Genomic DNA, 72089 nt, shown 5'->3' on the forward strand with positions numbered 1-72089 from the left:
TTTTTATAAATATTTAAAAAGACTATAAGAGCTATCTCCTTGGATTTTCTATACAATGACACAAGATAACAGGGGATAATTCCATCAACTTTCAAAAATATTCATACATCTGTATGAATGTTGAGTTACATTTATCAGGCACAATTCATACCAATAAGCCCAATAGTCACTTTAACTACAGTTAGGTTGAGAAATAATCTCATCCAGATGATTTAAGCTATAACTACTTATCAGTGGCCATGGTGAGTCTATTTGACTCACCTTATGACTCTCACACATCAGTTCAGCACACCAGATGATCAGCTATGCATGTCAGATGGCTGTTGATCATAGATAGGCTGTTTCCTCATATAGATGCAATTTTGTTTGTATACATGTGTTCTTATTAGTTTTTTCTTCCACCAGAAATGGGTATTCAAAAAGAAAAGAAGAAATAAAGCAAGAAACTTTAAATATATCATCAAAAGTGTAGTGATACATCAAAGAAAGAAGCACCTGAATTTATTTCTATAGGATAACTTGTATGAGAACAAACAAAATTCTACTTCATTTATTTAGTGATACATTGAAAACATGGTCCTTAAAAATGATTAGCCCCCAAAAAGGTGCAAATCACTGGGGCATTTAAAAAACCACAACCTTTCTAACTATTTTGGTACTTTGCCTTCCTGAAGGACAAAATTTAATAGTTTGTTTTCTAAAAAGTAGTTTCAAAAGATTTAAAGTAAGTTATTTGCAAAAATACAATATAACTGCAATAGCACACATACATTCAAGATTTTCATTAAAAGAACAGCTTGCTTTACTTCAAACTTCCTGGATATAGATGTACCAACTATTTCAGTTCTTTGCAGTGAAAATGATTTTAGATGTTGAAAATGATTGAAAAAATGCTAGTTCCTTAACACTAACCAATCTGGCTATCTGGTGACATTTGGGGTTAAAACTTATCCGGTATAGGGAGTCTAGGATTTCAAATTGGTAGAATTCATTTTAATCCAAACTGTGATTTAATTTTGACTCTTGTGTAGAAATAATAATAATAATAATAATAATAATAATAATAATAATAATAATAGACTTTATTTTTATTCTGCCCTTCTCTCCTAGGAGACTCAGGGCAGATTACAGCATCTAAATACACAGGCAAAGATTCAATGCCTTTACAATCATATACAATGAGACACACAAACACAAACAAAGGCGGTGCTCATCTCTGGCTCCAAGGAGGTGCTTTTCTCCATTTCCTCGCAAGCTGAGTAGCCTGCATTGTCACCTCCTGGTCATGTGGCTGGCAAAATTGCTTGGAACGTCTCTTTGCCTTTTCCTGCTAAAGCGATACCTATTTATCTACCCACATTTACATGTTTTTGAACTGCTAGGTTGGCAGGAGCTAGGGTTGACAGACAGGAGCTCACTACATCATGTGGATTTGATCTGCCAACCTTCAGGTCAGCAGTTTGGCCAATCTTCACGTCAGCAGTTCAGCAGCACAAGGGTTTAACCCATTGCACCACTGCAGATAGAATACATATTTCCCCACTAGAAGGATTATGATGACTGATGAAGCACCAGTTGGTTGTTTGTCTAAGGGCCCTTCCACACAGCCATATAACCCAGAATATCAAGTCAGATAATCCACAATATCTGATTTGAACTGCCTTATCTGAGACCACACTGCCATATAATCCAGTTCAATGTGCATTTCATGCAGCTGTGTGGAAGGGGCCTAGATCAGTTTGGCATTTTTTTCTCCCCTCCTTCCCAGCTTTGGGGGCCACTTTGCTAAAAGGGGAGAAAATGAGTTGGCAGCTGAGGAAGTTCCTAGGATCTTGTATAAAGGAGCCACAGGAACCAAGATCTTCCCCCCTTCTACTTCTTCTATCCTACCCCCCCCCCCCCATTTTCTTTCCTAAAAGTGGTCAGTCATTACTTTTGTACCATTTCCTGAGAGATATCCATGGGCAAATAAGGCACATGGGCAAGATAACTAAGTAAAACTACACTACAAAAGTCAGGTTTGCCCTTGACACTAAAGAAACACTAAATGCCCAAAGAGGACTGGTGAATTTCATTTCTCTTTACAATATTGTAAGACATATGGTAATTTTTGATTGATTTTTTTTTAAGCTGACCTGAAAAGATATTATTTGGATTCAAGAAACTGCAGATGTTCCTTTGGGAGCCATTAAATTCAGAACTTTATGTAATTCCAATGGCATCAGAGAATAGCCTCAGTTCTTAATATTGCTCTTTAAATCAAAGACGCTCCTAGGGCTAACAGTATTTTGTGTTTTTAACAGGACACAAATAAAATCAGAATTTGACCAATACAATAAACAGTGAGTTTTTACAAATATTGTTCAAATATCACTTTACAGAATAAATTAAAAGGAAGGCTCAAACCTCAAATTTAAGTCAGGGTCCCTCTGTGCCCATAAATAAGCATCATGCTTTTTCTGATAGCTGTATAATGAGGAAGCGAATTAGCAACAGGGGAACAAAACATGTCTCATTTTATATTGTCTTTAACTCCAAAAAAGGTTAATTCTAATGCATTCCACACAATATGCAATGTTTATATCTTCTGTTCCACCCTTGATTTCTATGTATTTATTCATCTTCCCCATGTTTAGAACCTGATTTGTTGCTAGAAAGATGCTAAAAGATTTAATTTGGTCTACATTTCTAAGAAGGAAAATAAAAACATCTTGTAGATTCTGAGAATTCTCTTGAATCTAGATATCTTGGCATTATATTTCACTGTATATTTGACTTTGAAATGTCTCAATTCCAGTTCAATATTGATATCTCGAACTGTGATAAATATAGAAATAGATATAGACACACACACAGAGAGAGATTATAATTGGAGCTTATAATGAAATAATTGGAGTCCCGGTGGCGAAGTGTGTTAAAGCACTGCGCTGCTGAATTTGTGGACCGAAAGGTCCCAGGTTCAAATCCCGGGAGCAGAGTGAGCGACCGCTGTTAGCTCCAGCTCCTGCCAATCTAGCAGTTCGAAAACATGCCAATGTGAGTAGATCAGTAGGTACCGCTCCGGCGGGAAGGTAACGGCGCTCCATGTAGTCATGCCGGCTACATGACCTTGGAGGTGTCTATGGACAATGCCGGCTCTTCGGCTTAGAAATGGAGATGAGCACCAACCCCCAGAGTCAGACATGACAGGACTTAACGTCAGGGGAAACCTTTACCTTTAATGAAATAATTGCAAGTTGAGTTAGTCTATTTTCTGAAAAGTTAGTGTCAGAATTTTTCTAATAAGGCAGTCTTGAAAACTCAGTGATCATAAATTACATTCAATGCTATCTTGTTCATGCTATCAGTTACTGCATTCTTCAGTTCCGTATATCTTCCAAAACATTCAAAGAAGAATTGTTATGAATCATGCAAGGATGAATCTAATCAGGATTTGCATCCCTATATTCAAGATGCATCTTCCTGTTACACAGTTTCAGAATTCATTGATAGATCAGCATGCACATTTCTTTTAATGTTGTGCTGTAACTCTTATTTCAGATAATGTATCTAAATGCGTATGAACATGGATAATGTAGGTTAGAACATGCACAAATGTATTTCCAAGATAAATGCATTTGGAAACATAAATTGATATCCTGCATTGTGAGAGGAAACTATGATGATATAGCTCTCTCATCATAATTATGTCTGGTGATGCCACCTTTAAAAATCACCTGGGCGGTGCTGCAGATCAGGCTGCTGGGAAACGACATCTGCAGCACATTGGGAAAAAACAATTGGAAAGACCATTGGAATTCCTGCAGCAATTGCTTGTCGCAGTATGTTCCACAAACAAGAAAGGTTTGCAGATGTAATTTCTCTCAGTCTGATCCTCAGCATGTACAATTAGGGCAGTACCAGGCAGAAAAACTATATGTGATGAGGTTACATTTGTTCATTAATGGCTGTTAACATGAATCACCAGCAGTTACGAGAATACAAATCCAGCTTTTAATCTTGTAATTACTGAACAGGATATCAGATAGTATTTTCAATAAAACAGCTAAACATACACAAAAAGTATACTTTATACCGAAACAACAAAAATTAATTACTTAATTTTGTACTTTAACAAACCCAACAACACAGGCTAGACATTAAAGAGAATCTTACGAACTATAGAATATATGGATGTGAAACAGACAATAGAATGATTCATAAGTTGAAGCTGCTCCTTTCCACTTAAGTGAAGGGGATTTGACATACATAGGCAATTTCATGCCACTGATTGTGTTTACTGTCCTGATGTAAAACTTTGACCATTTGTACAGATGAAGTGATAACCCTAAAGGCCAAGTATCTATATAATAGAAAAAACGCATAATACATGTGGTGGAAACTCCTTCCTTGGAGGCTTTTAAACAGAAGCTGGATGGCTATCTGTCAGTGGTGCTTTGATTGTGTTTTTCCTGCCTAGCTGGGGGTTGGACTAGATGGCCCATGTGGTCTCTTCCAATGCTATTATTCTATGACTCTGTGAAATATACATCAAGCTTAATTTTGGCTTTTTGAGGAGGCACATTCAAGATATTTTGATGGGCATGTCCATCATCTTATTGCCAAATGACCTTTTCTTTTCTTTTCCTTTCTTTTTCTTTTTGATTTGTTTTTTTCTGTTTGTTTGTGTGGTGTATGATGCCAATGGAGTTTTTTTAAGGCATTCATATTTGACATGAAAAATGTACCAAATGACTTCATAAATTAAAGAACATATGATAAATAGTATGCAAAAACATACATACATTTTAATGAGAAGCTAATCAAAATTAGTTGTAAGGCATTTTGTAGCCCTGTGGAGAAGATGAGACATGGTTCATTAAGACAGGGTGTGTGTGGTGGAATCTGTATTTAAATCTGTTTGATGCCAAGGGTTTAATCACAGAGGACAGCCCTATCATACAGTATGAAAATGTTACAGAAAATAAAAGAATTTCAAGAAATTAATTTAGTCTCCAGATACACATTTATCTATTAAGGCATGCATGAATATTATCCTTCTATATTTAACCAACCCATGATCTGTTATAACTGTTTGCAACAGCTGTATCATCTATTTTAAAAAGACAGATTAATTACGTAATGAAAGATTAAAAGTAGGTCTTTGTTTTATGACAGATAAGAAGCATACATACAATTTCATCCAGTGAATGGATTCTTTGCATTTTATTTTAGAAACTTGCCATAAATGGGCAGAGGGGGAGAGAAGAGAAGGCAAGGCAAGGCAAGTAGTTAATTCTTGTGAAAAGCAAAATGGTTGTTATTCTCAACCTGGCAGAATATATGATAAGATATAACAATGCATGTATACATGCTTCCTATTTATTGAAAGTGTCTTGGACATTTTTCCCTCTGTTCCCTCAAATAGAAGTTTCTTCTTTCCCCCTTTGAATTCCAGGGAGCTTGCATTGTAGCATGTGTGTGGGATGCCTGTATTTGGAAAAACGTAGACACTACTGCTATCAGTCTGAGATGCTTATCTACATTCCTGCAGATATGAATTCATGGAGCTGATGTTGTTCCCATTAGTGTGGTCTATAAAGCAGTGCCTTCCCCTCCCCTTCTCCTTGTATGACTTAAAGGAAGATCTGACATTGAAACACTATATGAGGCAAACGTTGCATTTTTCTGAAGTTTTTGTAACAGCTTCACTCCATTTACAGCAACGCATGCTACAAAGGTAGCCTGGTAGACAAGGGACTTGTGATGGTATGCTTCTGTAGTCTTTGAGACATTCATCTAAAAAATGTGACTGGCACAGATAAAGGGGGATGAATTGGTTTGTATTCATGTCATTCAAATCCATTTGCTTCTTTTAAAAAAAGAGAGAAAGAGTTGTCAAAGAAAGCTCCCTGCATGCTGTCAGAAGCAAATGACTCAAGAAATCTTTATCACAGGGAGGGATTCTCAAAACTTTGTCAGAGGGAAGCATTCTGAAGTCAGGACTGAATTTGTTTGGATCCTCGGAGATGTAACAGGGAAAAAGCAAAAACCTTCTCCATCCCCAGGAATAATTCTCCTCCTTTAATATTCATATTTAAGGGGAAAGGGCAGGCAGGAACATACAGGTGTTTCTAAAAAGACCCTAGAAGATGTATAAGATAACATAGCCCAACAAAAACAATATTCTTAGTGACTTGGTTTTTAGGTCTGTTCTTGAGGTCCTTTGGGGCATTGATTCAGAATTTGTATTGGATAGAGTGTATCAGCTCTAGTTATCTGGTTATCATGATTCTTTATAGGTGAGGAGATGGTGACTAGTATATGGTATATGTTCTGTATCTCAAAAAATAAAGTTGATAGGGAAAAACTGGTGTCATTTTCCAAACCAGCAGGTCAAATATACCCAGAAACAGATCTAACATTTGATCTGTTAAAATTCATATATAGAATGAATTTTGGATCAAAGGCAGCAGATAAATTCCTACATGAATAGATATCATGTGTGAAGAAGTCGTGAAGCCATGTGTAAAGGCAAAGACTCTTTCAAACAGGGGGTAATCTTTGAGTTGATATCCCACCTTTTTCAACATTACATATGAGACATCAAATCCCACTAAGGCAGGGGGTGATCCTTATTTCAGGATCCCAACCACTGCCAGCAATAAACACATGAACATGTGCGTGCGCGTGTATGAGGTGATGTGTCACTGAGGGGAAGAATGTGGGACAAATCCTCACTGACTCTATGTAGTGCAGTTCACCACTCCAAGACACTGTCTTTATTGAAAACAAAGAAATGTTTATTTATAGGTTCTTTGGCACAATAAGCATACCATATGCCGTCAGAGTGGATGATGAAGCAGCTGCTCCCCCCTGTGGCCAGAATCGAACATCCCCTCAGGAGAAGGTTAAATTGCCTCTGCATCTGTTTGTCTCGGTCTCTGTTTGATGTGTTTATGGGCATTGAATGTTTGCCCTATGTGTGTATAATGTGATCCGCCCTGAGTCCCCATCGGGGTGAGAAGGGCGGAATATAAATACTGTAAATAAATAAATCTTGTTACAAAGGTTTCTTTCTTCAGTTCCACTTACATATAATAGTTAATATCTTTCACTCTTCAACAGCAATAAATTGACTGAAACTTTGTCTCAACAGTTTCTTTTACTTTTCCCTCAGCTTTATCCAGCTGAGAACCAGGACCTAAACTAGTCCTTTTATACTTCAATACAGCATTTGTAGCTACACACTTAAACACATATCATCTTCCCTCTAGCACACAGGCTGGAAACTGAACTGAACACACAGAAGTCTTCCTGCTAGCTTCCCAGCTAGACACTCAACATAACAGACCTCCAGACATCTTCCTTCTAGCTCCCTAGCTAGAACCTGAACGTAACTGAACTAACTTTTAAAATGTTCCCTCCTTTTCCCTTTCAACTAGCTCCGCCCCTCTCTCACTAGCTTCTCCAAATACAGTAGAGTCTCATTTATCCAACATAAACGGGCTGGCAGAATGTTGGATAAGCGAATATGTTGGATAATAAGGAGGGATTAAGAAAAAGCCTATTAAACATAAAGTTAGATTATGATTTTACAAATGAAGCACCAAAACATCATGTTAGACAACAAATTTGACAGAAAAAGTAGTTCAATACGCAGTAATGCGATGTAGTAATTACTGTATTTACGAATTTAGCACCAAAATATCACGATGTATTGAAAACATTGACTACAAAAATGTGTTGGATAATCCAGAATTTTGGATAAGTGAATGTTGGATAAGTGAGACTCTACTGTAGTTACATTTCTACAGCAGTCTACGTTACCATGGAGACACGCTGCCAATCAGAAGTAGCTAACTCATGCCTACCTTTTACCATTAAGCCAACATTACATAACATAGACAAAAATCCCCAATAAAATAAGGTTTTCCATTACACCATGCAATTTAGATATGAAATATAGTGATCGAACCAGGATGTGCCAAAAGTTGAAACTGCTCTATGTGTGTGCATTAGTATGCACATAGAATCCCCTTTTCATACTTACTTAATGCATAGCTATTGATAGCATGACTATTAGATTATGTGTGGGACTGAGGAAAGTGTCCCACACATACTTTTAATATTTTAGACACATACATATGCACACACATATATATAATATAAGTGAAACCATTGAAAACGAAGCAAATTTTTTATTCTGTACTAAACGTTAGTTAAAACAAAAGTAATGGGCTTTTCTTTATATAATTCCATCTCCTTAGAAATTGTCATGCCCTCACAGAGACTTTTATTATTTTCTTTGTCAAGCCTCAGTTATCCTCTTAGTTCGAATGAGTTCAGTTACTTTCTGTATAGTGTTCTGTGGGATGGAACCTTAATTAGATGCTGTCACTTTAAGACAGTTCAGCAGAGGTGGGGATTGCAGCCTCTAGTCCTCCTCCAGCCCTTTGCAGCCATTTTAGTTAGTTCAGGTGCCAGGAGTATATTGGCAGCAACATATTTCATATTTATAGTTTAGGCAACTCAAGTTTAAAGTTCAGGAAACTCAAAGGTGTTGACGGAAGACAAAGTCTGATAAAGGAAACAGAACAAGGTCAGGAAGAATGTCTCTTTTACACAAAAGAACATTATTCAAGTTCTGAGATCCCATTTGTTCTTAATTAAGTTTTTTTTCAGTCAGTCCCTGGGGGGAGTTAGGGTACTGAACTTTCTTGTGATTAAATTATTTTTATTTATTGTTACACCTTTTTAATGTGAGTTTCTAATTCTGTTCCCACTGAGAATTCGGCACCTGAAAGTTATCTTGGGGGACAGAACAGAAACGCATCCCATATATCTATATATATGTGTGTGTATATGTGTGTGTCAGAGAGAGAGAGAATGTCTAGGTAGATAATTGTAATACTTTTAAGTTACATCTGGAAAAATAAAATCTCTTCATCACAAATCAAAACAAAATAACTAAAGATTAGATAGTACAGTTGGATCACAAATTTTATAAGTTGTGGCAATAAGCTGAAACTAATATCTATGAAATGGAGCAATGCATTGAAACCATGATGCACAAGTGTTTGCCAGAAGGTGTTTGCATATGAAAACTTTCAGACAACTGAAGACCCCTTTGCTCAGTCATCTTTGTGTCTATCTTGAATACATGGAGGTGAGCAATCCACCTACTGATGTCTCATTGGTGGTGCAACTCTCCAACTATTGTTGAGGCCTGTGAAGCCTCTGATGAGGACAAGGATTTTCTGGTTGAGCCTGGAGTTTCTGTGGGGAAAAGCAAAAGCATTCTTCAAGACAACAGGAATGTTTTGGGTAGATCTGTTGTCGGGAAATCAGGCAACAATTCTCATGAGAATCGGCCAGGAATTGACTCTGAAGGAAATGTGGGGGAGACAGGATCGTTACAGATAACCCAAAGTTTACAGATCAGTGCAGAACAATGACAAATCCAGTGTTCCCAGAGAATGAAAGATTAACTACAGGAACCCAGGCATGAAAAAGAGTGAGAGTGATGTTGTGGGCCAGAGGAAATATGAAGGTATTGGAGTCAATGTTTGGTGGGGAGATCAACGTTGGATTTTCATGTGACGAGTTGCCTGATTTGGGAGCTCTGAGGGCCCTTCCACATAGCCCTATAACCAAGAATGTGAAGGCAGAAAATACCATAATATCTGCTTTGAACTGAGTTATCTGAATCCACACTGCCATATATTCCAGTTGAAAGCAGAAAATGTGGGATTTTATTCAGCTGTGTGGAAGGGGCCAGAGTTAGTTGTTCTGTTCTTGGGTCTGTATCTTGCTTTCCTGTTCAAGTTCCATGCATCCTGTTTGGATTACAAATCTTATTTCAATTTTCAAGCCTCTGGGATAATAGTCAAATTCAAATGTCAAACCATTTGATTATGGTCATGTTCATGCTTTCAAGCTTTTGATTCTCGTTTAAGTGCAACAAACCTTGAATTACAGTTTCTTGCTTTTACTTTCCAATTTCTATTCAGAGTCAGCCATTGCTTATTGTTGATATCAAGCTCATAAATGTTTCTTTTTTGGAGTACAATTTTCCTAGACCCCAGCTGAATGATTTGAGGATTTTCCTTTTCTGACAACCAAGCTTCATGATTGAAAGAGGCTTTTATTGATCTGATTTCTTGGATACTGAAGTGAATACTGCTCTTCTTCTTCTTCTTCTTCTTCTTCTTCTTTTTTAAATGGTTATATGGATGAAAACTAAATCTTATAGCATCTGGTGGGGGGGAGAGAAAGTGAGAGACTTATGTGAAACCTGTTTGTAAATTATTTGGCTGTTCAGCATTAAACACTTATTGTTGAGTCGTTTTGAATTCTAGAATGAAATGAATAATACATTGTTGTGTGATTATGACTCATTTTACCTTTTTCAGGAAAGGATATATTTGATACACTATCCTAAGCTGTGTAAAAGCTCTCTTGAGTACATTTGCTACCTAGAAATCAAGAGCAATTCCAGTTTCTGGGAATAGCCTGAGGCTTTTGGAAGCATTCAACATCCATGTTGTAAATCTTCGAAAGAAGTGAACTCACCTGACCTTGTGATGAGAATGGTTATGTTCTCCTCGATCCATTTTTCAAACACCATCCCAGGGTGTGCAGTAGCATTGGCACCAGTCTGTGCCACGTTATTTAAGATGGTTCTACCCTGACTTAGGTTTCTTCATTGGTTTTACTCCACCCTAGGGGTGTGCAATTCTATAAAAACTTGTGACATTTTCAATGTCCAGTTTTCATCTGCCTCCGTTCTATTTTTAGGGAGCTTCTCAAATTCAGGAGAGGTTTGTTTTCATGCCAAAAATATTATGTCCTTTGCAGGCAATAAGGAAACTTTAGAGGTTCATTTCTCCATCATGAAGTCCAAAGCACAGTTCACAGGAGGGGAAGAGAATGGACACTGTCAACCAACTCTCATCATGCCTCAGGAGAGAGCACAAGGCTCCTTCAATGCTTGCATAGCACAAAGTGCTGCTGGGAAAGCAAGTTCCCATTTGCATTAAGCGGGTGCGGGAGGGGGGGGCTTCAGGAAGGGATGGAGCAGGCTGCTTGGGAAGAAAGTAAAGGAGGAACAGTAGTGTTTTTAATTAGCAAAGCTGTTTTGCCCACATGCCACTGTGTCTGCCTCACGGAAAATTCCACTTGCTCAACTCCATTGGTTCTTATTAGCCCCCATTAGCAGAATAAATCCAGTTGCAATGATTTATTCTGGCTAAGGCTTCAGCTGCCTCCTTCCTGGCTCATTTTCATGGATTCGGCAGATAAATCCTCTGAATCATCCCAAGCCCGTTTTCAAAAATGGAAATATGCACAGCCCTACTCCACATCCACCAACCTTTATGCAGCATAGGAATTTCATTTATCTTCTGAAAGACTGAGCAAACATGTGATATCATGTTTGGCAGGCAATTTTTCCTCACTTACTTCATGCAATGTAATGATGTTGCCTGTTAATTAATGGGAGTACCGACACTTAGTATGAAGCTATTTCCCTAATATTGCTGTAAGTCTTGAAGGGAATCCCATGGAACCTCTGGTGTCTTTAAGGGATCAAATTAGGATGAACTGTAGGGCCATTACCCAAGGTTTTCAGCTCAGAAGTCACCAGTTGGGAGATATAGTTTAACCAAGTTCCCAAATATAAATTTGTGCCCACACATCCAATTGGCTTCCACATAGCAGATTCTCTTCCATCTAGTGTTTTGATTTGGGTGACAAAACATGATGTTCATAGCCCTATACATCTATGTCCAGTTTCCATAATGACAAAAAAGTATTTATTTTTCCAGAATTAAGTTTGTTAACTCATATCCAGTGATGTATTCATATCAACCACACATTGTCTTTCTAGAATCTGAAGATAGAGAGGAAGTTGGGTGTAATAATAATAACAACGCTTTATTTATATTCTGCCCTTATCCCTGAGGGGACTCAGAGTGGATTACAGCATATAAATAGATGCAGGCAAACATTCAATGCTTTGTTGCAATGAAATACAATGACACACAAATACACAGTCAAAGGCAAAGGCTTCTCCTTTCATTTCCAACTCTGGGGGAGGAACTATTCTCTGTTTCAAATCTGAGGAGCCTATGTTGTCTGTAGACACCTCCTGGTCATGTGGTCGGCATGACTGCTTGGAGCATCTTTTTGCCTTTTCCCACTGATGTGGAAACTATTGATCTACTCACATTAGCATGTTTTCAAACTGCTAGGTTGGTAGGAGCTAGAGCTAACCGTGTGAGCTCACCCCGTCCCATGGATTCAAACTGCCGACCTTCAGGTCAGCATTTCAGCAGCACAAGGGTTTAACCCATTGCACCATCATGTGCCCATATCAATGGCATCCAAATTCATACCAAAAGAAAACATCTCAGCAAATCCTTTAAACAATTGATAAAGATGTGGATCTACTAATCTTGGAATGCTGACTTATCTTTTCTTTCTTCAAAAAGGAAAATATGAAACTGTTCAGAAAATTTCTATGCATGAAATATAGATTTTTTATTGCCATCTAAGACAAAATATCACTGAAATAGTAAATGAAAAGTTGAAATCCAACAGAAACCGAAAATGAATAAACAAGAGGATCCTTCAGTAAATGAGATATGATGTAAAGAAAGTACTTTGTCATTTATTTTTTATCTGAATAAATACGTTTAATCTGTGTCCAACAGTGATTGTATTTTTATCTTAGACAGAAAATGGATTTGCCAATCAGGTAAGCCTAGTGACCTTTGAAAATGTTATAAAAGGAAAAAAATTCTTTTGTAATCATGTCCAAAGAGGCTTGAGGAAATAGAATATTTGCAGGATACATTGCATATCATTTTTGCCTTTCTCCAAACTGACAACTTTCACTGGCTCATGACTTTCTAAGAGGAAGATTTTTTTTTCAATTGTAAAACTTGAGATACAATAGCATGTATTGTGTCCTTGATGTTTCCACCTTGGCCTATTTTTCTTTGGATTTCGTTTATATACAAGGTTATAATTTGTTTTTATGGGAACTATTATTTGTAGAGGTTTTTGTAAAAAAAAATCTATAAGAGTGCTTTTTGAGGGTTTGTTTTAAATTTAATAGAGTTTTATTTTGCATACTGAGCAAAACCTCTGTAAGGAAAAACTGGAAATATACAAGGATCACTTCAGCATTATGTTATCCACATTTTTATGTTATCCGTAAGCCGTATGTAACAACAACAAATGGTATGAACCATAATCAAGATGGATTACATTCCAGTTGTAAACTTCACAAGTAGCAGAGTGTAATCACCATTTTAATGCATTGAAACAATTGAAAAGTTTATTTATAGTTTGATTTTCTCTCTGAGATGCTAAACTGGAACTTGATTATTTTAGCCACAGATCACATTGATCTACTTTGACTTTGTATGGGGAATGGTCGTTCCTGATAGATGCCTTTAGAAGGGTAGGAGGGAATTTACTCCTGGTATTTGCCTGGACTTCTTATTGGTTTCTGATACTGATTGACTATGGTATCTTTATAGGATGTCTTGTTGGGCTGTTGTACAGTTTTTCTAGCAGTTTGTAAATCTGACATCTAAGAAGATGATCCTGCAAGACTTTGTAATATCTACCACATATACTTGTGTGTATGTCAATATCATGTATAAGTTGGGGTATGGACTTTGATATGATCCATGAATAAGTGAAGGGCCATTCCATGGGAGGGGGAGCAGTGCAGCTTCAGAGGGCCAGCCAACCATGGCCACCACCATTATTTTGCAGCCCAGGCATTCAGAAGGGTCTCGTATAATGCTAATATTTGTTGTTTTAACTTGTGTCTTTGCCGCTCTTTTTCTCCCAGGAAAGAAGAAGCCCCTGGGGTGGTATACCCAGGAGTAAGCATGTGGAAGATCATTCTTGTCTTCTAGCATTCATCATTCACATTTTCACTCCTTTCTGCTGCAGATACAGGAATAGGAATTTCAATTCTATTTTTACAGTTGTTGCTGTCACTTTCATTTGCAACAATAACTAAAAACAGTAATACTTCTTATGGGGGGAAATGATGTGTTGCCTTAGATGTCTTAGGGTCCATGGGGAGTAGGACAGTCATCTTGGCAACCTAGGATAAGGCACCCCCAGTTCAGATCATGTATAACTGGTGAGTGCTACTAATAATGTAGATAAGTGAGCCCTTCTCTTGAGAAACCTTTCTTCATAGAGAAAATATTTACACAATTTGTATGCACACATATGAAACTGAAACAATTGGTGTATAACTGTAGATGTTCTGATAGAGATCATCTCTAAATTACAGGCAGTGGTGCTCCTTTCCTGCTGCTGCCTCAGGAATCCATGAATGATAATGCTGAGGATTGATTGTGGAGCCTTCGTATTCAGACCATGTCATTTGCCACTCAGCTATGGTCTCTGTGAGAGAATTACTGAACATTTTGTTCTACTTTTCTAGCATAAGAGGGAAGTGTGAAAGTGGACCAATGTTTCTGACTCCAGATCCACTGGAATTAATACAAGTGCTTTACATGTTAAAAAAATCTTTAGTCATTGTGCTTGAATAGGAGATTATTATTTCTACAGGTTTTTTTAAAAAACCCTATTTGGAACCATTGAAACCAATACCAATAATGGTGACCACATGCGGCTTTATTCCTGCACTTTCTTCCTTAACTCACTTCAGTAGTTATTCCAAAGCTTTGGTGTTTTCACCTTGCCACATGGCCAGTGATGGCGCTTCTCTTGAGATTGAGGCATGAGCCCTCTTCTCACCTTGCCATCCCTCGCTGACTGGCAAGGCAATCACATGGAGGGAAGTGAGGAGCATGCTTAGTGTGTGTGGCTTCCCCCCATGGATCTGGAAACATGGGAGGCTTCCTGTGTTGCCAGATACATGCCAGCTTCATGGGAAGGAGGCACATACACTGCACATACTCTTCACTTCCCTCCATGTGCATACCCTGCCGGCCAGTGAGGTGAGATGAGAGCCCTATGCCTCACCCTTAAGAGAAGCGCTGCTGCCAGCCAGCAGTGGCTGTGTGATAAGGTCTGTGTCATTGGAATATCTTTCATTACAGATGCCCCAATCCAAAAGCATCATACTTACAACAGAAAGACATAGACTATAATGCAAATTATGAAAATTTCAAAGTATAAATCAAAAGGGACCCCCTAATTCATTTATTTTTAAAGAGATTTCTTAATTCTCCTTTTAGGAAGACTAATAGGGTGAGGTACAGGAAGGTTAAAGTTGGCCATATGTTTTGTCTTTCATTGCTTAAGCAAGTTACATTGAATGGGGTCTACATGATGTAACCTTTCTTTTTCAAGCTGCTGAAACAAAACTATAAACATACAGAATGCTGATTTTAATGGGTCACTGGAGGGCTTTTTGTTCCCTGATACTTTGCATGTGCACATGCAAATAAGTGCTAGTCATCTTCACTGATGAAATGACCTTGAGATCACTTTGGTATGCAATGGCTTTTATCTACCACTTAACAGCAGCTAGGTGAAGTCTTGTGTTATTTGAAACTAACAGAGATATCTTATGCATGTAGATATGCATTCAATGAGACTAAGTCCCAAATAAGTGTGCCTAAGATTATAGCCTAAAGGCCTCTCTGCAAGTGACTTGATTAAGCTATTTCTGTTCCCTAAAGTATGAATTCTGTATAAAGATGCCAGAGACTTGATTGAATAGCAGCAAATCTTTAATGCAGATTCACCTTTGTGTATTTCAGCTTCTGTTGGCCTTGGAAACCTACAAACCGAAATAAGCGATGCACACATTTGGTCACTTTTGCACAGAGAGTCCTTTCATTAAGATGGAGGCGGGGGCATTGAATTTGGCCCACAATTTAAACAATTTCCAGATTAATATATAGACCATAATACAAACGCCAGAACAATGCAGAATACAGTGATTTAGATGGTGGATTTTGCATTGGGTTTCTTCATGCAAAACTTTTTATTATTCTTTTACTAGAGAAAATACTATAAAAATAATGGCAAAATATTTTTTTAATCATAACAAACAAACAAATGTGTTTTATACATTAGGCAAATAGGAAATATATGAGTGAATTAAGTGATTTAAGTGTTAAGGTGTCTATAACACTTCCCACACTTATGGCTCTAGGTTTTTTGGGTTTTTTTACTTTGGAAATAAAATATATAGAAATATGTGAGAGCATATAGATCTTTGCACCTGCAGATTACAAATTACTTCCTTAGGCCAGAATAGGGATGCTGAAAAAAGGACAGTAATCGAAAGGATCCTAGATATTGAAGCCCATAAAGACATAGCCATCCTGTCAAACACAGGATCCCTGAAGTGGTTAGGACGTTTTAAACGTAATTTCCAGTGGACACTGTACCTAAAAGCAGATATGCCAAGACACCTAAGAATCGCTTTCATCAGGACAAATGGGGTCCATGGAGAGATATGGCAGATTCAACCACATCCCACACAAAGAAAGACTATCTGTGGCGCCCCTGAAGTCAAAAATTTGAACTACACTTTGCATAATTGCAACCTATATGAAAAAGAAAGGAAACAAAGCTGGGATATAGCAGCCAAAACTTCATCTTTGTTGGCTGGTTATAACCCCATTCTGGGCAACAAAAGTGGCCCTGTATTTATTTAAAGCTGCTAAAAGGAGATCGGATACATAGATCAGATTGGGGTACAGTGTATGGGAGATGAGGATAGTTGATTCATAGATCTATGGCTAAGCTACATTGGCACCAAGCTGGCAAATACTTGTATATCTGTATTTTATTTTAAGTGAACTAGATATATGTTGTATGTTGTCTGTTTTTGATTAAGCCACCTAGCTAATCAATAAATTGTTGTTGTTGTTGTTGAGAGCATATAGGACAGCAGACAAAATACTCTCTAAAGAAAATGCAGTACATGTACACCTACCATACATGATGCTCTGCTATTGAAAATTAGAGGTGAGGGAAATATAGTAAGATTTGGTGGTGACATTATTCACCTATTAGGGTAGGGCAAAAAAGTCTAATCCCTCGTATGTCGGATCCAATTCGTTTGTTTTGTCACTTTTGAACCAAGTTTTGAAGTGGGTTATCCCTCCGTGTGTATCCCTCACTATAGAACCGGGATAGCTAATTTTTCTAATGGTTTTGTATGTTTTTCAGTACTTAAGCCAATAAGCCATGTATTTTTAAAGCATCCAAACTTGATTTGAGGGAGGTGCAGGCTAGCCTGGGCTTGGCTTGCCTCGCCTCCCTGTGTCCAATCGCAGAAGGGAGGGAGTCTCATTTGCAAAGTGCATTGGTGGCTGGCTGTGGTTGCTATTCAGGAGAGAAATCCCCTTTCCCCTTTCCCCGTCCTGGAGTGGTTGCTTTCTATGGGCCTCTTAAACCGGGTTGCAAGAGAACCGGGTTGCAAGAGGAGGGAATCTTGTTTGCTCGCTCTGCAGGATCTCCCTTGCAAACCACTTGCTCTTCCCCTTCGCAGCCTTCCCTCCTGCTTTTGCCAGAAGCTTTAAGTGAGGAAAGGGGGAAAAGGAGGGAGGGATCAATCCCAATCCATGATCCAGATCACTTCACTCCAGTTTCATGCTGGCAAAACCCCAAACTAGAACTCTCCACCCAGGTTGGAGTGTGACTGACTTTTCACTTCAGGGGGAGAAGAAAGTTGGAAATGGGTGGGAAAGCTTTTATATATATATATATATATATATATATTATTATTATTATTATTATTAATAATAGTATCATTCCAGGAAGGGAAAAGGTTGCATTTTAAATCTATGTTTTAGTAGTTTAGTAATTTGCTCTATATTTGTGTGTATGTGACATGTGTAAGGTCCACTCCTGAGCACGTTCCCTCCCCTCCTGGTTAGAAGCAGGCTAAGCCCCAAAGGAAGAAATCCACTCCTAGATTATTCTTATCCCAGATTATCTGGCAGTGTGGACATATAATCCAGTTCAAAGAAGATAATCAGGGATCAGATCCTGGGATAGATGAGCAGTGTTGTGTTGAAGATCTACACTGTCCTATATCCCAGGATCTGATTCCAGATTATCTGATTTAAACTGAACTATATGAGTCCCCACTGCCATATAATCTGGGATAAGAAGAAAAGGAAGGAAGGAAGGAGGAGGAGGGGAAAAAGGAGAAGAAGTTTTCCTTAGCTTCCCTTTCTCTCTCCTTCTTTTGCACAAAAGTTCTCCAAAGCTTTGCAAACCTTCTCCTCCGAAAGGAAGAGGAAGAAGAAGAAGAGGAGGAGGATGATGAGGAGGATAATATATGTCCCCATTGCCATCTAATCTGGGATAAGATCCTGGGATATAGGGACAGAGCCTCAGGCGAATCTACACTGCCCTAATTCCCAGGATCTGATTTTTTTTTATCCCAGATTACCTGGCAGTGTGGACTCATATAACACAGTTCAGAGCAGATAATCTGGGATCAGATCTTGGGATATAACAGCAGTGTGGAAGGGGACACAGGCAAATCTACACTACCCTAATTCCCAGGATCTGATCCCAGATTATCTGATTTAAACTGGATCATATGAGTCCCCACTGCCATATAATCTGGCATAAGAAGAAAAGTGATTCATCTGGACCAAGCTTGGCACACAGACCCAATATGGCCAGCTGTGAATCCTGGGGGAGTTTTGGGAGGGTTGACCCAAGACTTTTGGGAATTGTAGTTCACCCACATCCTTAATACATTTTCTCATGGGAGCATATATATATAAAGACAGGTTTTAAGCCCTTTTTGGGACAGCATGGTGTAGTGTAGTGGTTTGAGAGTTGGACGATTATTGTGGCTTCATTCCCCACTCAGCCATGGAAACCCACTGGGTAATCTTGGGCAAGTCACACACTCTCAGCCCCAGAAAACCCAATGAAACCATTTCAAACCAGGAGCAGATTTCCTTATTCGGAGACTGATAGCCATCTGTCAGGAGTGATTTGATGGTGTATTATGATTTATGTTCCTGGGTGATAAATGTCATTTTCTAATTGGTTCTGTCATAGAAACATGGCAAAATTTTATGACACTGCCTGAACTTTGTCTTTGCGCAAGGGACATGGTGCTATAATAGCACATTATGGTTTCCTGGGACACTGTCCACCAATTTAACAAAGTTTCAGCCACAAAAACAAAGTTTCTGTAGTAGAACAATGACTTTCAAAGTAAAAACAACCAAATGAAACAGGAAATAACACTTTCACACCAGGAACAGACTTCTGCAATTATTAAAAAATGGTTTATTATAAAAGCTATGAAAATTCACCAAAAATCAGAAGATAACAGAAACGTTCTGAATTTTGGTGAGCTAGCAGTGTTAAATTTATTCTACCACTGTACCAAGTTTGAAGAGTATAGCACAAAAATTAGGGTGGGGGAGTCCTGTAATTTCCCCCCAGTGCTGTTTTTGGCCACTGCACATGCTTCTCTGCCATTAACGAATTAATTTCGAATATTTCAAATATTCGTTAAGTTTCAAAACTTTTTGGGCCAAATTTCAGAAGTAGTTTCAGAAATGAAGCGCCAGCCCCCCCTACTTTAGAAGAGAGTATTGAACCATTTTTTCCCATAGATCACACATGCCTATTACCTATATTTAATCAATGCTTACGTGCCATTGAATCTAATGCATACCTCAGTTTTCAAAACTCTGAAACCAAAAAAAGTATTTTTGCTGAATGTAAAGCACAGCAGCAGAAGTCCTTGTAATTTGACCAAAAAAAGGTGCACATTATTGTTGTTGCCTGCCTAGAATTCCTTCATTATAAACAATTTAGCAATGGAAAATAACACTTTGGGGTGCATCTATGCTGTAGAGTGAATCCACTTTAATTGCCTTGTTTCAATGCTATGGAATCATGAGGGCTGTAGGCTGACAATGTTTTGAGCCTTTTCTGCCAAAAAATGCTGGTGCCTCACCAAAACACTCTTCATCATTCATAGGACTTCATCATAGGATGTGGGGCAGCAGGAGGATTTGTCAGCCTCTGTGGTGAATCTACAGGGCAGAGGGGCATTCCTGTCACCCCACACCCCACCTCGCCCACAATTATGCTTCACTATCACATATGGGGAAGCATCGCTGTATGGCTTCCCCCCGTGCTGGCCCCATTGCTCCTTAAAGAACAGAGGAAGCCTCCCATGTTCTGCGTGAAGCATCATAGGATGCTTGAGCCACAGTGAATGTGTGTCATGTGATTGGCAGCATGGGGTTTTGTACACTAAGTGTGCTGCAAGCATCATACAATGCTTTTCAAGACTAATGTGATGAAGTGGATAGAATCATAGAAAAGTTGGAAGAGTCAACAAGGGCCACCTAGTCCAAACCCCTGCCATGGAGGAACACACAACCAAAGCACTCCTGACAGATGTCCTCAGCTATCTTCATATATTTTGTGTTTCATAATTTAGTATACTTCTGACTGGTTCTTGAGGTAACTCTACTACACAAAAAACCTTAGTAACACATTTGTCTAACCATTCCAGGGTGATTCAGTCTCCAACCATTCTGATCCAGTATTTCAGTTTTATTTGTATCAGATCATGGTCTTCAGAATAGGCATCTACAACAAAATATTTTAAGTGATGAGATCAAAGTTGTTTTTCAATCAATTACAAAGATGACTCTTTAAAAAATTAGCACTGCCAATAATACTGAAAATCCATTTAGGAATGATGATGCATGAAGATGTTCTACCCTTGCCAGAGTCAGCAGGGAAAATAATGGTTCCTTCCATGGGCCAAATTTTTCTGGTGCTGCCTGAGAAAATACTATATATATTTACCATATATATTTACCTTTGCGTAAATGTGAGAATGAGACTTTTGCTGTGTTTTAGGGGAAGGTTGAGCTCCTATCAACTGTGACATCCACGTTGACATAAAATTCAGATATTTTTCACAGTTCCATTTACTTGGTGAGTACACTATTCAGTGGGACTAACTAAACAATAACCTTTATTCCAAAACGTCTTAAAGGACTAAAAAAAACTCCTCATAATTTATAGTGTATTTAACTCTCCGATTCCATGATAAGACATTTTAAAAAGTGTGGATGTCAGGTATAACTTCGACACCATTCTATTTGACGTATATAAAACTATATATTTTTCTGTTTCAAATCAAAACTCTAACCTACTCATAACAATAACATCAACATCATCATCATCAACAACAACAACAATAACAACAACAATGATACATCCCACTAACTCAAAAACATAAAATATGGTGAGATGGACGGATGGATGGCTAGATCTGACATATACCAGTATGCAAAAATTTATGATTAGGATGCAAAGCAAAATGGACCAAACGAATATGATACTAACAATGTCAAAAATCAACAGGAATATTATCAGCAATCAATAATACTTTGCACAATTAGAGATCAAGCTCTTACTAAAATAATTTCACCGATTATAAGAAATTTCTAAAGGAACAATGGGAAACTTAATTTCTATAACTTTTACATTATTACCACTTAAGATATATCGTTATTGTAGAATGACTCTAATGAATTTGTTTCTTGCATAGCACTTTCATAGTGAACAAATTAGATTTATTGAAATTTTAAGCAGTGCTCTTAATATGGCAAGTCTTAAGGCATTTATTTTTATAATTTTATTTATTTCATTTTATATGTCATTTTGCTAATAATTTTTCCCAGTCTGTCAATTATTTTTCACACTGTGACTGAAGTGGCCAATGTACAAGAAATGGAGCTTTGCTGTGTGTGTGCATTTTTATTTTTATTTTACAAAAACACCTCTGTTTTTTCAGTGTTTTGGAGTTTACTGCTGGTTTCAGTGATAAACTTTTATAACTATGATCAGCTCCACAATAAAATGAAATTTATGTACTCTTCTTTATTAGATCTATAAAAATACTTAGGAGATATGAGTAAAATTGCCTTTTTGGTGTACTGTTCAGAACACAACTTGAAGAGCTGTATCTCACAACACTTGCCCAGGCAAATAAAATGCTAAAATTAATGTGTCTGAGGGACAGACCAGAAGTGAAGATGAATAGTTCTTCAGTTTCTTTAAACATGTGCAAAAAGTACCTGGAACTGTACCGCATAGGCTATGGCAGTGATGGTGAACCTTTTAGAGATAGTTATGCTTAGGCCCCATTGGCCAATTTTTATTTATTTTTTTACAATGGACTTTGCTTATGTGATGCAATTCTAAATTTGAAGTCATTCTGTTTCAGAGTGATTCCAGACATACTGATAATTTTGCCATTGCTAGCAGTTTCATTTTGGAAATATGTGATTAAGCATGTTCATTTTCAATAGTCATGTCATCACGAATGTTGTGTATGAAAGATGTCTTTAATAATCAGAAATGCAGGAATATTATAAGGTTGATCATTTCATGTCTTCCTCCTGCTTGACAGCTGTTTGGGGATATTGTTCCCTCCCATTACCATACTTGATAGAGTAATAACAATGAAATTGCTACAGTAGACTAAGAGAGGTAATGAAGCTATGATAATACCTGGAGACCCCTGATATTAGAAATAAGCTGTTAGATGAATCTGGAATTATTTTCTCATTAATATATTACATTGCTTTTCTTAAGTCTCAGAAGGAGCCTAGATCTAAGAGGATACAGGGAAAATAAGAAAAAGAATCTGGAGAAACAATTTGTATTGTATTTGGCTAAACTGTAAGAAATACATGCAGGAAAAGGCATTTGGCCACAATGTTGCACAGACATAGTTATAAGATGCAGCTCAACCAATCCCAATGCAGACCCTTTTTCATCTGTAGGCCCTGAACCTTGTCATTTTCTCTTCAATTGTGAAAGAAAGCCTGTCTAAACTGTACCAAAGCCTTTGTTTGACTAGATGATGTCCAGACAATTTTGGTACATAATGTGGGTAAAACTGGTCAACTCGACTTTACACCACATTACGAGAAGTTAGAGAATATTCTGGGGTTAGTGTGGACAGCTTTACTGGCTGTAATCAAACTGGTCCACTGTCCAAATGACCCGCAACTGCCATTGTTTCCCCCTATACTCCTTGGTACAAGGAAAAGAGGATGGATCAGAACCATGTAGTCTTTGTCACAGTGGCCATCAGATGGAGAAATCCAAAGAGCTCTTATCCATCACTATGTGCTTTTGCTGACACCCTACAACTGTGGCAGTTTGCTTGGATAATTTATTTATTAATATTTCATTGCATTTTAAAGATAATATTCTGAGTGTTTCCTCCAGTTAGTTGGAAAATTCCTGCATTCAATTACAAACCAGGAGAAGGTATTCTTAAAATTACAATATGCAACAGGTTTAAAGCACAATCCTGGATATAGTTACTCAAACATTAGTCTGCTATATTGAACGACGCTTGCTCACAAGTTAATGAGCATGTGGCTTTGGCCTTTAAAAACGTTTTATTTCATATACAGTCTTTGTTGCACAGTCAGGTCACAAATAACCAAAGTTGGTTTGCTTCAGATAAGACATACACTAACAACCCAAGTAGACACATACTAACACATGGAGACTGTGCAATAATTACTTGTTATGTGCATATATGATGGTATTCACAAATATGTACTATAACTAACATGACAACTTCTCAGCAAATTTAAAGTAATTGATTAGCAGAAGATCATTTTTTAAAAATAGTCTAGTGAGCAACTGAAATTATCCAATGCCCAAGGTGGCACTACCTGGAGGAATCCTCCACCTTGTGTGACTGTGGAGCAGAACAAACAACTCCACATATGTATGCTTGCCCACAATGTCCAGCCTCATGTACGGAGGAGGAGTTGTTTAAAGCTACGGACAATGTGGTTGCTATTACCCGCTTTTGGTCTAAAACTACTTAGTTGCTTGTGATTTCCCTTTTTTTTCATCATTTTAAAATGTATTTGTTATACAATACTTTTGACACAAAATAAATAAATCTGAAATTATGCCATATGACAATCAAGTCTACCATGACAATTGCATATAAGAATTTGTATAAAATATATACATGTGCTTTAGACAAATTAGTGCAAGTGTTAAAATGATATATGACATATTTATTACACTGATATTTTTAGGGGAAAGCAGTGTTTTAACATTGTAAAAGGAAGCCATGACAAAGTTAATTTCACAGCAATGAAACAGGGTAAAAAATAGTTACTGACATTTGATAAGTGTGTTAATTGATCTCAGGCTTCCTGTAGCTAGCACATCAAATGCCAATTAAATGCACATGTTTTATACTATTAGGATATATTAATAAATAAATCCAACCCATTGTTGCACATTGCATGCATATTATTATCAGGAATTAAATTAACTATGTTCCACATTCAAAAGCAAAAACTCCTGTTTCTCCCTCTGTGCACTGTAGCACAGATTTTCTTCATTACACACATATATGTCATTATGTCTAACCATGAAATAAGGAGAACGGGCACAGAAAGATTGAACAAGGGCTACTTTTTTCACCTATAGCCTATTTAAAACATTTTGCCCAAAGTAAATCCAATAATTTGCTCCCCAGCCTGCCACTTACTGAAAAGTGAACCCAATGTACCCCCACCCAATTCAGAGAACCTTATAAGTGAGAGAAAATACTCAGGACATCCTTAAGGTTAGATTCCTCCCTGACCCTCAAGTGAGAAGTAAACTCACCCTTCACTGAAAGCAAGAGAGTGGGCCATGCTGCAGTAATCAAAAGAGGCACAAGAGTGAAAAAGACTTTAACCATGATTCAGCCGTGGAAAGATCCTACCCCACATTACTCTGCTTTGTATGTCTTTGCCTGGTATGCAAAAAAAAAAAAGGTCTATAAAATCTGGTTGGGCAAGAAGAAATTCTTCTTCAAGTAATTTGAAACCTGTTTCCAAGTTTTTTTGTGGTCTCATAGATAATAACAACAATATGATAATGATAAATTCAGACATTCATGTGTCAGTGACTCAATGGCCACTGTATTTTGGAGCAACTGACGTTTTCAGAGGTTTTTCAAAGGCAGACCATGTTTAAAACACTGCATTGCTATCATTTTCAATTTACAGAATTGGAAGACACCACAAGGACCAACCAGTCCAACTGCCAACCATGAGCCACCATGGCAAGGTCCAACCTACTCAAGAAAGATTTCCTTCATTGCACAGCCCTAAGCTTGGTACAAGGATTTCCAAATGGTAAATGCATTCTACAAATGTATTCTAGTCATGGCCCCGACATTTCTCTCATTTGTTTAATTCGTCTTTTTGTTTTGTGCCATTTATTTGTATGGCACTATACGAAAGACTCCACATTGAATGGAAAAAGCAATGAAATGAAAGAGACAGCAGCACAAAAGTCATTTGCTGGGCTGATTTTTGGGCCATGTGGCACTCTCAACACAACCCTGGGAGCATTTCCTGGTTTCCTGTGAGCCCAGTTTAAAAAATAAGGTGTCTATGCTTGCCAGTACTTTCTGCTGCTGCAAAGGCTTTGGGAGAGATTGCTTGGTGTTGTTATATTGAAGAAATGTAATAGTGGGGCTAGGCACTGGTGTGTGGAGCATCTCTGACATTTGGCAGGAAGGAATGGTGCCCTGCCTCCCTGCTGCTGCAACTGATGGAGAAGTTAGAGGGCAGGACCAGTGGGGGAAAGAGGGAATGCTTTAAAGGGGATTTCCTTTCCAGAAAGAAAAAATCCCAAAAATTCAGTGGATGACCCAAACATTGTTAGAGTTGGTGGACTAAAAGTGGTAGATATGCTCTCCATATGTGGCGATTTTCACACCTCTAGCCCTAAAACTGAGGGGAAGGGGAGCCTGGGCAGCCCACCCATTGCAGCCAATAGGATGAACGTATTCGTATTTTCAGATGACAGAATGAAAAAGTTCATTCAGATGGGCAAAGTTTTTGGAAGCAGGAAACAGGAACAAACAGAATCAGATAGTGATTTTATACAAATGCACTAAAGTATTCCTAAATGTTGACAACATATTTGTTTCTATGTATACTCAGAATTGTAAACTACCACAATTTTGTTACACCATCTCATAATGACTTTGGTAAGAGGGGCAAGTATGTTTTTCAGTTTCCTCTTTCATGGTATCTATCTGCAGAAGTTTAAGGCAATATGCTTTAATTATTATTTTTCATTGTAATTGAGTGATTCTCAGTGCATCATTAATGCTGACTTCATATGGTTTTTGTTGTTGATTTTTGCTATTCTTTTGAAACAGTGGTTTAGTGCACATACCCTTTGACCAACTACTTTAATTGCAGCTATGAATGAGTGAGAAGAGAGGTTCTCACAGCTATCTTCCCACACAAACAAGAACAATCTATTGATTCTTGCTGCAAGTGCAAATTTTGTGGAAATTATAAAGGTTTGCAGGTTAATGCATGCTAATTAATGCATATGAGATAATGAGTTTCTTTTCCCATTGTCACACTTAACATGATTGCTACACTCTTTGTATCAATTAGATAGGGCTTTTTTTTAAGAAAAAAAGAACTGTTGGAAGCACAATATATTAGTTCAAATTATTTCAATCTATAATGGAAACCCATACATGTAAGTTTTAGTTTGATATTTTGTTTTCCACATAATTTAAACCATAGCACCATCCCTGATGTTGCAATTCCATTACCAGTGTTATACCTCCCATTCATTGAAAGAAGAAGGTTGGCAGTAGTAAGCTTGATGTACTCATACAACAAAGATTAGGTCATCTTCATTAAGGGAACCGAGGAGGCACAGTTTAATGTTTCCAAGCTCTGTCTCTTCCTTAACCAGTCAGGCAGAGAAACATAAGGTAGAAAATGATAGAACAAAGAAAGAGAGATAGACTTCTCATCTTTTGTCTCTGTCTCCATGTTAGCATATGGCCCTTGATTGTCCTCAAGGAAAAAGAGGAGAAAAAAGTGTCATGTACATGGTTTAATGTGCAATTTGGAATAATAATTGCAACCTATTTTAAATTGATATAGAACCCTTAAAAATTCTGTGACCTCAGTACATAAGTTTATCTTCTAGCAAGTGGGAAGTGGTGAGGTTCCTGTTAGGAGCATAAGGCATTGAAACATTACAGCCTCAGAAGCAGTTGAAAGTTCCTGAATGAAAAATCTATCACAGTACTCTTTGCTTGCTATGGATATACTATTCACAACTTGAGCAAATTTCAGGTCAAGTCAGAAATATGTCACAATTAGTAAATCCATTTGTTATATCTGCACAACAATTGGTATCCCAGATTTGAATAAATGTACACCGAAATGTGTGTGCCATGCCACACTCAACTGTAAAGAACATATAAGAAAGAATTACAGTAGAGTCTCACTTATCCAACATTCTGGATTATCCAACACATTTTTGTAGTCAATGTTTTCAATATATTGTGCTATTTTGGTGCTAAATTCGTAAATACAGTAATTACTACATAGCATTACTGCGTATTGAACTACTTTTTATGTCAAATTTGTTGTAAAACATGATGTTTTGGTGCTTAATTTTTAAAATCATAACTTAATTTGATGTTTAATAGGATTTTCCTTAATCCCTCCTTATTATCCAACATATTCGTTTATCCAACATTCTGCCGGCCCGTTTATGTTGGATAAGTGAGACTCTACTGTAATTGTTGATACCAATTTCAGTGGTGGGGACAGAATCAGCACTGTTGAATAAAAGAGAATAAACACATCCTGATTGAGTTTAACACAGTTCTATTCCAGTGATAACTCTATCTCTCACAATAAATTTTTGGTTTGTGGACTTGGAAGTTCTGGAAAGTATATCAATTCAATGAGTTACTGATAAACTGAGAAAGCTATCTCAAGTGGCAGTAGAACTTTTGGTTTCTTTTTCCTGCTGCAGAAAAAGATGGGTGGTTCAGATAATATGGGACTGGTATAAAGAATGGCAAACTCAGATAACACTGTACTGAGTGTCACTTTTTCCATGTTCCTCCAGGAACGAGAAAAATGCACAATATTAGCTATCTAAAGTCAGAAAAAGTGATGAAAACACATTCCACAGAGGGCAAAACACAGGATTGCCTTTTGTATGGCAACTATTTGATGTGATTTATTGTCAAAATACCACCTGGAAGCTCACTGTGCTGTATTTTAGTTATGTTGTTTTGAAGGAACAGAAGTGGTTAATATAGTGAATGTAGACATCTATTTAATTTAACAAATTTTAACTTTTTAAAAAGTCTTATTACCTATTTTGACTGTTTGAGATAGCATAATTTAAAATGTGTTACACATTTTCAAAAACCATTTTTGAATGCTGCCAGGCATGCCCTTTCTTTCTCACTTCCTCTGAATCCAACTCCATATATGAACTCCCACTGAGTGGCTCACTCTTGTTTGCAGTGTCTCAATTCATTTTCTGATATAGGCAATGACTTCCTGCAGGGCGAGAGATTGCTCCCTGTCGACAGCTTTCTTCTCTCCCTCCTTCCATTGCAATGACCAGGAAAACCTCCAGTCAGTTGGAAAATCCTTGTCATTCTCAGAAGATATCATGTCAAGTGAGATTTTTCTGACTTGGGGCTGAAACCTGTGCAGTGTTAAATAGGGCATAAGAGATTATAGAAAGCAATTGTGCTGCAGAGTTGAATTAGCAGGTGCAATCAGCCACCCTGCATTCTTCACAGACCTCTAAATGAGGACCCCAGTCAGTGGAAAAAAAATACAGCAAAACAAATGGTGAATAATAATCAAGTATACAGATTCCATGTCTATTTTAGAGTTTATTTCAATGCATTAATTATTTCAAATATTTCATTACTATTGCTCAGTCACACCTTTGAAGAATATAGAAACACACCATTCTTATTTTCCATGGTGCAGTATATTCATGGTCGGGCCAGTTTCATCAGAGCTTCCAGTCCAATAGTCATTTAGTCTCTTCTCTGATCACATTCAGCGTCTTGTCAGGCCACATCATAGCTCTCACTCTGAATCAGTGTACTCTGACTTTTGATCTTTATTTTGGATCAGGATTGTGCAGAATGTGTATTGTGGAACTATGTTCCTAACAGCCTGTAATACTAACCTCAGAGTTTTGAAGAACCAAGCCAAGACATAATGAAATGTTTCCTTAAAAAGATTTAAAAGATAAATTGCTACATTGAGAAAGATGCATTTCCAAATAGAACTTTATGTTTAGATCCCACAATGATGTGCTCACAAAAATAATTACTCATTGAACCAATTAAAGCAAGAAGGATTAAATAAGGCAAGAATGCTTTGTCAGGTCTGACCCACATTTCCACAGGTAATATGTTTTGGGACTGTATGTAGATATGTAATGAAACTACAGATAATTGCAAACCCTATTATTTTAATGGGGTTGGTGGGGTAAATAAATACTGAGAAGAGGGTACATCTTATGCAGGAGATCCTCAGTTCATAGGTAAAACTGTGGACAAGTGAAAGTGTGTGTGTGTATTTTTTTTTCTATTCCTATTGATGCAGGATAGATTCACATGGTTTTTTTTCCACTGCTGCATCATACTGTTAACTGATGGTCTTCTAAGACTCCTAGATCTCTTTCACGTATACTATTATCAAGACAAGTGTCACACATACTGGACCAACTTTCATTTAAGGTCATTAGGGATGTTGATCCCTTCCTCTGGGATATTTGTTTTCTCTTTCAATTTGGTATCAACTGCAAATTTGATAACCATGCCCTTTATTCCATCATCCAAGTAACCAATAACAGACCAGAACTCTGTGACACCCTATCAGATACTTCTTTCCAGAATGAAGAGAACCCATTGGTAAAGCACCCTTTGGGTTCAGCTATTCAACCAATTACCAATCTACCTAACAGTAGATTTCACATTTTACAAGTTTATTTACAAAAAAATACAATGGAGGACCTTGTTGAATGCCTTAGTGATATGCAACACCCATTGCATTCCCTTTATCTATCAAAATAAACCAAGATTAATCTGACATGAGTTGTTTTTGAGAAACCCATGTTGACTTTTAGTGACCATGGCATTTCTTTCTAAGTACTTATCAGTTTAATGATCTAGTCCAGAATCTCTCCTGATTCTAGATTGACTAGGGCCCCTTCTACACTCTCAGATAATCCAGGTTATCAAAGCAGGATTTGAACTGGATCATATTAGTCTACATAGCCAAATAATTCAGTTCAAAGTAGATGATGTGGGTTTTATACAGCTGTGTAGAAGGGGCCTTAGTGTAATTGCTTGGGTTGTCTTTCCCCTTCTTTCTGAAAAAGGGGAAAAAATTTGCCCTTCTTCTGTCTTCAGGAACTCTCAAAGATTATTGCCAATGGTTCTGAAATTACTTTTACCGGTTGTCTTAAAATCTTGGATGTTGATTCATTTGACCTTGAAGACTTCAATTCATTTAAAGTAGCTAGATATTAGGCTTGATCGATCCATGAAAAATTTGATTCTAAACTCGTTTCAAAACTAGAGGGGGCAGCGTTTCGTTTTTGTTGGTATTTACGAATTTGGCCCCCAAAAAAATTCGAAATTAACGAAAATTCGTTATTTTCGAAATTAATTCGTTAATGGCGGACGCACATGCGCGGTCGCCCAAAAACAGCCCCAGAGGGGGGGGGCGGGGGGGGGGCTCTCCTGCTCTCATTTTTTCAGCTATACTGATCAAATTTGGTACAGTGGGAGAACACAATCCATCCTGCTTGTTTGCTAAATTGCAGAGCGTTTGCCCTTTCCTAAGATTTATTGCACAATTTTATAGTTCACTAGCTGTGCCCGGCCACGCGTTGCTGTGGCGTATGGGAATTCTTTGTTAGGTAGGTGGAATAACAGTGAATAGCTTTGTAGCCTGAAAGCCTGGCCATTTTCTTATGGGAATCCTTGTTTGGTGAGGTGGAATAGAAAGGAATAGGCTTGCTGCTTGGAAGGTTAGGTAGTTGCCTTTTAGGGGGGTAGAATTGTAATGAATAGCCTCGGTGGTTCAAAGCCTGGGTGCTTGCTATCTAGGGGAAATCTTTGGTTGGTCAGTTTCAGAGTAGTATCACTGTTTCAAAGCCTGGTCGCCTTTTACGAAGGTTAATCTTTTATTGGTGTGGTTGAATTGCACTGAATATCCTTGCAGCTCCAATGTCTGGCTGTATTTATTATTTTGTATTATATATATTACAAAATATAGAAAGCATGGCACATTGCCTGTTGTGGGTTTTGGCCTTTTTTTGGTGTTGTGATTGTGTTTTTTGTGTGATTGTGTTGTAACTTACTGGAGGCAAGAAAAGAAAAGAAAGAAAAAGCCACAGCCGGCAAGGCCCATACCTTGAAATACTGCCCAGGGGGGCCGGCCACCGTTGGCCGGCACGCTTCCCAGACAGGGAAAAAGAGTGGCCCACACATTGAAATACTGCCCAGGGGGGCCGGCCACCGTTGGCCGGAACGCTTCCCAGACAGGGAATAAATTGAGGCCCACACATTGAAATACTGCCCAGGGGGCCGGCCACCGTTGGCCGGAACGCTTCCCAGACAGGGAATACATGGTGGCCCTCACTTTAAAATACTAGGCCGGCCACCGTTGGCCGGCACGCTTCCCAGACACGGAATAAATTGAGGCCCACACATTGAAATACTGCCCAGGGGGGCCGGCCACCGTTGGCCGGAACGCTTCCCAGACAGGGAATAAATTGAGGCCCACACATTGAAATACTGCCCAGGGGGGCCGGCCACCGTTGGCCGGAACGCTTCCCAGACAGGGAATAAATTGAGCCCCACACATTGAAATACTAGGCCGGCCACCGTTGGCCGGCACGCTTCCCAGACAGGGAATAAATTGAGGCCCACACATTGAAATACTGCCCAGGGGGGCCGGCCACCGTTGGCCGGAACGCTTCCCAGACAGGGAATAAATTGAGCCCCACACATTGAAATACTGCCCAGGGGGGCCGGCCACCGTTGGCCGGAACGCTTCCCAGACAGTGAATACATGGTGGCCCACACATTGAAATACTGCCCAGGGGGGCCGGCCACCGTTGGCCGGCACCCTTCCCAGACAGGGAATACATGGTGGCCCTCACTTTAAAATACTAGGCCGGCCACCGTTGGCCGGCACGCATCCCAGAGACAGAGAGAGAAGTAAAAAACCAGGAAATGTGGGCCCAAGCCCCTCAGACCCGGGGGGCCGGCCACCGTTGGCCAGCCCCACGACCACACCCCACAACCCACGGGGAAGGGCATGCATTCTTTCCGTCTGCTTTAGAAATGTGGGCCCAAGCCCCTCTGACCCGGGGGGCCGGCCACCGTTGGCTGGCCCCACGACCACACCCCACAACCCACGGGGAAGGTGTCAGGACCCAGGCAGCAGAGCACCAATAACCATGCACAGAGGCCAGAATCTATCTAATATCTTTATTAAAGAAATATGTAAAGTTAATAAAAGCAAGCGTATGAATTAGTCCAGGAGTAGACCTTTCAGGAAAGGTCAAAATTAGTCCAAAGAAGCAATGTCCAATATGAAATATTAAGGTCCAAAGTTGTAATCCAATAACCGAAACACTCACTTTGCCAGGCAAAGTGAGGGGAGATGACAAGGTCTTTTAGTCCATGAACTTGAACGAGGCTAGGAAGTAACTTGATTCTTGGAACAACAAGGCTTGGATACAAGGCAGCAAGGAACGAGGAGCAAGGACAAGATCCGTGGTATTTACTTGGCAAAATCCGGGAAACAAGGCAAGGCTGGGTCTTGGAAAGCAAGGCAAAATCCGTGGAGGAACAAGGCTGGAAAACGAAGGCTTGAATCAGGAACAAAGGCTTGGAAGCGGAGTAGCTGTCCACACACACTACTCCAGTTGCTGACGAAATTGACTCCGCAAGATCCCTCCGGGAGCAAGGAACCTAAATAGGCCTTGTTTTCCCCACCAGAGAACACTTCTCTGGGGAACCAGAAACGAAAGTCAATCTCTGTGTCCAGATGTATGACTCCCTAAAATTTCTCATGGGAACAGGCTTTAATCATCTGAATGCTTTGCTGCTATTCTCAAACTCCTGCGATTAGCCTGTTGCACTCCCTTCTGCTGGAGAATGTAATTACGGCGCGAAAAAGGGGGAGAAAAAGGGGGAGAACTCGACTCAGGGCTTGTTTGGCAGATTTCTGGAAGACAAGCCTCCTGCAGGTGCAGAGGCTCAATTTCTGGCTGAAATGGTTCCCTTTCTGGCTGAAATGGAGGAAAACCCAAGTTCTCCTCTTCGTCAGTCACAACAGCACTAGGAATGGGACTACATGACCCATGAGTCATCACACTATCCCCCTCCTCAAGCCCCCTCTCAAACTGGGACTCTCTCCCCGAGGCGCGAGGCCGCGGTTTGGCGGGATAGGTCTGATGGAAGCGGCGGGTTAGATCAGGAGCATGAACCGTGGAAGCGTCTTCCCAAGAGCGCTCTTCGGGGCCAAAACCCACCCAGTCAATGAGATATTGTAGGCGGCGGCGGTGAAAGCGAGAATCCAAAATGTCCTGAACCTCGAACTCTTCTTCTCCGTCCACCAGAACAGGGGCGGGGGCCGGCCGGTCTGCATCAGGGCGCACACCATCCGCCGGAAGGAGCAGGGAGCGATGGAACACTGGATGAATGCGCATAGAGCGCGGAAGTTGGAGTTTGAAAGTCACGGGGTTAAGTTGCGCCACCACTGGATAGGGACCAATGAAACGGGCATCTAGCTTCCGGCAGGGACGGTGGGAGGGCAAAAAGCGAGTGGACAGAAGAACCCGGTCTCCTACCTTGATTTCGGGGCCCGGCTGGCGATGCTTGTCAGCGTGGCGTTTATAGTCCTCCTTGGCTTGTTCCAGTTGCTGGAGCAAAAGTTGCTGCGCTGCTGTGAGTTCCTGCAGCCAGTCCTCTGCTGCGGGAACTTCTGAGGTTTCAATGACAGGAGGAAAGAAACGTGGATGGAAGCCATAGTTTGCAAAGAACGGGGTTTCCTTAATTGAAGCCTGGACCCCATTATTGTAGGCAAACTCCGACAGTGGTAACAGGGAAGCCCAATTGTCCTGTTGGTAGTTTACATAACAGCGAAGGTACTGTTCCAAAGTGGCATTGGTGCGCTCAGTTTGCCCATCTGTTTGAGGATGATGAGCCGAAGATAAACGAGAGTCTATGCCCAATAGTTTTTGTAGTGCCTTCCAGAAGCGAGAGGTGAATTGGGACCCACGGTCAGTGACCAAACTCTTGGGCAATCCATGCAATCTGAAAACATGTTGGAGAAATAGATCTGCAGTCTCTTTGGCCGTGGGAAGGCCTTCGCAGGGAATAAAATGGGCTAACTTGGTGAAAAGGTCCACCACCACTAGGATCGTGGTGAATCCACAGGAAGGTGGTAGATCAGTTATAAAATCCGCAGAGATTATTTCCCATGGGCGAGATGGGGTAGGAAGGGGATGCAGAAGCCCTGAGGGCTTTTCCCTTCTTGTCTTGGAGCGCTGGCATACTGGGCAGGTGTTGATATATTTTTCTACATCCTTGCGGATCTTGGGCCACCAGAAATCTCTTAGGATCAAATGCATAGTTTTGAATAGCCCGAAATGCCCTGCTGGCTTGCAGTCATGACACAAACGAAGTGCCTTTTCCCTACCCGGTCCTGGGGGGATGTAAACATGATTTCTATAGCAAAGCAGCCCATCCTTAAGCGAAAAGGGAAAATGTAGTCCTTGGCGAAGTTGGTCCTGCGCCCAGGCATCTGCTTGCTGACTAGCCCTGATTTCTTGAGCACAAAGGGGCCCTGGAGTAGAGGGAGTTGATTCAATGGGAGTGGATTTGGTGTTCCCCACTGTGAGCGTGGCAAAGTTCCCGGGTTGTAGCAGCTGGGACTCAAAGGTCTCCTTGCGTCCTGCAGCGTATTCCGGTTTCCGTGACAGAGCATCTGCTTGCTTGGTCTGGGCTGGGGTTACATAATGAATTTGGAAGTTAAAACGTTCAAAGAATAAAGCCCAGCGTTGTTGTCTCTGATTTAGCTTGCGGGCAGTTCTTAGATGCTCTAGATTCCGATGATCAGTATGGACTTCAATGGGAAATTTGGCCCCTTCTAACCAATGTCTCCAAGTTTCAAAGGCTGCCTTTATGGCCAATAGTTCCTTTTCCCAAATGGTGTAGTTTCTCTCTGGTGCGGTCAATTGACGGGAATAAAAGGCACAAGGATGAAGATGATCTCCCACCGGTTGTAGGAGTACAGCCCCAATTGCTACATCGGAGGCGTCCGCCTGCACAACAAAAGGGGTTTCAGGATCTGGGTGCTGAAGGATTGGCTGGGACGTGAATAATTTCTTTAGTTGCTGGAACCCTTTCTCTGCTTGATCTGTCCAGCGGAAGGGCTGTTTCCCACAGATGCAGCTGGTGATTGGGTCAGACCAGCGGGCAAAATCTGGAATGAACTTGCGGTAATAGTTCGCGAACCCCAAGAATCGTTGCACCTCTTTTTTGTTGGTTGGCGCCCGCCATTCCAATACTGCTGAAACTTTTGCCGGGTCCATGGAGAGCCCTAGTGGCGAGACGCGGTACCCCAGGAAATCTACCTCCTGTAGATCAAAAGCACATTTTTCCAGCTTGGCATAAAGTCCATGATCCCGCAATCGTTGTAACACCATTCTGACGTGGTTCTCATGTTCTGATTGTGATCTAGAAAACACCAAAAAATCGTCCAGGTAGATGATCAAGAACCGATCTAGATAATCCTGAAAGATGTCATTGACAAAATGCTGGAACGTTGCGGGAGCTCCACATAATCCATAATTCATAACTCGGGACTCGAATAATCCGAATTTAGTCTGGAAGGCGGTCTTCCACTCGTCCCCTTCTCTGATGCGAACTAGATTATACGCTCCCCGAAGATCCAGCTTGGTGTAGACCTTGGCTCCTCGAAGTCGGTCTAGTAGGTCCGAGATTAAGGGCAGGGGATAGCTGTTCCGCTTAGTGATATTGTTCAATACTCTATAGTCCACCACCAGTCGTAATTCCCCTGACTTCTTTTTCACAAACATCACTGGGGAAACGGCTGGGGATTGAGAGGGTCTGATGAATCCCTTGCGAAGGTTTGACTCTATGAACTCCCTGAGAGCTTCTTGCTCCAGTTCAGTCAGGGAGTAGAGATGTCCTCGCGGGATCGGGGCCCCCTCCACCAAGTCAATGGCACAGTCATAAGGTCTATGTGGGGGTAATCTCTCGGCCTCTTTTTCATTGAATACATCCCAATATTCTGAGTACTTCTTGGGCAAGGTGATAATGGGTTCAGTGTCTGTGGTATGGCAGATCTTAGCTACAAGGCAATGGTTTTGGCAATATTTTGAAGCAAACTGCAGTTCTCTGTTGGACCAGGAGATGCTTGGGTCGTGAAGTGTCAGCCATGGAATACCCAAAATCACAGGGAAATGGGGAACCTCGGTAACAAAGAAGGAAATCTCTTCCATATGTTCCCTTATCCACATTCTGGTGGGTTCCGACCACTGACTTACAGGACCCGTCTTGAGGGGGCGGCCATCGATGGCTTGCACCACACGGGCATTCTTGAAATCATGATATTGTAATCCCAGAGAGTCGGCATACTCTCTATCAATGAAATTGATAGAGAAAAAGGGGGAGAAAAAGGGGAGAACTCGACTCCGGGCTTGTTTGGGAGATTTCTGGAAGACAAGCCTCCTGCAGGTGCAGAGGCTCAATTTCTGGCTGAAATGGTTCCCTTTCTGGCTGAAATGGAGGAAAACCCAAGTTCTCCTCTTCGTCAGTCACAACAGCACTAGGAATGGGACTACATGACCCATGACTCATCACAGAAGGGCATGCATTCTTTCCGTCTGCTTTAGAAATGTGGGCCCAAGCCCCTCTGACCCGGGGGGCCGGCCACCGTTGGCTGGCCCCACGACCACACCCCACAACCCACATGAGGAAGGGCATGCATTCTTTCCGTCTGCTTTAGAAATGTGGGCCCAAGCCCCTCTGACCTGGGGGGCCGGCCACCGTTGGCCGGCCCCACGACCACACCCCACAACCCACGGGGAAGGGCATGCATTCTTTCCGTCTGCTTTAGAAATGTGGGCCCAAGCCCCTCTGACCCGGGGGGCCGGCCACCGTTGGCCGGCCCCACCGAGCATTCGGCCGAGTCTACCTTTTGAGCAGAAGCCAGCAAAGAGGATTCTTCAGAGCAGGCAAGTATGGCCACCGTCTCTGCAAAAAAAAGTTTCCTGGTCGCTGCTGGAGATCCGTATCCCTACGGCAAAGCCCTACCGGCTCCCCGGGACTTTCAGTCTCGCCACTAGCACTAGTGCTGGGGGTGACAGGCATTTCCGGAAGAGGGGCCGCTGTGCCCGTTTCCTCCACCCTGGCAGCAAAGACCTCCCTTACAAGGTTAACTAGTTGGGCCTTCCACATGGTAAAGTCTTTTGGGCAGACGTTGTACTTTAGCCGGGGATCACACAAGGCCGCCAACATATGCACCTTGCTGGAAAGAAGTGGCTCAAGGCGTTTCCGTACAGCAAAGGACAACCTCCTCACCACCTCCTGGGCCGGCGGTGTCAGCGGTCCAGCCAGGGAGTCCAGTGTTCGACCGGCCCCAAGCCTTTCTAGGTGCCTCCTTAGCCTCAAGACCATGGGCACTGCCTGGCTAAGAAGGGCTTTTGATTCCGAAAGGGTGTCAGTGGCATGTTTGAATGGCTTTAGTATGTCTACTAGCTGGGAGATGGTGTCCCACTCTTGCTTATTTGGAACAAGTTTGCTAACTGGCGCAACCAACGTGAGGGAGATGCCGTGTACCGCCTTCTGCTGCTCGACCATGCGTTCAAGCATTTTAAAGGTTGAATTCCACCGAGTTGAGACGTCCTGGAGCAGCTTGTGCTGCGGGAGGCCTTCAAGGCTCTGCCTCTCTCTCAGCTGCCGGGCTGCCTTGATGCTCCTGTGGAAGTAGCCCGCGATCTTTCTACAGCGCTCGATCAGCAGGGCAATGTTTGCGTTGCTGGCTGGCTGCTCTTCCGTGCTCTTTAAACCTTCCTTGACGGTATTGTGAAGCATGTGGGCCATGCAGGACACATTCTGAAACCCGGCACTTTCAACCACTTTGATCATATTTTTCCCAGCGTCAGTCACCATAAAGCCCCTCCTCATTTCTTCCGGCCTATACTGCATCCACTCCCCCATAATGTTTTCCAGAGAGCTGCAGATGGTCTCTGCCTTGTGATCTCGATCAACTACCTCCAACGCGAGGAGTGCCCAACGATGGGATGTATCCATACTGCCTTCCTTCTCCCACCAATGTGCCGTGAGAGAGAGGTAGGAATGGCCTCCTCCCAAGCTTGACCAAATATCAGAGGTAAAATGGATGTGTCCTCCCATGGCGCTATGCAACATCTGGGAAATGCGTTCCTTACAGCCCTCGTACAAACCGGGAATTACTTTTCTGGAAAAGGTGTGACGGGAGGGGATTTTGTATCGGGGGCACAGCCGTTTCATAAGGCGTACGAAGCCTTCCTGTTCAACCAGGCGGAAGGGATGGTGATCAAGGGCAATCATCTCTCCCACAGTTTGGGTTATCTGCTGGGGTGTGAGTAATGTTTCCCCCGTTTTCTTTCTGGGTAATGGAATGGCCCAATCCTCCAAGGTGGACTGTGTCTGCCTTCCACCATCTTCACCAGGAGAACTTTGTGTGCTAATGCTGCCACTGGAAGGGCTAGCAGTTCCCCCTCCTACCGATATGGAGGGATGGTGTCGCTTCAAGTGAGAACTCAACCCCGAGGTCGCAAGATGTCTCAGGTCTCTGCCTCTGCTGATATTTTCCCCACAGTGCCTACAAACAGCCAAGGTAGCACTCTGAGAGTGGACATGGAAATGGTCCCAAATATAAGACCTAGGCCTCCCCACAGCCACTGTGGGGACGCCCACAGAGATAGGAGTCGTGGGCACCCTTTCGTCAGCTTGAGAAAGTTTTTGTTTGGATGGTACAACCTCCTCTACCTCCTCCTCACTGTCAGTAGCGTTATCTATATCCTCACTATCCACCACCTGTAGTTCCAGGACGGCTAAACCTGTATGTTCCATTGATCGTCCTGTGGTCTCAGCTCTATAAGACAACTGGCTTGGTGTGGAGGGCTGTGTACTTTCTGCATGCGAACAGCCGGCTTCTTCATCAAGTCCACCCACCCCGATACTTTGGTGTTCCAGACGGATGGGACCCACCCTTAATTTTTTGGCCCCCCACAGTGTCCTGGCTGTGCCTTTACCACTATCAGGACTTGCTCCCCCAGACCCGCGTACAGCTGAACGTTTCATGACAGCAGGAGTGTTTTCAGGAGACAGATGGGGGGATGGAAAGGTGTCGTGTAAGTGGTGGAAAATATTTCTTGTTTCTTGATTGGCAACGTGTTATGTTGTAAAGGGTATATTAACTGCCGCAAAACCGTCTATTTATTTTTTAGTTAATTTTATTTTTTTTACAAGGGGATACCTGTACTTTCCAGTTCTACAAAGGACAATGGGAGGTGCAATCCTTTTTGCCAAACTTGGCTTTTGATTCACAGAAAGCGACCCTTGCACGGACAAATTGCCCTGTTTTAGCAGTGAAAGGGCAAAAGTGGGTCCCTTGTTTCCCAAGAAGGAGTTTTAGTTCTCCCAAGGACAATGGGAGGTGCAATTCTTTTTGCCAAAGTTGGCTTTGGATTCACAGAAAGCGACCCTGGCAGGGAGAAATTGCCTTTTTTGAGCAGTTAAAGGGCAAAAGTGGGTCCCTTGTTTCCCAAGAAGGAGTTTTAGTGCTCCCAAGGACAATGGGAGGTGCAATTCTTTTTGCCAAAGTTGGCTTTGGAGTCACAGAAAGCGACCCTGGCAGGGAGAAATTGCCTTTTTTGAGCAGTGAAAGGGCAAAAGTGGTTCCCTTGTTTCCCAAGAAAGAGTTTTAGTTCTCCCAAGGACAATGGGAGGTGCAATTCTTTTTGCCAAAGGTGGCTTTGGATTCACAGAAAGCGACCCTGGCAGGGAGAAATTGCCTTTTTTGAGCAGTGAAAGGGCAAAAGTGGGTCCCTTGTTTCCCAAGAAGGAGTTTTAGTGCTCCCAAGGACAATGGGAGGTGCTATCCTTTTTGCCAAAGTTGGCTTTTGATACACAGAAAGCGACCCTTGCACGGACAGACTGCCCTGTTTGAGCAGTGAAAGGGCAAAAGTGGGTCCCTTGTTTCCCAGGAAGGAGTTTTAGTTCTCCCAAGGACAATGGGAGGTGCAATTCTTTTTGCCAAAGGTGGCTTTGGATTCACAGAAAGCGACCCTGGCAGGGACAAATTGCCTTTTTTGAGCAGTGAAAGGGCAAAAGTGGGTCCCTTGTTTCCCAAGAAGGATTTTTAGTTCTCCCAAGGACAATGGGAGGTGCAATTCTTTTAGCCAAAGGTGGCTTTGGATTCACAGAAAGCGACCCTGGCAGGGACAAATTGCCTTTTTTGAGCAGTTAAAGGGCAAAAGTGGGTCCCTTGTTTCCCAGGAAGGAGTTTTAGTTCTCCCAAGGACAATGGGAGGTGCAATTCTTTTTGCCAAAGGTGGCTTTGGATTCACAGAAAGCGACCCTTGCAGGGAGAAATTGCCTTTTTTGAGCAGTGAAAGGGCAAAAGTGGGTCCCTTGTTTCCCAAGAAGGAGTTTTAGTTCTCCCAAGGACAATGGGAGGTGCAATTCTTTTTGCCAAACTTGGCTTTGGATTCACAGAAAGCGACCCTGGCAGGGAGAAATTGCCTTTTTTGAGCAGTGAAAGGGCAAAAGTGGGTCCCTTGTTTCCTAGGAAGGAGTTTTAGTTCTCCCAAGGACAATGGGAGGTGCAATTCTTTTTGCCAAAGGTGGCTTTGGATTCACAGAAAGCGACCCTGGCAGGGACAAATTGCCTTTTTTGAGCAGTGAAAGGGCAAAAGTGGGTCCCTTGTTTCCCAGGAAGGAGTTTTAGTTCTCCCAAGGACAATGGGAGGTGCAATTCTTTTAGCCAAAGGTGGCTTTGGATTCACAGAAAGCGACCCTGGCAGGGACAAATTGGCTTTTTTGAGCAGTGAAAGGGCAAAAGTGGGTCCCTTGTTTCCGAAGAAGGAGTTTTAGTTCTCCCAAGGACAATGGGAGGTGCAATTCTTTTAGCCAAAGGTGGCTTTGGATTCACAGAAAGCGACCCTGGCAGGGAGAAATTGCCTTTTTTGAGCAGTGAAAGGGCAAAAGTGGGTCCCTTGTTTCCCAGGAAGGAGTTTTAGTTCTCCCAAGGACAATGGGAGATGCAATTCTTTTAGCCAAAGGTGGCTTTGGATTCACAGAAAGCGACCCTGGCAGGGACAAATTGCCTTTTTTGAGCAGTGAAAGGGCAAAAGTGGGTCCCTTGTTTCCCAAGAAGGAGTTTTAGTTCTCCCAAGGACAATGGGAGGTGCAATTCTTTTTGCCAAAGTTGGCTTTGGATTCACAGAAAGCGACCCTGGCAGGGAGAAATTGCCTTTTTTGAGCAGTGAAAGGGCAAAAGTGGGTCCCTTGTTTCCCAGGAAGGAGTTTTAGTTCTCCCAAGGACAATGGGACGTGCAATTCGTTTTGCCAAACTTGGCTTTGGATTCACAGAAAGCGACCCTGGCACGGAGAAATTGCCTTTTTTGAGCAGTGAAAGGGCAAAAGTGGTTCCCTTGTTTCCCAAGAAGGAGTTTTAGTTCTCCCAAGGACAATGGGAGGTGCAATTCTTTTTGCCAAAGGTGGCTTTTGATTCACAGAAAGCGACCCTGGCAGGGACAAATTGCCTTTTTTGAGCAGTGAAAGGGCAAAAGTGGGTCCCTTGTTTCCCAAGAAGGAGTTTTAGTTCTCAAAAGGACAATGGGAGGTGCAATTCTTTTTGCCAAAGTTGGCTTTTTATTCACAGAAAGCGACCATGGCACGGAGAAAACAGCCCTGCATGAGGCAAGGGCCAAATCACCAGGCTCCCTTGTTTCCAAAAACCCTTTAGCGTTTAAAAAAGAAAGAAGAATGCCCACCCCGCCCGCAACAGAAAAAATGGCGCAGCAGAAAAATTGCTGGCCGTGTGGGAAAATTGAAAACGCCAATCTCGTGAGGAAAAAAACACCCACAGGCCCTTTGCAAAAATTTTTAAAAGCAACACCCAACAGTTTCCCCACACCTCCCAAACTCACCCACCCAAAGTTTTCTCCCGGTCTTCTGTAGCCTTAGCCTAGCTCAGCTCTAGCTCAAAAACAGCCAAGGAGGCTGTGACGCAGCAATGTTTCCTGCCTGCCTGCCTGCCCAGAAACTCCCTTCCACCCTCTTCAGAATCCCGGTGCGAATGAGCCACGAGGCTGAGTGCACGCTCTTTTCATTCAGGACATCCTACCAGCCCCTCCCCCTGGTTTAACGTGCTCTCTGATTGGCCACAAGGTGCAAACAACACGCTAGGTTGCCCCAGTGCCATTAAACAAGTTTGGGTGATTTGCAAAAGCATTTTTTAAAAACGAAAAAAAGGCGCCATAACGGAAAACGGCCAATCGCGGTTCGAAACCGCGATATCCAGACGTGTGGACAACCAATGCCGTATATAGCTTCAAAACAAACGAAAATAACGAATTAATAACGGGTAACGGGGAAAACGAATTATTTGAGCAAGCCTACTAGATATTCCTATAGTGCCTCTTGATGTATTTTGTGCTGTATTTCACCTTCTGTATTGTCTGCTTAATTATCCCCAAGCACAGCATAAGAGTATTGGTCAACTTCCCTCTCCTCTACATGGCCATTCCCCACTTTGTAGAAGTGTAGGCACAATTGTAGAAGTGTTTGGCTATGAACATTTTACAGCAGCACCCAGTGGAACCAACTTCAATTGATCTCGATTTTGATGCAAGTTTTTTCATTTTGCCTAAGGGGAAATAACTTTTGTGATTCTGCCTTTTCTCCTTGAAGTAGAGAATGGTCATGCAGAAGTTGTTCAGTAAGTTAGAGGAGACAGAAAGAGGAGAATAATACCAATCACAGCAGTTAACAAGAAAGGATTATGAGAAAATTAACATGGACATGTGTGTGTATGTTTCATCTGAAGATACTATGCTTTGTGTGTGTGTGTGTGTTCCATCTGAAGATACTATACTTTGTGTGTGTGTGTGTGGGGGGGATTTTGAAATGTTTTCTCCAAAGATCACAATCATATTTCATTTTCCTATCTGGAAAACTGTGAACACTTTTGCTCTCACTACGCTCCCTTAAGGTCAGAGGCGGTCCAACTGCTAGGCAATCTAGACATTTGCCTGTGGTGCCATCATCCCGGGAGCACCATCGAGGCCCCCGGGAGGGTCGCACCACCCTCTGCCTCCTTCACCTTCAGGACGGGTCTTCCCGCCATGGCCTGGGCCTTGTCACCATAAGGCCCACATGGCCTGCCGCCACCATGTGGCCTGCGTGGCCTGGCCCTGCCTTCCAGCCCATGTGGCCTGGCCATGCCTCCCATACGGCCTGGCCCTTCCTGCTGCATCTGGCTCTTCCCACCATGGCCTGGCCTTTCCCACTGTGGCCTGGGCCTTGCTGCCATGCGCCCCGCATCACGTGGCCCCTCCCCCACGCCACGCAGCCTCACCCCCCCCCCCCCGCACCACAGGGGGGGGCGCAAAAATACCTTTGCCTACTACATTAAAATACCTAAGGACGGCTCTGCTTAAGGTTGCCATCAGTCAGAAATTATTTGAAGGCAAATGATAACAATAAAAGCATTCTAAAGGCACATCCCCATTCAAACAGAGAAATGTTTTTCCACAGTTTAGCTGAAAGAGAGACAGTGTAATGCTTGATAGCAACCCTAATTATGGTTGATTTGCACAGTTTGAATACATTTGCACACTATTCCTTTGCCTTCAAAAAGCTTGCATATTCTTTTGTGAGAAAGCCTACCAGTTCCATCCAATGGACTCTTGATATATTAGGGCCAATGCTGGGATGACATTTATTAGGTTGTGTCTTCAGAATTTCTGTTTTTCAAATGCTAAAGCTGACATTGCTATGAGTTGTAACTGGTTGGTAAACATGCCTTAATATTAGTTGCCCAAATAGTTTAAAAATGAGATGCAAAGTTAGAAGAAACAAAAATAGCTATTTTTAATGTATAATCTCTAACAAATCCCCATAATGTAGCGCTTCAGGAAAAAAGTTGGTAGACCAAGTCTTTCCACTGTAAATTTGTAGGTTCTCCCTAATATTTGTGAAGTGTTGACACTGTTCTTAGTGAGGTACAGGATGCATAATGCAATCAGTTGCTACCCCGAGGCTTCTCTTCTTAACCTTCAGCACATCTCAGGATCCCTTTGGACATTGAATATATGAATAAAAAGTAGTAATACAAGCTGGGATACATATATATATATAAAAGAGGCTGACCTACATTCTTTTGAGCATGAACAAACTGCCAGCTGCTTAAGGTTAGCAGCTGCCATAAAGTTGTGCACACTTGTCCATTACAGGAGGTTTATGGGCTGTTTTTCCTGAAGCAGCTGACACTAGCCAATGTTTGAAAAATCATTTTGACTTAATCAAATACTAGCCTAATCAAGAGTGAGAAACATCACAGGCTTACATAGTTCAAAGCCAGATGGCACATTCTGTTTAGAGGAAGATATATATAGATTTCATTTTTCATTGTTCTTAAGGGCCGTTGACAGGAACTGCTTGTAATACAACAGTATCCAATCTACATATATTCAGAAGCCAAACCCAATGACTTAGAACATTCAGAACTGTAAACATATGGTAGCAACTGATGCATATTTACTAGGCATATTTACTAGGATCACAAATGCAGTAAATATGAATAAATAAATCTGAACATCTATGAAAAAAGGTGTTAAGGTAAAAACTTTTTTCCCAAAATTATATTGGAGCTAATAATAAAATTAATTTGTGGAAAGTATGAGAACAATATAAAAATCTCCCTCATTGTATATAAGAATACCTGGGTGCATTTCAATAGATGATTCATCTGTGCACTCAGTGGGGAAATTAAATACTATATATTCATGGATAAGTCAACTTTGTGTATAAATTGGTGACAGGTTTTGAGAACAAAAATATAGATTTTGATATGGCCCGTGAATAAGTTGAGGGTCATTCTGCGAGGGGGGAAAGGAACAATGCTGACTCTTGCCCTGGTATTCAAAAAGACCAAATGCAGTCTCATGGCAGAGAAGGGTAGAGGAGAATCACCCTTCTTTTAGATTATTTTGGGATGAATTAAGCTCTCACCTTTTGCCACTCTATTCAGAGAAGAGTATGTGGGGGGTTTTTTGTTTTTGATTAGTGTTAAGGTGCACTGATTCATAGATAAGTTGACTCGAGAGTTTGGATAGATTTTTTACTAATATTTCTAGACTTATACATGAGTTTATAGGGTAAATTCAGGATTCAAAATGTCTATAACTTCCAAGTGGATGGTCAATTATATCCTATGTCCTGACATTGTGATGATGTGTATTTCCTCACTTTCATAAGCAAGATGCAGGATAGGGAAATATACCATGTAATAACATCAAGTAGTGATCTGTTCCAGAGAGATGAAGAGTAAGCACGGACCTGAGGACTGTGTCATCCCTCAATAATCTTAAAGTTTGTCTCAAGATCTCTGATTATGGTCCTTATACATTAGGAAGTTCTTGCCAATGTTTATTGTCTTCTCCCTTGTATTTTGGCCCTATCTTCTGAAAGAGCAGGAAAAAAAACATTTTATTCTCTTCCACCAGACAATATTTAAGACATGTAAGGATGGCTATCATATCACCTCTCACTCTTCTTTTCTCTAGATAAAACATATTAGCATCCGAAAGTTGTTCCTATAACTTGGTTTTCTTATCCTTTAATATTTTAGGTGTCCTCTTCTGGATATTTTCCAGCTTGTCGATCTCATTCTTAAACTTGTACTCCAGGAGTGTCCAGACCAAAGTAGAATGCACAGTTATTATTGCTTTCCATGATGTGGGCACTATATCTGCTGATTCAACCTAGCATAGCTCTAGCTTTTATACCACTGCACTCTGTTGTTGATAAATAGTTAGCTTGTGGTCTGTAAAGAGTATGGATCTTTTTTGCTGTCAAACCAGATGTCACCCAACATCGTAAATATGTGCATTTGATTTTTACTGGCTAAATGTAGTACCTTACATTCAACCCTGACAACATTCATTTTGTTGATATTATCCTTCAGTCTATTATGGTCATTTTGAAATTTGGTTCACTGTTTTTCAAAAATGTATTGTAGCCTATAAATGATTCAACAGTAGATGTATATTCAAAGCAGAGTTAAGCTTTGAATTTTTTAAAAGTATGACAGGGTTAACTACATGTTTAATTTTCCTACTGAGCTCTGAAGGACTTAGCAACATCTAACTGTGGCTATATTTGATTATACCATTAGTAATTAAATCAGAAACAATTCATAATACAAAAACGATTCCATCTCCCTTTCCTATCGGCTTTTCATGAGTTTAACCACTGATGACATGTCAGGCAGAAATTTAACAGGTGCCTCTTCCAGAATGTAAATTCAATGATCAAATATTTTCTGTTGAACATCTGCCTTCATGAAGCTTTTAAAGAGCAATGCTTGGGGCTGGCAGTTGGAGCAAAGAAATAAAATCTCATCCATAATTAGAAGTTTCCCAAACATAAATGTCATCCATTCCTGTTTATATCTGCCAATTTGTTTGAGCCAAACTCTCAGAGCAAAAGTAAATAAATCTCTTAAAATACAATGCTGGGTGGTATATGGTATTTTTTCAGATTTTATGCAGGAAAAATTATTAATGTTATTTCAAACTGAATTCAAAATGGAGAGAAAAATATTCATGAGTAATATTAAAAATTGATCCTTTTTTAAAAAAAAGGCCTGTTCCCCTTGCTTTCACACATGGCAATAAAACATTGGCATTTACTTGAAAAGAAGAAAGTTAAGCCTTCTGGTTCATGACTTATTAGGCTTCTGGCTATGGCTTAGTAGTGTCAGTTAGATCCCTGGATGATTTTTTCTTTTCCTTTTAAAAATGAAACTAGAGAATAGAACAAAACTGAATGTTGAGGCAAATGGTAAAATATGAAGGAACACATTTATTTAAAGTGGACAATTCTTGGTTGCAAGAGCTGAACTGGGGGCAACATTTAGGTGATCTGTCTCAGCTGGTGATCCTTGAGGCATTGTGTTTCAGGCACATGCAACATCTCTGGGGGCACTACTGGAGTACACCTGCTGTGATATACTTTTGTTCATAGCAGCTCTATCTGTGGGGTATGATTAAGAACAACAGCCCTCAATGTAAGCCCCCTGATTCTTCCTTAGAGGAATGTCCTTCTTTTTGGATTCCATATTTTGTGCTTTTTCTATATCTCTAAAGATAAAAGAAGCAGAAAAAGTGTATTGTTAAATTGATTATATTCAGCTGCTAGGCAGATATAATCCATTACATATTAGATAGAAATGCATAGTGCTTGCTGAGAAGGAAACACAAAGCACATAATTAGAAAAGAAGGACAGTGACAGACCATATGGTTTGCATGTTAAAGATTTTGGGCTTAGTATTTGACAGACCTGGAGAAGTTTTCTTACCTGAAACCATGGAGATTAGATGCTGGATATTATACAGACTATAACAAATTACATTGACCAATGTTATAACTTGGTATATGTTGATTTCTATGTTTTGTTCTTACTTTAACTATGGTATAGAATATTTTTGCATCATTATAAAAAAACAATTTTACAAATATTTTTTTCTATCCAACTAGTTTGTAGTAGGGATCCTTATCTTTTGTATTGGTTATTTTATTCAGCAGGTAACCAAAAACCGTAAAGAAACCATGATAGACTGCTAAGATGGCTCTTGGGTCTGTAGGTTTGTTCTTAACTTGAATTTGTTTGTAAGTTGGAACAGGTACATTTTTGAGTGTAGCTCCACACACACACACACTGGATAGCATAGGGAAGGGTTAACACCCATGTGGTGTTTGTTTTGCTGTCTGTGTTCCTGCTCAGAACATTTTGGAGGACGGAGGCTCACACCAGAATCACATGAAACCGTGTGACTTCTGGTGTAGGCCCTGCCCCCAACTGGGGTCAAAGCATTGCTGGACACTTTCACCCCAACACCAGAGGATTCCCATGTTGTGCTGGCTCTAATAGCACCAGCGCAGACCCTCCCCATGAGGGTTACACATTCCCCATGTGATGGGGAAAGTATTGTGGAGAGGGAGCTGCACCTGAGGTGACAGATTTGCCCAACTGATCTCTCTTTTCTCGTGGAAGACAGGTGAAGTGGGATGCAAAGCAGGATACAGTCATAGGATTGTTGCAAGTTTCAGTCGACAACATCTGTAGCATATTTTGGAAAAGTATTGGAATAAATATAATGGCAGTGATAGGATGGTGTTCTAGATACTCCGATTCTTAAAAAATTGTTGCTTAAGCATTTGGTTATAGTCATTCTTCTTAAAGTAATCTTCCAAACTCTGATATGGAAGACTCCATATTGTTCAGCTCAGGTATAAATGAACAACTGTGTACATGTTTGCCTTCAATCTGAAAGTTAAACAAATCCTTTGTGTACTGTAAAACATTGTAGTTACTAAAAGAATTACTTTACTAGGATGGGAGTTAATAATTTCATGTATTGCTTGTAGAAAGTAAACATAGCAGTGTGTGCTAGAGTTTTTTCCCTCTCTCAAAAATGATAACAGCCATTGCAGCATTTCTAATATTAATAGGTTATAGTCCCCAAAAGACATTCAAATGATAAAAGATAAGGAGCTCTCTCATATTTGAAACAATTTTGAATAAATACATCCTCATATAAGAAAGTGATACACAGCAGTACAGGCACATGCATAACAATGACTACCATTTGTTGGTAGAATCATTGAAAACATTTGCAAATTTCTTCAAAGATTTTTTCATGAAACTGACAGACTTAACAGAGGCTGGTTTTGGGTAAAGTTTTCCCCAATACAGAACACGTTCCTCATAAGGGACCCATAAAAGGGGAAATAATCTCATGTGATACCAGACAGACAAATAAATTTTAGGATTCCTTTGGGGTGTGGAAGCAAATTTGCAAGTTTCCTGTTGAAAGGAGCCAGGAATTCACAATCTCCTGATGTGTTATCTCGCTACGATTTGACTTACGCAGTCAGCTGAAATCAGTGTGAAGAAAAAGCAATAGGCTAAGAGGATGTGTCAAAAGAGATTTTATTTACACCCAAAATATTGCTATGGACAGAGGCCTAAGAAAGAATTGTACTGTTCAGTTCCACTGTAAATCCATTAGTTGCATTTATAACTCCATCCAAGGTATACAAGTTGAGCTGGGATGGGCAGATAATAAAAATGCATAATTCAATTAGGATGAGGGGTACCTTGCAAATAATACTAAGATAAAAACTCTGAATCAATTTGTTCTTTATGGCATTATACTTTCTATATTCATATCAAATATATAAACAATTGCTAAACCATACTTTTGTCCTTGTTTGATATGAAACTAAAACTCCACAGAAAATTAGCTTTTTTTGGTATTGCTTCAGCTGCTGTGAAAGATTTTAAAGTGTGGTGGGGGAAGAATCCATGAAATGCATTAAAGCTTTTTTGTTCTTTGTTTAAATAAAAAGAATCCCTTAATAGTGTTCTTGAACTATTAGTCTCCTAAGACTTCTTTGATGCTGATGCTATGTGTCAAATATCTGGGAAACGTAAATTATCTCTCCTTGTCTCTCTGTAAAAAAATTTTACACATCTAAACTTTCAATTTTCAGTGTTTTTAACAAAAAGTTTTCTGAAGTTAATATATTAAATTCAAGAGAGTTTTGTTACTGCATCTATTCTTGTAATCTAAGACACTATCAAAGGTCAGTCTGCAAATGGCATGCCACATAGCACATCAAAGGTGTTTCCATTCAAAAGTGGAAAGTTTACATGTCTCCATAGTATATGCCACATCTATTTTTTTTCTAAAACATTGCATTTCTACACCTTACATTCCCTCTTATAATGAGAATAAACCTTTCACAATCTTACAATGTCTTAAAATCCCAAAAGAATTACATCCAGCCCAAATGCTGATTCTCAGAACTTCAAGACTAGTAAGTCAATGATGTCCCCTTTACAATGAAGTTGCCTTTGAGTTATCACCATAATACTTTGATCATAGCACACTCACAACACCCACTTGCCAGTGTTCTCATCTCTTTAACAGTTTTGTACAAAACAACTCTCCAAGGTACTAGATCCCCACCTTCTGAAATTTTACAAAGTGAAGTGTAAATAATCTGTACTGCACTACTGACCACTAGGGAGTGAGAGTGAAGTCAAAAAGAGCAGACTAATCCTAACACTGATATGCCCTATTCCCATGCTTCTTCTGGGACACCTATTACACAGCAGCTGTGTAATAGGTGGTGGTGTTCTTAAATGAGCCTGTTTGTAACTGAATGGACTGTGCAAAATTTTCATGACTCATTATAAGTTGGACCAAATTCATTAGATTTGTAGCACCCTCCACTTGCGCTTGGGAAGGGAAAGAGAGAGGAGCTCCACACCGGGTTAGCTTTCCAGGCAGGCTGGCTAGCAGGCAAGCATAGGGCACAGGGTTGCACCAGGGAAGAGAGAGAAGGAGGCTCCATTAGCTGCTGATTACTGTAGCTTTACTGTAGCTGAGGCTGACCCTTCGTGCTGAGGAAAGAGAAAGAAGCTTTTCATGCGTAGAGACACTTAAGACAGGCACTGGTAGGCAGGGACTTGCTTATTCTTTTTGGGGTGGGTGGGTGCCTTTTGGCTTATGTCTGCTTTATATTTTTCCTACATTTTAGGGGATCTTTGAGGGTTACTGTCTGGCCCACATTGCTCTCTGTGTGCTTTGTGTGGATAGAGCCAAAAAGCAAACACCATTTTTTTCACCCAGCCACAACTTGCTGTGGCAACATTTTCTAGTGCTAGTGTGATCTCTGTGTGCATAATTCAGCAAAAAAGCACACAACCTGTTGTTTAACTCTGGCACATGTTGCTTTGTTGTGTTTTCTAGTGCAATTTTATGGTCCAGAAGGTAGAAGAGGCAACAAGGGGATCAGCAACTCTTGATCTAATCTTAACAAATGTGGAAGACCTAATCAATACAGTTGAAGTGGTTGGATCCTTAGGGGCAAGTGACCATATCCTCCTGCAGTTTGCAATAAAAAAGAATGCTGAAACTAAGACAAGTCAAACACGCATTCTGGACTTTAAGAGAGCTGACTTCCAAAAAATGAAGGAATTACTGAGCGGCATTCCATGGACGCCAATATTAAAAAACAAGGGAGTTAAGGATGGATGGGAGTTTTTCAAAAGTGAAATACTCGAGGCGCAAATGCAAACAGTGTCAACAAAGAAGAAAAATAAGACAAGTGCAAACAAGCCAGAATGGATGTCCAAAGAACTTCTAACTGAGCTAAAGCTCAAAAGTGACATGCACAAGAAGTGGAAAAGGGGAGAAATCACCAAAGAAGAATTCAAACGTATAGCCAACTCCTGTAGGGAAAAGGTTCGCAAAGCTAAAGCGCAAAATGAGCTCAGGCTTGCCAGGGACATAAAAAACAACAAAAAAGGCTTTTTTGCTTACGTTGGTAGAAAAAGGAAGAAAAAGGAGGTGATAGGGCCACTGCAAGGAGAAGATGGGGTGATGGCGACAGGGGATAGGGAAAAGGCAGAACTGCTTGATGACTTCTTTGCCTCAGTCTTCTCACAAAAAGAAAGCCATCTTCAACCTCAGCAACATGGAATGGACAAAGGATTGGGGAAAATCCAACCCCAAATAGGGAAACAAGTTGTCCAGGAACACCTGGCCGCTCTAAACGAATTCAAGTCCCCAGGGCCAGATCAGCTACATCCAAGAGTATTGAAGGAACTTGCGGAAATTATTTCAGAACCACTGGCAATTATCTTCGAGAGTTCTTGGAGAACGGGAGAAGTCCCAGCAAATTGGAGGAGGGCGAATGTGGTCCCTATCTTCAAGAAGGGAAAAAAGAATGACCCAAACAATTACCGTCCGGTCAGCTTCACATCGATACCAGGCAAGATTCTGGAAAAGATCATTAAGGAAGTGGTCTGCGAACACTTAGAAACAAATGCGGTCATTGCTAATAGTCAACACGGATTTACCAAAAGCAAGTCATGCCAGACTAATCTGAACTCTTTTTTCGATAGAGTTACGAGTTGGGTCGATACAGGGAATGCTGTGGATGTACCTGGATTTCAGTAAGGCGTTCGACAAAGTCCCCCACGACCTTCTGGCAAACAAACTAGTAAAATATGGGCTAGACAAAACTATGGGTAGGTGGATCTGTAATTGCCTAAGCGAACGAACCCAAAGGGTGCTCACCAATGCGTCGTCTTCATCATGGAAAGAAGTGACAAGTGGAGTGCCACAGGGCTCCGTCCTGGGCCCGGTTCTGTTCAACATCTTTATTAACGACTTAGACGAAGGGTTAGAAGGCACGATCATCAAATTTGCAGATGACACCAAACTGGGAGGGATAGCTAACACTCCAGAAGACAGGAGCAGAATTCAAAACGATCTTGACAGACTAGAGAGATGGGCCGAAACTAACAAAATGAAGTTCAACAGGGACAAATGCAAGATACTTCACTTCGGCAGAAAAAATGGAAATCAAAGATACAGAATGGGGGACGCCTGGCTTGACAGCAGTGTGTGCGAAAAAGACCTTGGAGTCGTTGTGGACAACAAGTTAAACATGAGCCAACAATGTGATGCGGCAGCTAAAAAAGCCAACGGGATTCTGGCCTGCATCAATAGGGGTATAGCGTCTAGATCCAGGGAAGTCATGCTCCCCCTCTATTCTGCCTTGGTCAGACCACACCTGGAATACTGTGTCCAATTTTGGACACCGCAGTTGAAGGGAGATGTTGACAAGCTGGAAAGTGTCCAGAGGAGGACGACTAAAATGATCAAGGGTCTGGAGAACAAGCCCTATGAGGAGCGGCTTAAAGAGCTGGGCATGTTTAGCCTGCAGAAGAGAAGGCTGAGAGGAGACATGATAGCCATGTACAAATACGTAAAGGGAAGTCATAGGGAGGAGGGAGCAATCTTGTTTTCTGCTGCCCTGCAGACTAGGACATGGAACAATGGCTTCAAACTACAGGAAAGGAGATTCCACCTGAACATTAGGAAGAACTTCCTCACTGTGAGAGCTGTTCGACAGTGGAACTCTCTCCCCCAGACTGTGGTGGAGGCTCCTTCTTTGGAGGCTTTTAAGCAGAGGCTGGATGGCCATCTGTCGGGGGTGCTTTGAATGCGATTTCCTGCTTCTTGGTGGGGGGTTGGACTGGATGGCCCATGAGGTCTCTTCCAACTCTACTATTCTATGATTCTATGATTCTATGATCTCAAGATCTATCATTTCCAAGTGCTCTGCTGCCTGAATAATCACTCAAAAGTTATGATTGTCCATGAGATATGGATTTTCTATTTTCTGCCATATTTGTAAGCTGTATCAATGCCCTGTACATTTGGAACTGCGAACAGAATATTGTCCTGATAAAGTTGGCTTAACTGTATGCCTACAGTTATGAAAATGACTTTTAAATTAACAATAAATGAATACAATTTTGGTAGCCAGATGAACATAAATCTAATTATAATTTCAGAGAAAACTTCAAGGACAAAGAAAGCAAGCTGAAAATAAGTTGGAAAATTAAATGAGTAAAGGGTTATCTAGGAATTTGGTTTATTTTCACATTTGGACCAAAGGCCAGTAGCATGCAAAACAAAGTACAATACGGAAAATATAGCATATCAATCTAGACTACTTAAAATTCAATAGAATTAAAAACACTTGACTATAAATAAAACTCCATAATTAGTTAAGAACATCCCCAGAACAATCAACTACAATTTCACTAATAAATCTTGCCCAAATTTCCATTGTTGCCAGGGCAAAAAAGAGAAACTTTATAAGGCACTGTAGTATTGGTATCAGACAGGAGGTACAAAATCTTTTTCTGAAGGCAAGACAGAATTGATCCCAACAATTAAGTTCTCAGTCCTGCAGATAAAGAATGACGGGAACGAGTATATTATGAATATTTCCTTAGGTTTATTAGTTATTAGGGGAAGGGATAATATCTCCCTTTGGCAGAATAAAATCCACTGTCTTTTTCTCTTGAATTTCTTTACAGGGTATAACATCTGTCATTTATACTTCAGTTGATTAGAAACATGGATACAATTTACACTCAGTGTTTAATCTTCTTTTAAAAATTATTAGAATATAAACATTGCTAAAAAAGAAACATATTTGGATATATTACTTCTGGAAGTAATATACAAAGTGGATGACAGATAAGTGTTGCTTCAACAAAAAAAATGACAAAAGAAACAGATTATGCACCATGACATTAAACTATGTGTAGGTTTCAATGCTCCACATTCATAAAATAAATCATATCAAGTGTAAAACTTGGTATTTGCATATTTCCTTATTTAAGGAGGAGTAGGATGGCCTCTAGTGGTACATATCTGTATAGGGAAAATATAGTAAAAACATCTAGATACATCTAGATTTCAGATTAAAGGGGTGGGGGGATCCGTGCTATTCATTTTCATTTTCAAAAGAACTGAGAAGTAGTCCATGCTCTCCCTTCCTCCCTATATATTTATATATCTCACATGTCTGTTAAGTGAATTATGCTTAGGTTCATGATACTTTAAGATCATATCAATACATTATAATGACAGTTGCAGACTGCTTTCTCAATTATTTCTTTTCAGAAAATAATTCTAATAGATATCAGGACCTACTTAAATTTTTTAATATGATATCAATAAATAATCTATTCATCTCAGTGCTAAATCAATATAGCTAGCCAATCAAAACTTATTAATCTATACAGAATGGGAGATACTGTTTTCTCATTTGCAGAGGTGCGAGCATGAATATTATACATGGGAATAATTCCACTGTCAAATTAGACCAGGATATATCTTTTCCATTCCTTCTTCCCAGTGTTTATATTGTAAAACACCCTTTAATAAATAAATAAATAAATTTTATTGATTAGCCCTTAGGTCATATTATTTATTATTATTATTTACAGTATTTATATTCCGCCCTTCTCACCCCGAAGGGGACTCAGGGCGGATCACATTATATACATATAGGGCAAACATTCAATGCCCATATACACATAGAACCGAGACAGAGACAGACGCAGAGGCAATTTAACCTTCTCCTGAGGGGATGTTCGATTCTGGCCACAGGGGGGAGCAGCTGCTTCATCATCCACTGTGACGGCACTTCCTCATTCCTGACATAAACATCAAAAATGGAACTAAATTTGTCCAAGTAAAGTCTTTAAAACTCTATCTTCCTTTCTACATATGCAATTGTTGCTCTTTCCATGGCACAACATACAAAAATGTATTTATTACACATTTGTATTAAGCACTGGCTACTTGCAAGCAATTGGAAAAAAAGAACTATACTGCAAACTCTCACTTCTGTTCCCCCACATTTGAAAAAAAAACCCACTTCTGATATGGCTGAATAGCATCATTCACTTACTAGATCTGGTCTGTGATCACAGATGTTAAAATGTGATTTTATTGATGTAGGAACCAAGGGCTTCATTACACTGGCAAAATCACCTGTTCTGTGACAGTTTTACCTCACTTCAGGGATGGAGCCCACTGGATCCCATCAGACAATGTAGATCTACCACAGGCGGGACTCTATCCCTGAAGTAAAGCGAAACTCTCGTAAGAGGGAGCAGCGAGAACACAGGAGGCTTCCTATGTCCTCACTGAGAAAAATGGGGGGGAAGTCAAATGGTAATGCTTCCCCCTGTGGGATAGGGTAAGGGGCAATGCAGAGCACAGGGTGATGGATTCTCTATGCCGGATTTGCCACAATCCATGGCAAATTCCCCTGCTATTGCCTACAATTTTGACATCCATGTGATGAGGTCCCTAGTTGTGTCTCCACATTTTATGAGTGGATTATGAAATATCTAGAATAATATTTAAGGAAGGAGTGATATTTATATGAAGTAGGGAATGGTGACAACAAATTTATCCATAAAGTCTGCTCTGCCATCTCATCATGAAGGAGAGGTTACTCTGAGCTACTGCAAGTGAAGCATTTTTTACCAATATGGTCATATTTCAGCTCCAGTCACTGTAGTGACTGCTGTTTGAGAACAGACCTTGCAAAACATGAAGAGGCATAGAGAAGACTGGGCACCAAGTAATGGCATGCCCACAACAGCTAAAATAAAATACTACTATAAGGTGGTAAACATGTAATCAACAATGATAGTCTAGAAAAAGGAAGGATGTTGCTTAGTTCATGAATTGAAAGTTATCAAGTACTCACGGTATAGGACTGGTGATAATTTTGATCCCAAAATACCATACAAATCCCCAGGCTAGCCTGACTTTGTTTCTACTGCATTTGCTTATGTTAAGCAAAGAAACAATATCAACCATCTCAAATACTGTCTCATACTGATCAGTAGCCTTAATGTCTGGCTTAAGCAATGAAATCTTACTGAAACATTTGATATTTGATGATGGAGTCCTTCTGTGAAGACAGACCTATGCAGCATAGATATCAGCAGTTGTAAGCTGGCTAACATAACCTGTATTTTCACCAAGTCAGATACAGTGGAAATATGGTTTGTACACAGAAATATTACACAGAAATAAATGTTTAACAACATCCCTATTAAGTAGATGAGTATATCATACACGTTGTTGGTTGTTGAAGTGAAGTGGGCCTTGAAACAAGTTACTCAGCTCACTGCACTTTCCTTTTTTGACCAAATACTATTAAACACACATAGATTGAATCAGATTTCTCTCAGATGTCTCAGATTTGAAGACCTAAATCCTGATGGGCTTGGTAAATTGACTTCCAAAGACTTTGGGTTGTTATCTTTAGGAAATCTGCTCCGAAAATACTTCTAGGGTAGTAACACTTGTGCAACAGAATAGTACAGATGAAAACTCAGTTGAGAATTCTTTACTATTGTACTCTCCAGAGGTTGACTTTCATATGCTTAGAAGGACATCATCTCTACAAGGAAAATCTGCTACAGACAATGCTGAAGCCCATGGAGAGGAAATTGATATGTTCTCCTAAAACATAGGATAAATATGGCTTTAAAATGTTAAACTAAAATGAATGGCTAAAATCCCTATTTTACATGAGGATGATGTGCACAGTAATATTTAGTCACTTCATTAAATATAATAAATTATTGAAACCATTTTATATGATGGTTTAGCCCATTGTTTATATTAACGGTAACACTATTGTTTAAAAAATGGTTCAGGTCACATTTCATGTAATTTAGCTCCAGGAAGCCTTTCCTTGGAGTCAGGAATCTGAGAAATGCAGCTGCCCCACTGCTTATAAGAGTTTATTCTTTAGCAAAACAGTAAGGAAGACACATACAAGTACTCAGATTTGAGAAGGACAGGAGACAATCTTCATAAAAGTTTATACATCATAATAACAAAAGCATTTTTACTGCTGTTGCCCATTTCATTTCTTGGTCAGCCTATATTTGTGCAGCACTATGTTTGTTGATTCACATTGAGAGAAAAGACAAACACGCAAAACTATTTATATTGTCAATACTGTCAAGAGAGGCATTTCAGGTTATAGATTGTATTTATTCCTTTCCTAAATCACCAGAATAAGTCCCACAGGCTTCAATTGAACTTACTCCTAGGTAAGTGCATATCTTTCAAATTGATCTGAGAAACAAATTAGTCACCTATTTGTCACTTTCTCTAGCTGAAAATATGTCACCTTATGTCCAGCAAGCTTGCAAGCATTCCTTACCATTTGTAGAAATGAAATACAGGATATATTTTTTTACTGTGTACATTGTGACAGAAAACTTTCAGGCTGTAAAGAAAATTGCCATGAAGACAAGAGCCATCAGAATCAGGCTTGAAAGCATTATTTGAGGACTGTGGAAATAAGTTATCATCACTCACTCTTAAATTGTTCACATAGGAATATAAAACATTTGGGGAAGGCTTTTGTATAATGAACAGAACAATTGGCATAATACTGTCCTTAAATAAAAACAAACCAAAATTGAAAGCTCAAAGCTACCATAAGAAAGCCTGGCATATTGTGAGAAAAAGTGTGAATGACAGTACAGCATGGTTTGCAAAAGGAAACAGGCTGTATGGCAATTCTTTATAAATCAGGGCATTACCTGATTGCAGGACACAATATCTCCATACAAGCCATGCTGGTTGGATCAATTGCTCAAATAACCTATGAATCTGCTATAGACATGTGTCAGCTAAAGAAATCAAGAATTAAAATATGTTTCTGTGTTTTTCAGTGGAGTGCCGTTGCAATGCATATGATGAAAGGTAGCCATAGGAGGCAATATAGTAGATATAATGGTACATCTATGTGTGTGTGTGGTGGGGGGGGGTCACTGTGGTGTATCTCTGTGAGAGGCCTCTATGGCCATAGACCACCAAGCAGAAGTGTGAGAGTCCAAATATACCATAAGGGATCTTCCCACACAACTCCATTGTATGAACTATAATGCCTCCTATGAGAAAACTTATTTTTTCTTGAAAGAGAGTTTCAAGTTGCTGGTGTTGAGAAAGTTCTGCATCATATTCTTCATGAATCTATCCTCTGGACACACAATAGGGTCTCCATTTAAGAGCTCATATTCTTGGTTGGTTTATATAAGATGAGAGCCATGGCCTCCTGCAAATGTGTGCTTGTTCTACACACCTGCTTCATTATTATATATGTGTGATGGGAGAGGTGGAACCAAAAAGTACAAGTTGTCTAAATCAAATTTGGATGGTCAAATTGCAGATGCCCAGTCACATGCACACTGTCCATTACCATCAGAATTGAAACAGAGGAAGTTTTTTTTTATCATGGGAAATGACTGAATCCAAAACACAACTATGTTAAAATGTTATGTGGGAGCTCTTCCTGGAAACATGCAAAGAGAGAGAGAGAGAGAGAGAGAGAGAGAGAGAGAGAGAGAGAGAGAAGTTAATAAAAAGGTATGAGTTGAATGTTTACTGTGTTTCTACACTCAGAGTGAATAAAGTGTTATATTGAAGGTATCATCCACATCATCCAAGAATGCAGAAGTGCAAGGTAGGTTAATTACAACAAAAATAGACTCATTGCAATCCACTGTTGAATATTGTCTCAACATGTAGATAAATGCAATGGATTTGAAGTGTCTACTTGTATCAAGACCAACAATAGGATGTAGGTTGTTTGGCTGGATTACTTTTAGGAAACTTCACCTGTCAAGGACAGAACGCCACAAGATTCAAAGTAACAGAGTTTATTAGATTACAGAACTCAAAAATGCCCGTAAAACACAAGGGCCAGGCAGTTTTTGCCTTTAGGAGCAAAAAGGGGCAAAAGTAAATGTTCAAAAGATAAACCGGATTAAACCGGAGTTTAATCCGGGTAAAAACAAACTGCTTGCTTCAGCCTGGGTATAAACGAAACGAAAGCCAAGGAACAAAAGATACAAAGAATGCAACTAATTGGCAGCAGATTCCTCTCTGCTGCCAACACTGTGCTTAGAGTAACTTGCGTCGCTCCCCCACACACACAGCAGACAGGATCTCCAACACGAGTAAATCAGCCAAGGATTGTAGCAGTTGAGTAGACCAGTTCCGTTCCGTAGATCAAAGCCAGAAGCAGACGTTTGTAGTTTTTCCAAGTCCAAGAAGGGGGGAAGACAAGCCGTGGTCAGTTCAGTCCGAGTTCTCAAAGCAGGAGATGGCGTCCGTCAAGAAGACGACGGAAGGTCAAGCTAATAAGAGTAAGCACAGGTTTGCACAAACAAATGCCCACACAATCCCTCCCGCCGTCTGACCCTGGATTCCAATCAACTTACGTCACAGCACAGGAAAGCACACAAGTCTTCAGGGAAGCGTCCCACACACACACGGATCCCAAGCGTTTGCCCAGATTACCTTGCCCAACGCAATTTGCAATTGCTCTCAAGCCCCATTTTATGCCAGTTACAAATCTTCATCACTGTCAGCTGTCCTCCTTAACCCGGGCGTTTCCTCATCACTTTCCTCGTCAGAGCTGGAACACCTCTGACTACGCCCAACAGCATCTCCAGCTGTGGATCCCGTCCCATCCCTCCAGCTAAACCATGGGTCTAATCCTGAAGGTCCCCATTCATCTTCTGTCCCATCATGGCCAGTGGCACCCACTTCCTCCCTTACCCGAGTCCAATCCATCTCATCCTCCTCTGAGCTAACCAGCCCCTCCTCCATTCTCTCCGTAAACCCTTCGAAAGACTCCTCGTCAGATGGTGCTGCAAATATGTCTCGCAGTCTTTTTCTCTCTCGCTCCTCGAGAGTATCTGACTCTCGAGGAGTCTTACGCCCACGTCTGTCAGTAACAGAGCCATGAGGCTCAATCATAACACTATCCCCTCTCACAAAGGCCTCCTCCCCCGATGGCGGAGAAGTGGCAGTGATACCCTCCGCTATAGCACCACGACGACTAGAGGTATCAAGTTTCAACAGCGAACGATGAAAGACTGGATGGACCTTTAAACTAGACGGTAAACGCAAACGAAACGCAACAGAAGAAATCTTTTTAACGATAGGAAAGGGACCCAAATACCGAGGCGCAAACTTTCCCCCAGCCTGTTTAATATGTTTGGAAGATAACCACACCAAATCCCCTTCTTCCAACTCCTCCCCTGCCTGCCTGTGGCGGTCAGCCTGAGTCTTCTGCGTTGCCTTAGCTTCCAACAGTAAGCGACGGGCAACATCATGCAATGCAGCCATTTCCGAAGAGCGGTACACAGGGTCCGAAGAGACCACATTGGTCGACGGCGCCACACCTCCCCGTGGGTGAAAACCATAAGTTAGCTCAAATGGCGTATGCTGACTAGACGTGTGCACCGCATTGTTGTAAGCAAATTCCGCCACCGGTAACCACTTTACCCAAGCCGTGGGTTGATCTAAACAAAAACAACGCAGATACTGCTCTAAGAGCCCATTAACCCGTTCCGACTGTCCATCCGTTTGCGGATGGAAAGCTGAAGACACGTTTAACTTAGTCCCCAAACACTCATGGAAGTGTTTCCAAAAGCGTGACACAAATTGCGGAGCCCTATCTGAAATAATCACCTCGGGTGCTCCGTGCAAACGATAGATGTGCTTTGTAAATAGTAAGGCCAACGTAGGGGCCGCCGGAATGGTTGAACAAGGAATAAAATGAGCCAGTTTACTAAATAAATCCACCACCACCCAAATACAAGTATAACCCCCAGACTTAGGCAAATCTGAAATAAAATCCATGGAAATGATTTGCCATGGCCTCTCCGGAACAGGTAAAGACGATAACAACCCTCTAGGGCGCCCAACAGGCGTCTTACTCTGCTGACAAACGGCGCAGCTGTCACAAAAGCGCAGAATGTCTTGCCGCATCTTTGGCCACCAGTAGCTCCTGGTGATAAGCTGTACGGTCTTGAACCTGCCAAAGTGCCCAGCCATGGGTTCGTCATGGTGGGCTCTAATCACCTCCAACCTGAGGGTCCCTACTGGTACGTAAACCTGCCCCCTACGCACCAATACCCCGTCTTGATCCTGGAGATGCGGCAGTATGGTACGGTTACCTGCAGAGAGCAGCATCAGTTGCTCCTGAGTCCACACATCATCCTTCTGAGCCTCAAGGATCTGGTCATGTAACCCAAGCTCATTATCTACAACACACAGAGAGGCAGTAGGCAAGATGGTCTGACATACTACCTGCTCATTGGTCTTAAATTCCGGCTTGCGGGATAAAGCATCGGCCCGCAAGTTTGCCTTCCCCTCCACGAACTGCACCTTGAAGTTAAACCTGGAGAAAAACAAAGCCCAGCGGATTTGACGCTGGTTTAACTTCTTTGCTGTTTGCAAGTGCTCTAAGTTCTTGTGATCAGATCTGACCACGATCTGGTGCCGTGCCCCTTCAAGCCAGTGCCGCCACACCTCAAACGCCACCTTAATCGCCAACAACTCCTTCTCCCATATGGTATAGTTCTGCTCGAAGGGTGTTAGTTGCCGCGAGTAAAATCCACAGGGACGCAAGGTCCCTGAGGAATCCTTCTGAGACAATACAGCCCCCAACGCGTAGCTAGAAGCGTCCGCTTCTACCACGAACGGTCTGTCAACATCAGGATGGGTTAGTATGTTGTCCGATTGAAAACTAGACTTTAGTTGTAGAAACGCCTCGTGAGCTTCCCGCCCCCACACAAATGGCTGTTTCTTGCGCAGAAGCTGCGTCAAAGGTACCGTGAGCTTTGCAAAATTCGGAATAAACTCCCGGTAGTAATTAGCGAAACCCAAGAACCTTTGTACATCCTTCTTAGTCTTCAGCTCCTGCCATGAGTTGACGGCGTCAACCTTATGTGGGTCCATTTTAAGTTCCCTACCTGACACTACATGACCTAGGAACTCCACTTCAGGCACATGAAAGACGCACTTGGAAGCCTTGGCGAAAAGCCCATTAGCCCGCAGTCGGTGCAGAACCTGCTTGACATGTTGACGATGTTCTTTCTCGTCCTTAGAAAAAATCAAGATATCATCCAAATAAATCACTAAAAATTGGTCAATTAGGTCCCTGAACACATCGTTCATGAACCTCTGGAATACCGCAGGAGCATTACAAAGCCCAAAAGGCATGACTCGGAACTCGTGGCATCCGAAACACGTGTTAAATGCCGTCTTCCATTCATCCCCTTCCCGTATACGGATTAAGTTATAGGCCCCCCGCAGGTCAAGCTTGGTAAAGACCTTAGCCCCTTGCACCCTTGATAACAGTTCCGAGATTAAAGGCAGCGGGTACCTATCCCGAATGGTGTATTTGTTTAGGATCCGATAATCGCAGACCAACCTAAGTTCCCCAGTCTTTTTGGCTACAAAGAATACCGGTGCCGCAGTTGGAGAACTAGATGGGCGAATAAACCCCTTGGCTAAATTTTCATCTAGAAACTCCCGCAAAGCTTGCCTTTCCGGTACAGTCAAGGCATACAGCCTCCCTGCTGGCAGTTTCGCACCTTCTGCCAACTTGATGGCGCAATCATATGGCCTGTGCGGTGGTAATTTGTCCGCTTCTCTTTTACAAAATACATCAGAGAACTCCCCATACTCAGCAGGCACTCCCTCCATATCAGAATGAGTAACATTTAGAGTGCAACAATCCTGCCTCTTTAAGATCACTTTACGTGTTGCCCAATCTACATGTGGGTTTACTACAGCTAGCCAATCCATCCCCAGGATCACATCATATCTAGGCAAGCTCGTAATATCCCACACAAACGTTCCCGTTACTCCCTGCACCTCCCACGTTACTGCTGAGGTTTCATGGTTAACCACCCCAGTCTCCAGCAGTCTCCCATCTGCTCCTTCCACCCACACGTCGCATGCCTTGCGCACTCTAGGAATGCCATGCTTCTTAGCAAACTCAATATCTACATAGGAGACCGTAGCCCCTGAGTCCAACAGTGCCAAAGTAGAAACAAGTTCCCTTCCCCCAACAGATAATGTAATGGGTACGAAAACATGCTTCCTCCCCTCAGTTGACTGCTTGAGGAGCCCTAGTGCGTTGGACTCACGTCGCACTAGGGCTGGCCTTTTCCCGAAAGCTGGGAAGGTTTCACATTACAATTTTTGGCAAAATGCCCAGCATTCCCACAGTACAAACACAAGCCCAGCTGCCTCCTACGGCTCTTTTCCTCTGTAGACAGCTTTTTAAAGACCCCAAGCTCCATGGGCTCTTCCCCCATCACCACAGGTGCCCTGGTTACATGCATGGGTGGCGCACACATTGCTTTTGAGTGTTTACGAGCCTCGAACCTTGCGTCTAAACGCAGCACCTTAGCTACTAAGGCGTCCCAGCTTTCAGCCGGCTCCAAGCGTGCTAATTCATCCTGGAGCATATCACTTAACCCGGCAGTAAATAAAAGCATGAATGCATTTTCCCCCCAATCCAGCTGGTGGCGATACAGGTTAAACTTATTTAAGTAATCCAAAACAGTCCCCTTTCCCTGTTTCAACCGATACAGAGCCCACCCAGCGTTCTCCGTGCGGAGAGGATCCCCAAAAGTATCAGTTAACAACTTTTTGAAATTATTCAAATTGTCCTTGACTGGGTCATTTCCCAAAATTAAATTAGTGGCCCATTGTCCTGCGGGACCGGTCAACAAACTCAAAATAAAGGCCACCTTGCTAGTGTCTGTAGGAAAAGCATGAGCACTGAGCTGAGAAAAATAAAGCTCCACTTGTGCCAAAAAGGTTGGCAACTTGCACCTGGTTCCGTCAAAGCGTTCAGGAGTCAAAACATGTCCTTTCACAGCCTGAGCTGTTTGGATAACGGTAAAAGCCGTTTGCAATTGGTCTACTTTGGCCCTTAACTCATCCATCGTCTTCCTGACGGGTTTATTGCTGCAATAAACTTTTTATGGGCGTTGGGCAATCTGTCAAGGACAGAACGCCACAAGATTCAAAGTAACAGAGTTTATTAGATTACAGAACTCAAAAATGCCCGTAAAACACAAGGGCCAGGCAGTTTTTGCCTTTAGGAGCAAAAAGGGGCAAAAGTAAATGTTCAAAAGATAAACCGGATTAAACCGGAGTTTAATCCGGGTAAAAACAAACTGCTTGCTTCAGCCTGGGTATAAACGAAACGAAAGCCAAGGAACAAAAGATACAAAGAATGCAACTAATTGGCAGCAGATTCCTCTCTGCTGCCAACACTGTGCTTAGAGTAACTTGCGTCGCTCCCCCACACACACAGCAGACAGGATCTCCAACACGAGTAAATCAGCCAAGGATTGTAGCAGTTGAGTAGACCAGTTCCGTTCCGTAGATCAAAGCCAGAAGCAGACGTTTGTAGTTTTTCCAAGTCCAAGAAGGGGGGAAGACAAGCCGTGGTCAGTTCAGTCCGAGTTCTCAAAGCAGGAGATGGCGTCCGTCAAGAAGACGACGGAAGGTCAAGCTAATAAGAGTAAGCACAGGTTTGCACAAACAAATGCCCACACAATCCCTCCCGCCGTCTGACCCTGGATTCCAATCAACTTACGTCACAGCACAGGAAAGCACACAAGTCTTCAGGGAAGCGTCCCACACACACACGGATCCCAAGCGTTTGCCCAGATTACCTTGCCCAACGCAATTTGCAATTGCTCTCAAGCCCCATTTTATGCCAGTTACAAATCTTCATCACTGTCAGCTGTCCTCCTTAACCCGGGCGTTTCCTCATCACTTTCCTCGTCAGAGCTGGAACACCTCTGACTACGCCCAACAGCATCTCCAGCTGTGGATCCCGTCCCATCCCTCCAGCTAAACCATGGGTCTAATCCTGAAGGTCCCCATTCATCTTCTGTCCCATCATGGCCAGTGGCACCCACTTCCTCCCTTACCCGAGTCCAATCCATCTCATCCTCCTCTGAGCTAACCAGCCCCTCCTCCATTCTCTCCGTAAACCCTTCGAAAGACTCCTCGTCAGATGGTGCTGCAAATATGTCTCGCAGTCTTTTTCTCTCTCGCTCCTCGAGAGTATCTGACTCTCGAGGAGTCTTACGCCCACGTCTGTCAGTAACAGAGCCATGAGGCTCAATCATAACATCACCTGTGCAACAATTAAAAAAATATTCAATTACACAACAGTCAAAAATGTATAGATATATGTGTATGAAACCAGTATAAATCTGTCCTGCATTTCACCAAGGACAATACAAAAAAAAAACAGCTTTCTCTTTTGCTATATTTCAGGTCCAAGACCATGTAGAAAAGAATACACACATTCAGTATTTTTCAGTGTGCTAACTACTAGGGCTGTGTAAAACTTAGTCTGAAATTTGCTTTCCAGATCTAATTCATTAGATTCATACATATGAAGCAATATTAAAAAACAGGAGGGGCAGCAACACAAAAGCTTAACATTCAAAACACTGACCTATGACTTTCAGATGATTTATGTACATCTTGTAAATGGCTCCAGGTCTCCATCATAGGCTACGCTTCTCCCGCAAAAGACCTGGGTTTGGCTTCTCCAAAGGGTCCTGAGGAGGATGGTGAGTCTGGAGTGGAGAAAAGCTCTGCTTTTCCCCCAAAGGGGGTAGCAAGGGAGGGAGGGATGCCTGGCTGGAAGAAGCCCCTCTGGGCTTGGCTGGTCCAGACAGAGAGGTAAAGAATACATTCACATTGAAGCTTTAAAGCAGGAAGTGAGCAGAATTCTAGGAAATGTAATAGGCAGGATCTTTTGCATTATTTGGTGTTGCTGAGCTGGAGGCAATGCAGTACATGCATTTTAAAAGTAACTTCTCCAACTTGGAGAGGGAAACCCCAGCCCTGCTAAGCTGGAGACAATTCAAAACCTATGTTTTAAGAGTAACTTTTCCAACTTGGAGAGGGAAATCCCAACTGCTTTACTGTGGGAGGTGAGCGGAATTCTGGGAAATTTAGTTTAGGGTGAGGCCTTTTGAATTCACTGTCAATCCTTGCCTTCCCAAACTTCATTTCCCAGAATTCTGCTTATTGCCTTGTGCTGCTGCCTTCTCCTCCTCCTTTTCCGTGTTAGTTGTCTAAAAGGATTTTAAGATAAGAGGGGATTGTTGGGGGTTGAATCAACTCTGTAAGAGGCAAAGTTGACAGGCAGTAACTCCAAAGTTTACCTAGGTTTTCTATTATTGTTTATTATTTTATTTTATGACACAGCAAACCAGATAGATATGCTGGATTTCATATCACAAAATCACAAGTTGAACACTTCCCAAGTGTCTAGGACTGTGTGATGTATTTTCGGATGATGTGTGCAGATCCCAGTAGAGTGGCTTTTTGCAGTTGCCACCTTGCTGTGGTGGTGGTGGGTGCTTAACTGCTCCAATGATGACTGAGAACTGTGCTGGCGGTAGTGTAACTACCGGCAGGTCCAACCAAGCCGGAGAGGTCTCAGCTGAGGAGTAGGACTAAGAGCACCTAACCCATTAGCATTATGGAGAATCAAACCAAAACGAAGTCTATACTGGCTCGGTCATTGCCCAGGATAAAAAGAACCGCGGTGGATGCTGCTGATTCTGGACATCCATCGACAAGTGGGCTACGGAATCAAAATACAAATGAACAGTCACAGAAGCGGCAGAAATATACAATGCCAGAAAACCACACAATTGTTGTTGTTGTTGTTGTTGTTGTTATTATTATTATTATTATTATTATTATTATTATTATTATTATTATTATTCCAAAGGCTGGATGGGCATCTGTTGAGAGGTGGTTTGACTGTGCTTTTCCTGCTTGGCAAAATAAAGAGTTTTCGACTCCCCCTTGCTCAATTACTTAATGAAAAGTTACGAAGAATTTGTTATATTGTTATAGTTATGATACAGACCCTTAAAGATATTTTAAAAACACTTTAGAAACTATTCTCCATCCCCCCCCCCAATTTATTATCAGTCTTGAAACATTTTTCATTGATCACACAGGCCTACTAATGACACAATCTGAAGTCTCTGGATTAATCATGTGTGTTATCCATACTAGTAGTCTGGAATCATAGCATCATATGGTTGTTGTATGTTTTCCGGGCTGTATGGCCATGTTCTAGAAGTATTCTCTCCTGACATTTCACCCACATCTATGGCAGACATCCTCACAGGTTGTGAGGTATGGAGAAACTAAGCAAGGAAGGTTTATATATATCTGTGGGAAGTCCAGAGTGAGGGAAGAACTCTGTCAGTTGGAGGCCAGTGTAAATGTTGGAGGCAAGTGTAAATCACCCTAATTTGCATTGAATGGTTACATCTACTAGCTACTTTCTGCCTGGGGGCATTCTTTGTTAACTGCCCCTAGTTCCCATGTCTCAGAGTGTTGCTTCTTATTAGCATCATAGTTGGAAGAGACCACACAGGCCATCAAGTCCAATCTCCTGCCATGCAGGAAAAGCACAAAGTACCGCAAAAGAGATGGGCATCTAGCCTCTGTTTAAAAGTTTCCAAGAAAGGAGCTTCCACCACACTCTGAGGCAGAGAGTTTCATTCCTGAACAGCTCTTGAAGTCAGGAAGTTCTTCCTAATGTTCAAGTGGAATCTCCATTCCTGTAATTTGAACCCATTGCTCAGAGTGCTGGTCTCCAGGGCAGCAGAAAACAGGTCTGCTTACTCTTCCTTATGACATCCTTTCAAATATTTTAAACATGGTGATCATGTCTTCTCTCAACCTTCTTTTGTGCAGGCTAAACATCCCCGGCTTTTTAAGTCACTCCTCATAGGGCATGGTCTCCAGACCTATGATAATTTTAATTGACCTCCTCTGGACGCCTCCCAGCTTGTCAATATCTCTCTTAAATCATGGTGCCCAGAATTGGACACAGCTTTCCAGGTGAGGTCTGAGCAAAGCAGAATAGCATCATTATTTTCCTTGAGCTAGACACTATACTTCTTTTAATGCAGCCCAAAATTCCTTTGGCTTTTTTACCTGCTGCATCACATTCTTGGCTCATGTTCAACTTGTTGTCTACTTGAACAAGGAAGCATTGTTTTGATACAGAAGAAAGCAGCCAGAGCCTAGACCAGATATGGCCTAAGGTGTATATAGCTATGACAACAGCAAAAGAAATGCCAGTAAAAGTTATCATCATTAATTTTCACTCAATTTCCTCCATACTGCGAAGATATTAGTATATTTATATTGCCTGTCTGATTTACAAGGATATGCATCCCCTGAGCAAAGCAAACAAAGCCAAGTACAAACAAAACCCCCACTGATATCATGCTATCACTACATTTCCTTGTTTCATAATTTTAAAACTTAATACTGTGTTAATGTTGTTCTTAAATGCTTTATAATTGTTATCCTACTACAAATTATCAAGCTCCTTGGCCTATCAATCTGTGATCACTTAAAGTGGCCTTTTGGGTTACAACAGAAATATCAGATTACTCGCAATGAGGATAACATGGAAAAGAAAATGCAGTTTTAAATCACTTTCATAGATTATCCTCATCCCTAAGAAACAAACACATGAAGGTTAATATGCATACACTCCACAAGTTTGTAATGTTAATTAATTACTAATAAAATATTAGAACTCAAAAGGGGCAAATTTTCTTCAACAAAATTGGGAAGTACCTTACAATTAGTTTTTATTCGAACTGAATGAACAATTTACTTTTTCAAACCATGTGTAGTGCACTTTCTAATATTATTTTAGTTTAAATCCCAGGAGACACGAACCTTTTCTCCAAAGCAAAAATGGGAAAACATTGACCTTCAAAAATTAATAAGACCCAATTTTGATGAATCCCCCACAAAGACTATCATGATTTGATTGGGCAGAGACGGTGGCAGCAAAAGCAGAAAAAAAATACACATGAATAATATTATTACTTTTGTAGCATGCAACATAGAATTTCACAACATGGTAAAGACATTGGAGTATAAATATTAATGATGTAGAGTACATTTAGATAAACAAGGAAGAGGTGTCATTCTGACCACTAAACTAATGCAGTTAGGACATTCATTTGGAAATAAGCACCTTGTGAGGTATTTGGGTTTAATATTGAGTAAACATGCATCAACTATATTATTGATCTGCATGCTTGAAGCCTAGTCAACAAAGGAAGAAAGAAAAGAAGGAAAAAAAAAGATTTTTCTCCTTTTGGGACAGATACATTTCATAAATAAATTATTGTGCTTAACAATCTGGAATTTACTTGGTTAAGTAACTATTAATGGTAACAGTTTTCAACCAATGATAGACTACTTTAATAGCAACTGCAAGTCAAATACCCTGCAGCAGCAACTGAATGAGTCTACCATGCTATGCTGAACACAGCAGGCTTTGCCAAAACATTGTTAAAAACTGCTGTTTTTTCCCCCTTTAACAAAAAGTGTTTTGACCTCTGCACAGTACACCTTTTAGAGTTTGAGCAGAAGACACTACCCTGGAGGTAAACTCAACTAAATTCAGTGTACTTGCTTCAAGATATATATGCAATGTAAACTTGAGATTTGAGGATTTTTAAAACGTGTTGAAATGTCCAAGGAATTTGGAGAAAGAAAACTATATAACTCAGATGTATTTGATACAAACACAACTAAGTTTCAATGAATGTTTACTAGAAATCCTTATGTGGAAATTCTAAAAAACATTGACTGCTGTCTTACAGCCCCAGACCTTTGATCTATCACCCAAATACACACAAACCTCTTGTTCATGCCCAGTCTTTCTAGTCCAGTCCTATCTGTTGCCTTGAGATAAGCTTGCTCAGAAGTCTGCCAAGTGGAAAGTGATAAATCAAGTGACCAATGAAAGCCAAGTAGAAGAACATCATTTGGCCTGGAGGATCCAATCAAGCAACAGGAGACTGGGTATATGTGTTTCAGTGTTAACTGTTTCCATGCTGCTAATGCTCTTTTAAGCAACTTTAAGAGGGATACAAATGGCTTGCTGGACTGGATTTGAATTGACATTTAAATAGACTAATCATTAAGGGCCCTATTCAATTGTTCAACGGAACCACTGAAAACACAAGTTATAGCACTACCGGTATGATTCCATTTTAAGTGCAATGGTTCCAACTTGTGGAATTTTAATGCTTGCAATTTAAGGACATGCATTTAGAAGGCTCAGTCAGAGAGTACTGAAGCATCACCAGACTACAAACTTCAAGTTTCCACATGGCAGATAAAGTGGAATCATAATACCCATGCTAGATGGGAATCAAATAACCTCTGGAGACCACAAGTTCTCCTGTCCTATTTTAAACCCACAACAACTGGTGGATCAACACTCTAAATAATTGTTCTGCTCATAAATATGTTTTTGTGTTTATCGCTGAGATTGTTTTGACTCAATGTGAACATGGGAAGAAAATGTAGCAGTGGTCTCTCAACTTTTTTTAAACTTGGGAAGAAGGGGATTCTGTGGGGAATATATAAGTGAATCTAATGGGAACTTGTTTGGTTTTCAAGGTAAAAACACCCATAATTATACACACAAATCATACACTTTTTACCTTTCTTCTTCAGCAGCTGTTCACAACAGACACTGGGGGAGAAGAGTGCTTATAATGGTTTCAGCTATGGGTTGAAACAAAAAAAAACAAAAAAAAACTTCCGCCCATACAAAGATGAAGTGTTTGAGTTCGGATTTCCAAATTGTCTCATTGATTATAGCATTAAGCAGCATGTCTTGCATTAAAACACATGTAAGAAGGAAACTCTATTGTGTGAAGCTGCTTACAGTGAATTACCACAAAGTCTTTATTCTAGTGCTTAACAGATGAAAATGTGTTTCCATACAGGTTTAACAAATTGGACTTCTTTTCCAGATGTAACTCTAAAGACAAGCGGAATACTAAATGCCAATATGTAATTATTATAAATAGATTTAAATATATTATTTCAAAGAGCTTTCCTCTTTCCTCTTCAATTGGTAGCAGAAGGCTGGGGTTGTGGACCAATTATATATTCAACAGAAATCATGGGAATATTATTTTATAACTTCACCCAAGGATTATGTGTGAACAGAACAGTACTGTATATTCACAAATAGTTAAATCCTTTTCAGGAAAAAAGTCTTACTGTGTTCAGTGGAGATTACCCAAAGCTTGATGTATATGGCATTGCTGCCTAAAGTTGATAAGGCAAAAGCTTCCCCTTTATGTTTATGTTTAAAATGTTTCAGCTTTTGTGTATTTTTGTTCTAGCTTGAAATGAGGCAAGAGGAACAATGTTGCTGAGTGGAAGGAACAATTGTTATACATGTTTGCAAACTTGTGAACTTCTCAATAAGCTTCTCATCCATCTGAACAATTTAGGTTGGGTGACTCATTTAGACCTCCCACCCACCCTAAATTATTCAGATAGATGCAAATTGGTGAACATGATATGTGCAGAGAAGCCATTCCTCACTTCCTATATTGCTACAGTATAGGAATGAAGAGGTTCTCTGTATCATGTCTTGTTGGGTGTAAGTTGAGTTTTCTACCATCTCTGTTTTGTTTTTCCCATTTGAGCTTCTTGAAATCTTCTGTATACAAAGTAGCCTTGATGTAACAATTCAAGTGGTGATGATC

The 72089-nt window shown here is 40.9% G+C and overlaps 1 long non-coding RNA gene across 1 annotated transcript; it reads left to right on the forward strand.

Annotated features, from left to right (window-relative positions):
* Positions 1–20452: 20452 nt before the first annotated feature.
* On the forward strand, positions 20453–46651 carry LOC134299120 (uncharacterized). Its single transcript, XR_010006257.1, has 3 exons — positions 20453–20937; positions 25050–25178; positions 45813–46651. It is a non-coding gene; the product is annotated as an uncharacterized LOC134299120 (long non-coding RNA).
* The last annotated feature ends 25438 nt before the right edge of the window (positions 46652–72089 follow it).

This window comes from Anolis carolinensis, chromosome 5 (genome assembly GCF_035594765.1).
Source record: "Anolis carolinensis isolate JA03-04 chromosome 5, rAnoCar3.1.pri, whole genome shotgun sequence".
Lineage (NCBI taxonomy): Eukaryota > Metazoa > Chordata > Lepidosauria > Squamata > Dactyloidae > Anolis > Anolis carolinensis.